We start from the raw sequence: 72,089 nt of genomic DNA on the forward strand, positions 1-72,089 counted from the left end.
TCTCAACACCCTCAGTTGCCTGTTCAGCAGCTGGTTTACAGTATACCATAAATGGTTCTCGGTCAATCTCTTCCTGAGTTAAGGGATTAACATAATACGAATGGTTAAATGGAGGAGGGACACTCTCATATCCTAAACCCTTGGTTTGATTATCTTTAAAACTCAATTGTTTTTCAACTAAGGACTCGACTATCTTACTTGACGCAGTATAATTTTTGAAACTCACATCTGTTTTTCCACACTTAATTTTCAAAGCGCCAAGTTCTTCAGTTACAACAACAAGTTTTTTCTTAATGTGATCGTAATTTTAACACTTGTTGTTGTAATCTTCTTGTAATTTCCTAAAGTCCTTAGTCTTGGCCTCTAATTGAGCTTTCAGAGGTTTCTGACATTTCCTAAGAGTATAGCCTTCGTATTTGAGGTCCTCATTTTCTCCTTTTAGTAAATCGATTTGATCTCGGAGAAATTTAATAGTAGTTTCACAAGATGGAGTACATGAAACTTCATTTACCGGAATTGATGCGAAACTCATTATATATATATATATATATATATATATATATATATATATATATATATATATATATATAATTTCCCTTTGACTTAAAAACAAAACGAGAAGTCAACCTTAAAATTCAAATTTAAAAAAAATCAAACTTAAAAGTCAAACCGAAAAGCTAAATTTGAAATTTTAAAAGTTAAACGAAAAAGTCAAAGTTTAAAGTCAAAGGTCAAACTTGAAAGTCAAAGTCAAAATATTAAGGTCAAAAGTTAAAAATAAAAGTCAAAAATTAAAAACTAAATGTTTGGGTTGAAAATAGAATTTTAAAATAAAGAAAATTGATTTTTGGGTTAATAATGTAAAAAATGCGAAAGAAGGGTCGAAATGAAGACGAGTTATGAATTAAATTGGGAAGGATTGTATGAACTCACAGCCTAGAAGAGTTGGAAACGGCGCTGGTTGAGTTGGGAGGAGACCAGGGTTCGATCCCTGGCACCTCCAAAAATCCGATTTTTTTTAATAGAAGCTGCTGTGAGGTTGCTCAGTGCGAAGACTACTACGAAGCTTGCTGAATCAGATGCGAGACCGAGGACGAGGCTGCCAGCGATCGAGACCGAAAACGTGTGTGTACCGAACACGTGCACCGCAAACCCACCAGACCGAACACGTGCGATCCTCGGACCGACACGTGACTGAGAACCTCGGACCGAAAACTCCTCGGAAATCGCTGGTTACGACGAAAAACAACGTTTTTTGCTCCTTTTTGCTCCAAAACTCGATCAAAAACTCGTTTTTATGAAAAACGCGAAGAACAAACCCCCCTTATTTTGCCAAGATCTATCCAAAAACGTAAAAATCTCTTCAAAATAAGATCAAATAAGCTCCAGATCTGAAAAAACTGATTGATACAATCAAGCTCTGATACCACTTGAAAGTCCCCAAATCTGCTTGTGTTATTGATGGTGCGGAATCCCAATCAAACGGATGATGTCAGATCAAAATAGAAGAGAAGGAGAAGAAGAAGAAGAAGATGAATCTATGATGTATTCAAAGATATGAGTGATGCTCCATACACATAGTTCACACACACTCTCTTGTTTCTCTCACACCTTAGAATGCACACACTTAAGCTCCTTGGTTCTTACCCTCACATGCACTCCTCACCCTATATATATATATATATATATATATATATATATATATATATATATATATATATATATATATAGATCTAAGGTCAAGCCCAATATACAAATAATCCAATGCTAGACCGAAAAACATGGGTTTTCGGTCAAAGCTACAATTAATCCTATACTATTTTCGGCCCAAATTAAAAAAACAATAAATGCTTACAAAAAGCAAAATATAAACCATATTTTTGACCCAACATATTTAGAGGGAAAACTAAAACGAAAATTTTAGAAAGCTAAAACGAAAATTTTAGAGGGAAAGAGATGATTTGGGGCAGTTTTAGGTTTTACTGATGCGATTTGTGTGGAATTTGGTGGCGGCTATGGAAGGTTTTTAGAAAGCTAAAACGAAAATTTTAGAGGGAAAGAGATAAAGATTTAATGATGCTATTTTATTAAAAAGAGCATCAAAAAATCCTTATTTAATGATGTTTTTGCATGAAGTAGCACTAAAAAATCATAACGTTTTCATTTGATGCGTTTTTCAAAATATAGCATCAAAAGATAAAGATTTAATAATGCTCTTTTATAAAAAGAGCATCAAAAAATCCTTATTTAATGATGCTTTTTTACATGAAGTAGCACTAAAAATTCTTTTTTTGATGCTATTCGTTGTTAACAGCCTTAACAAAAGCTTCTAGAAATTTATCTGGTGCTTTTTTAAAGCGGTTCGTGGATTATTTAATGCTCTATACATTTAATGAGGCGGTTTTTACCATCAACCGCCTCAAAAATAAAAAATGGTTCGCATTATTAAATCACTTGTGCAGTAGTGTATGTTATTTCTTTTATTTGTAGCACTTTACTTTTATTTTTATGGATAAATACAAGAAAAAAAAAGGCTCAGAATTACATTTGTTTGTTTATTATGGAATCATAATTTCTTTTTTATTACAATATTATAGAATTACATTTGTTTGTTTATTATGGAATCATAATTTCTTTTTTATTACAATATTATACTTTTAATTATTGTCTTATTCAATGATGACTCTTTTATAATTTTGATAGGTCTCATGGGAGTGTCAGAAGGGTTTTGAAGATAAAAATGTTAGTTAGAATCATTAAAGTCGGACTTGGATAACTAGAATCTTCTTGGAGGACGAATTTATGGAAATAAAAAGAATAATGTTATTCATTCCAAATGATTTATTGGTCTATGATTATAAGTTATTTGATTTTTTATATATGATTACAATTGTTGCTTATTCATTATGATTACCAAGATTTTTTTTATATGATTACAACTATTGTCTATTTATTTATGGTCACAAGTATATTGAATTTATTTTCGATTTATATTTTTTTCATTTATGATTACAATAGTATAAAGTTTCATAAGTAAAAAATAAGTGGAAATTTTATTTAATGGTCAATTAATCGTAGAAATTCGTAGTTTCCTACTAATAATTCTCTCTCTCTCTCTCTCTCTCTCTCTCTCTCTCTCTCTCTCTCTCTCTCTCGAAGTCACATGCAAACAATTTGCATCTCGAAATTTTCACATATTGAGTAAGATATACGGCCTTGAAATCATGAGTTTAATTCCAATTAAGGCAAACTCTATGAATCTACATTGTTGGCATTGCAAAAGGGATTCTAATCATACACAGGTTCTAAATATGCATATACTTAGTAGATTCAAGATGAAATAATTCATGGGAGTTGTCTGTACAATAATGTTGTACATTGTATATAGAACAACTAATTATCAGTATTTATGGTATTTAAAGACAGAGGTAACACACTGCTAGTGACTATGTTGTTAACTGGACTAAAAATAATTAACTAACAATTTTTTTTTGTTTGTGTCATCAGCTGGACTGAAAATTACCTCGGTTTTACATATAAAAGGTGCAGCTCACTAGAATCTGTTTAAAAATGTGACCATTTTCATGGTCACTTTATTAGGTATAGTTGCCAACATTTTAACAATTTTTGATTGTTTGGGATCTATTTGAGCCAATTCGAACTTTGGTTTACTGAATGAGAAATTTTCATATAGTTTGTTGCTATTATAGGTTATTAATCTTATATATAATACTCTAAATAGTGAAAGATGTTGATGTTTTTTGAACAATCTTGTGCTACTGATTCATCAAGAGGAAGTCAAAATTCAACTACTCGGCTTCCACAAAGGTGTGTAATTTTCATTTTCTTTTTATTTTGTTGTTTTAAATTACCTTTCATACCATACTATTTTCCCGTTACCAAATGTTTTTTATTTTTCATATTTATCGAATAACAATATAGTTTCCATGTTTAAAATATTTTATTTAATAAACAATTTTATCAGAGAATGTAATCATACTCACTTTAATTCTTTAAAAAATAGAGATATGGTTGTTGAGAATTTGATTGATGATGACAGATCTGAAACAGGAATTAAACCAAATATTTGAAGTTTTCATGGGACAGCTTCGACAAATTTTTGGTTTAAAATGAAGTGGTTTCCACAAGGGTACTTCAGGGACGACTCTTCTTTTACATAGTGAAAGAGGCTTTCCAGAATGGTATTAATTTTTATCATTTATACTTTTTATTCCTCATTTTTTAAGTGAATTGTTGAAAATATTTATGTAATTTTACTTACGAGGATGCATTTTTCACACTTATGTTGTTAAAGAGTACCCTCTACTGAGACATAGGTATGTGAAGCCGTTTTCAAACTTTTGTTCTTAAAAATTACCGTTTTACCCCTACCTCCATGAGTCCACTATGTATACCTGCCACCTTACCTCCACCATCAAACACCGCATCCGCTACCATAACAAGTCAGGTTTGTTGTTTGTTATATGATATGATGTTTGTTACATGTTTTAGGTACTATATGACCAAAAAGTTTCATTTAACTTGCTTTGGAGTCTGATAATATTCAAAATATAGCCTCGAAGATGTTTACTATGGAAGCCAAATCAGAAAATCCCACGCCACAAGCTATGCGGTCAAACTAAATGGTCTACTTGGAGTAATGAAGACAAAATCCAAGAAATAGCGACTTACTTATGCTTATTTGTTTTTATATCATCCCATTTCTTCTACTACAGCATCGTATGTTTCTACCAAATTATAGCAACATATCAACAATTTTCACTGCTACAACTGATTAGAAACAAAAACCAAAAAAAAAAAAAAAAAAAATTGTGCATGCCCTCATCACCGGTTATTATTATTATTCACCTTAAAAATGTTGAACACTCTAGCATTCAAACTTTGGTCCACTTCAATTTAAAATGTTTCATTAAAATGCTTACCATTATTAAACCATCTTCACGATGGTTTGACCATTATATATTATTGACTCTGTAATAAGTAATGTTTTCATTTACTGCCTTTAGTTATCAACCTCACATGCTACAGTTGACATTTTTCATGTACATGTGGGTGTCTAGGTCAATGCGTAAATTAAAATGATGGAAATTTCATCTCGGATGATGGAGAATCCAGTATGAAGAAACACGTGGTGGCCCTTTTGTCATTTAATGTAGTTTCGATATCTATTCTTTAAATCGTCAACTCAAATTTATTCATCGAGCGTTAAATATCCCTGTAGTACTCTCTTCTTTTATTTTGTTCTTATGTGAACATGATGTCAACAGGTTACCAGTTTTCACGGTGGCTAGCAGCCATGGTGGTCGTTGTATGGATGATTGTGAAGCCAGGCAGTTCACAGTCAAACGATAGCAGTAGCACTGTTAACATGCCGATTAGATCATTTTGTGGCCCTGTTGATGTGATGTCTCCCACCGTATTTTTCACCAATCTCAACTCCACATTTGTTTCACTCAGAAAAGAGTTATCCAGGAAAGGTGTCTATTTTGCGAGAAGCAACAACTTAGGAAATGCAGATTCAGTCTATGGTACCACCCAATGCAGGCGCTACCTCTCAACAGCCAAGTGTCTGTCTTGCTTCGATGTGGGGGTTTCTATATTGACTGCACGTTGCACTACCCGGAATGGTGCTTATGTTATTCTTGATGACTGTTTCATCAGGTGAGTTCTTATTATCCTTTATCAATTGACACTTTCGAACTTACTACTTGCACAACGCTAAGTTTTGTTCTCAAACTAATATTAGCCAATTATCAAAAGGAAGCCAGCTTGAGAATTAATATTTAATGAAAATTTGGTGTTTCCTAGGAATAACTCTAAATCTGATGAATGCTCCCAAACCATACACATAAATGCCTGAAGATTTTTGATGGCTCTATGAATACAATTGGTGCCATCGGTAGGCTAATGTATAGGCACTTTGATAGTCTTCTATCTGATTATACTTACTTACACAAAAGAGTGAATGTAACCCTGATATGCATCTGCTGATCTAATATGCAAGCTATCACTCATTTATATGGAAATGGGAAGACCATTAGAACAATAATTTTCATTTCTATGGCAGATATAATATATTTTGGTTCAACTTTTGCCCCTTTCTGTAAATTTACATTTTACTCCCTTATTACAAATTTAACTACTTTGCAGAGTCCGTCAAATAAAAATATAAATTATTTTTACATAATATATCACTACGAAGATCTTAAGGCTCTAAATTATCTTGAATATGATTTTTTTAACAGCAAACCATCTTTATAATATTAAAAACCACAAGAAAGGGGATGCACAAAGGACAAATGCAATTCGTAAAAAAGCAAAAAATAAAACACCTATCCGAAGAACCTAAAGATAAACAAAAACATTTGGGAAAATTAACATGGAGTACTATAGTCTAGCTAAAACCTCAAACTAAGCTAGCGATCCTCAAACCCAACATAGAAAAAATAACTCAAATTACATTAGTGACATGAAATCGCGCAACAAAAGTTACAAAATCACCAAACTAATGAAACCAAACCCACATGGCCATAGAAACTATGAAAACTCCGTGTTACAAAATGGGGTATAGAAGTACTTGGAATTCTGAGAATTGTGTTAAACACTTTCAGATTAAAGCATTTGGGTGGTACTCCCAATATTCCTTAATCGGATAAGACTCAGAGAGACAAGAAGTTAGAATGTTTTGAAGATAGTTTCGTATGTACCAGAAATGAGACCAAAAACCGACTTTATGATCTTTGTCTGAAAACTGTCATATGACAGTTTCAAACTGTTATAAAACTATAAAAACTGTCATAAAAACGGAAGTTTGGATAAGGGTCAAACAATGGTCAATTCTCTGAAAATCTGATTTTCTGATGCATTTTTAATATAGTAACATACCCTATAGTAACAATGGTCAATTTCGACCCCAGCCAGGGGCTCTGCCCCTTGGACCCCACCAGGGGTTGCCGCCCCTTAGACCCCGCTCCCAGGGGCGCTGCCCCCGGACCCCCGTTCGTTTAGGGGCTTCGCCCCTAAATGACAGTGTACTTTGAAACTTGATCAAACTTAAACAAGTGTGTACTCCACACCTTCCTTACTTGTTTAATATTTATCAAGATCTCTTTTGGTCAACAAAGTAATCCCATTACACTTAAATAATATTGATGATAACAAATCACCAACACTCCGTAGGAATAATCCAAATTAATCTTTATAAGGAAAATAGTAGTTTGAATTAGTTTAGAAATCTTTTGCTTGTTGGCTAAGTTTTGCTTGTTGATCAAGTGTAGGAGTCTTAATTTTGTCCTATAAGTAGTTGTAATGTTTTCAGTTTTTTTAAGAAAAGAGCTTAACAATTAAGCAACTAAAACCCTTCCTCCTTATTTTCGATTTTTCCTTCTTTGTTCTATACTTGTTTGGGTTCTATGTAAGTTGTTTATCAAGTGTAAACCCTAAATTTGGTATCAGAGCGAATTTGGTGCACAATGGCTAACAAAGAAGTATCTCTTAACCTCCTGATGTTGTCAAGGACCAACTACGTAGCATGGTCGATAAAGATGAAGATTAAATGCAAACCCAAGAGGTGCGGGGATGCCATTGAATCGAAGAACCCACAAAATCTGCCAGGTGTGAATAAAGAAAAGATAGAAATGGTTGCCATCTACCAAGCAATTCCGAAATAAAATCTGTTGACGATATCGAAAAAGCAATCAGCAAAAGAAGCTTATGAGACACTCAGAATGATGTACTTGGGTGCAGATCGACTCAAAACAGTCAATGTTCAAACTCTCAAAGCCGAATTTGAGATGTTGAGCATGAAATCAGAGGTTGTGGATGATTTTTCTGTGAAGATTGGAGGTATCGTGAACAACATTCGCGAAACAATGGAAGAATCGTATGTTATACAAAATATGTTACGATCCGTACCCTCTAAATTCATTCAACTTGCATCTACAAATGAACAACTTGGTGATCTAAATACTATTACCTTTGAAGAAGTTGTTGGAAGGCTAAAAGCTCATGAAATTCAAATCAAGGTTCATCAAGAACCTGTAGAGAAAAAGTTGCTACTTACTCATGAAGAATTGTCAAAACGAGCGAAGAATAAAAACAATGAAGTTCGATCGAAGTAGTGATATAATAATAATAGTTGTCGTGGAAAAGGACGAGGACGAGGATGGGGAAATGGTGGTTACTACAAATCCAACAGAGGATGAGGTGGTGGTAACCAACACAACAATGGTAACAATAATTCCTCTCAAACTCGTGACATGTCGAAAGTTTAATGTTATAACTGTCAAGAGTTTTTATTATAGTACTGAATGTAAAAACCCTCGTCGAGAATAGAACCATAGAGCTAATCTAACTGAAGATCAAACCGATCATGAGCCAGCGCTTCTGCTTGCAGCCCAAGTAAACCATGAAGTTTACTTGAATGGAAAAAAAATATTGAATCCCAACTAAGATCCAAAGAAAATATTCCAACCCAATCAAAGCAGGGACAGATCTTATTGAGGGCCAAGAGGGGATGTGGGCTCCCTGTTTTTTTTTTGTCACAACTAGTCCCTAAGTATTAAATTTTTTACATATTAGGCCTAAAAGTATAAAATTTGGTTGTGCCCCCCCCCCCCTAAATTTTATACATATTATACTTTCAACCCCCCAAATCAAAAGTTCATGCTCCGTCACTGAATCAAAGGTTTGGTATCTCGTCGAGAAAGGAACCATAGAGCTTTAGCCTCTCATGCTCCAAACGTTATTCATTAGTATCAAAGTTTTCACCTTTTTGTTCTTCCGAATAATTTTCTAATATATTATCAACAATGTCCATAAAGAACACTTCATCTTTATGTACCCTGTGTTCAACTATTTCTTTTAAGACTTCCTCATTATCAACTAAATTTTTGAAAAACATCTCACTGTCACAAACCTTGCGAAACTTCATCTCTTTGACGATTCTAAATGGCATCTCTTTGGATAACACTCTTAATGTTTACTTTGACTCATTAATATTAACTAAAGCTCTTGCGGTTCTTCAGAAAGGTCTTCCGAGAATGATCGGAATGTTGTGATTTTCCTCGATATCTAGGACTACAAAATTAAATATGAATACAAACTTTCCCATTTCACGAGCAAGTCCTATCTGATTTCTTTGGGATAAATAATAAAGCTATTAGCCATGTGAATCACCATTCTTGTTGAATTCAATTATGGGAGATCGAGCTTCTTTCAAACGATTACGACATTAAATTGATACTAGCTCCAGAAACAGCTAGTGCATTCGTTTTAATAAAATTTCTAAAGCAACTAACATGATGATCATGTGAATATCTAACTAAATAATTAATTATAAAATCGTATTATGAATGAATTGATCTAACGATTTCTTATCAATAATCATGATAATTAATTTAGCATAGCATTAATATCTCTTACATATTCAAAGTAACATTTATACTATCTAACCCTAGGATTTGGTGAATCACTAGCCCTAACAATTTATGGTAAAAAAACTATTACGATACCAGTTCATAGAGTCAGATTGGTCCACTAAACTACGATAAACTCAGTAGTAGATAATAAAAATTGAAACATTATAAGATAAGGTAAATGATCAATCATACATAGTAAATAATCAATCTTTACAAATCCATCTAACAAATCAAACCATAGTATCTAGGAGTCATCTATATCTAAGCAAAAGTAAAACGGTTTTAGCTCATAATCTCTACTGAAAAATAGAAAACAATCATTTATTTAAAGCTAAACATGATATCTAAGACAAACCAAACGATTAATTAATGATTCCAAGTTTCAGTCTTCAAACGATGCTCCTATCGTGTTCTTCAGCCTTCAAATCGACCAAAAAGGGTTTGCGGAACAATTTTTTTGTACCAAAGATTTCTCCTTGGTGGCATACTCATTTAGGGTTGTAAAATTGTATATTTATAGAATCAAAGGCATAGCGGCACAAAGGGTAAGGTTTTGAGGCGCTAACCCTAATTTGCTTTCCGGGTCGGTCTTGATCTTGTCGACATCGTAATCTCGATTTTTGACATGCTGGTAGGGTGCGACGTGTCTTTCCGAATTTCTTACATATTTTCGTGTATTAGTCCTTTTCAGCTCCTTTCACCTCTATGTTGTTCATTTTGTTCCAAGCCATGTAATTTCCTGTATTTATTCAATTCAAAGTATTTTAAGTATCATTTATCTTTTATTACATAAATTAAGCTCTAAATATTAAGAAATTTACCAAACTATATGACAAAATATGGCAATATCATCTACCGGTAAATGACAGACATGTAGTATTCTAAGTAAAAAAATTATATTGGATCTTAATAATTAGCAGGAGCCAATCTGAGCGTCTGATCATACTTTCCCCAACCATGATACCATGATAGTTGAAGGGTTTGAAACCTTCAACACAATTCATGTGCGTAAAAAAAGTCACCATCTTTAAGCTATACATACGAATCTTAGTCACTATACTTCTAGAAAAATTGACTTTAAGGCTGAAATCCATATGGAATAACCTTAAACGAGAATTAAATTCGAGGCATTTTCGCTACTACAATATATATGAGAAAAAGGGATCGTCTACATATTGAAATAAGGAGACATGTAGCCATATTGGAATGTAGCACACCTTTGTATATCTATTTCTTTATTGTTGAAGAGATGGAAAATTTACGACCCCTCCCCTTCCCCTCTCTCCTATCTAAGTAAAATTATTTTATCAGGGCCATTATAAAACTGATAACGTAGGAGAAGATATACAACCATGAATCCATCTATACCATTTATCCCAAAAGATCATTTGATAGAGGATATCCATAAGGAACTTCCAACTTTTTTTTAACAGTAAGAAGATTTAATTAGAAACCACCCTAGCGAGAAGCTAGAATTACAACAAGTTCAAACATTCATTAGTCGGACAATTGCACAAAGTCTTCCAACTCAACAATTTTCCTTTTTTACATCTATATTTGATCCAATTGAAAGCCAAAAGTTGCACCTCACTCGCCAGATCTTGATTCTTCCTCATGACATTGTTGAATGTGTGATCATTCTTGTATTTCCAAATAACCCACGTAGTCGCCATGAGCACTACATAAATAGTGTTTTTTTAGGGATAATAGTGTTGTTGTGCATTTGAAACAATGTTTCAATAGAGCTGAAACCAATTGGAATTTTGTCCCACCACATGTGAAGTATGGAACGAACTTGAATCGCGGTCGAGCACTTTATGAATAGGTACACTCCATGAACAGGTGTATCTCCGACTCATCTCTACTATTACAAAGCGGACAAAGTGTCGATTGAAGATGGACGTCGATTTTATCTAGGTTGGGCTTTATGGTAAACCTCTGTAAACCTTTCTCTCCACACTAAGATGTTGATTTTTTCGGGACAAATAAGGTTCCCAAGAGTCTTGATCATGTTTGGCTTAATCCAGTTGATTATCCTGACAATAAAAAAGATTGTTGATATGAATCTGCAGCTTGTCAAAATACAAGTGTAGGTGACTATTGGTACCCCAAACACCCCCCCCCCCCCTCTTAGCATTGGAATGAGTCCGTCCAATACCACTGTCTTGAACATGAATGTTAGCCACTACGTGTTGGGTTTTGAGCATTCTAACACTCCTATGGTGTACATGCAACCCTATAAACCTTGGATCTATGTTTTCTCTATTATACATGCAAATATTAACTATTTCAAGGTTTCATCCTAACTAGCATATTATGAAGCACATATACTACAAAGTTCTAGTTAGATGACATACCTTTTGATGTAGCTTGATGTCTTCAAGCTTTAAGAGCTTAGCCCCAATAGTGTGGAAGCCTCAAATGGAATCACAAATCACCAAAACACCTTGGAAGAACTTGAGAGAATATGTATGCACACTAAAATCGGCCCACTCTTATTTTCACACACTTGTGCCAATTTTGTGAGCCAATGACCCCTTTATATATTATGGAGGATTAGGGTTACATCCATGTAAACCCTAATACCCATGACCTTTCATTTACATAGGATCCATGGGTTAAAAGCTCCATGGACCATCCATGAAAGCTTAGCCCAACCTAAATGAACTTGGCTCATTCCATATATATAAGAGTCCATATTTAATTAGTTCTTTTTGATCACTTAATTAATTCTAAATTAATTCTTGATCAATACTAATTAAATAATATGATTCCATATTAATATATTAGAACTTATAATATATTAATATAAATCATAAATATACTATTCTCAAAAGACTATCCATATAAATTGTGCCGGTGAAGTGCAACCCAAATGGACCATGCCGGGTCGGGTCAAGTACATACCAAATATAGTTATGGACTTAGACATTAATCCAACACTACGTTATGCCACATACTACCATTTTTGGTTCTAAATCTCCACCACCATTTAACTAGCAAGGCACAGTTAAAGGCCCACAAGCTTCTTTTCCAAGCCACCATTTTGTTTCGTGTTAAGCACTTTTTCCCACGCAACCCATGCAATCTTTTTATTCTCTTGACTACCTCCCCGAAAGAAGTTACATCTCATGCTTTCAAGATGCTTGATGACAACATTAGGTGCTTTATAAAGGGAGACACGGTATAACCCAATGTTACCAAGACCGGATTTACATAAGATAAGACCGATGGGTTTTGAGCACTACAACATTCCTATGGTGTACATGCAAACCCTAAAGCTTTGGATCTAGTTTGTCTAATGAACATGCAATAATCATCTAAAGCCATAAACCCTAGATCTAGCATGTGATAATTAAATAACATATGAATTAGGGTTTAGATCTTACCTTGATTGTTATGTAGCAATAACAATCTCAATTCCTTCTTGTAATTGGATTCTGAAAGCTTAGTGTCACAAATGTCACACCTCTAATGGAGTCACAAACACCATAAGCAATAAGGATGAAGAAGGAGGAGAGATAAGACACCAAAACGTCTAGAAACCCTAAGGAATCAGTTAGCCACGTTTTTTGGTGCCCTAGGGGTTCTTAAATAGTGAGGCTATTAGGGTTATCTAACAAGGAAACCCTAATTTGACTGCTTAGGCCCTAAGCAACCCATGGACTCCTCCTTTAGAGGCCTTGGATGAATTCTAATGGGTTTCCCCATAGATTTCGTCCACTCCATCCTTTATGGAGTCCATTAGCCCATTATCCAACTATCACACAATTGACAGTTCTAGTCCACTTTATTTAATTAATGTCTTTTAGCCATAAAATTAATTCTGATTAATTCTTGACTAATCTTAATTAAACAATATGATTTCTCTTTTAATATTGTATTCATATAATATATTAATAAATCATAATTAATCTCTTTCTCCACAAATCATCATATCAAGTTGCTTTGGTGAAGGCAACCCAAAAGGACCATGCTCCCAATCGGGTCAAGTACATACCAAAATAGTTATGGGCTTAGACACTAATCCAACAGTCTCCCACTTGGATAAGTCTAATAACTATTCTGCGTATGACTTCAGATCCTGATCAGCAATCGTAGCTTTCAAAAGCCGCTGTCAACTCTGATCTTATCAGATATGCGTTCTTTAGATAAGGGATCATATATTACTCCATTCTAGATATCGTATAGACGTGAGACATGGATTGAAATCATTCTCTCAGTCTATGTGTTGTTTCCCGATTTCCGATTTACGATGACTGACTAATTGAACAAATCAAATCAGTCCTGGCCCGGCCGAGCACTTTCCTTTGTCATCACTAAATCATCGAGGGGCCCACAGATATTGCTTTTATCCTACATTGGGTAAAAGAAACGGATAAACTTCGACTCAATGCTCGCTTGTACTTACTCACCGAATCACACACAACAATATGTTTTATAACACCAAGTTACTGGTGCGTTTACATATTATCAATGTGCAACCGACTCGCAAGATACAACTCACACATCTCGGTTTCAAGAACATAAGATATTATCGTCTCACCAATCACTCGTGATAAAATCCATGAAGCGATCCAAGTGAGCGTGGGTTTAATCCAATGCTCAAATCATATTCGTAAGCACTCATAAATGTTGCAGCAAACCTTTGCTATGTCTAATACACTTTAGACAATCTACAAACCAATTCATGACAATCTTCTCTCATATCTACTTCCAAAGTATGAGCGACTGTGGAACGTTCGAATAATCTTATTATTCTGGAAGTCAAAACATGCAAATTGAAACACAAGAATAATACTAATCTTATATGGCCCCAAACTTTTGAGTATAAATAAAACACTTTTATTTAATCACCATATTGATTACTCATTATTTATTGTTTCGGGTAATCAACTTCTTACTTTAATTATAACGACAATTGTCCCATGCTCTTAGCATGCACACTATGTTTACTTATGGTCCTTACTCTGTGAAATAGTATAATTGAATAACATTTTCAATCACACTCATTTTATAATTCCCAATCCTTACCACAAGTGTAAGAATACCAAATTCTTGCCACTTATAGAATATGTTAGATTCTAACACTTTATGCAACAGTCCTTTCGTAATGTCACGGTGCAAAAGTCACCAAGACTCGGCCAATGAAATTACAAAATGCTCTATTGGAGATTGTTACAAGACAACTCCATAGATGTGAAGTCTCACATTCAAAGTACATTCCTTTGAACATCCTTCTTGCATAAAAGTTTCTAATCTAGACATAAACTCTTAACATCCAACTCCCAGTATGGAAACATTTCCATATTTTCCATATGACAACTCATTATGAATAGAATCTCATCTATTCATAATAATGTCAATATGGTCCATTCATGACTATACTTCTAACTGTCCACAAGTGACTAATCCTTGGCGAACCTTAGATTATCCTTGACAGTTGTTTAACCAATTCAGTCAAATCCGATTCTAGTCCTCTTTCCCTCTTAATGCCCTAGGCATTTGGAAAATTGTAGAACGGTCGAATATTACAACGACATGATACTTTACCAGTCTTTTGCTATAATATTTCTATTTCTATTTTCCATGTTCTCACGATTCGAACTATGAAGAGGGATGTCGTAATCATAATCGAGTGTGAGAACGCAACAATTATTTCCGTATATAGAATTCTCTTACGTTGAATCCTTTCAACATAACATTCATATATCTTTTTTACTAAATTTAATTAAAATTTCTCGATCTAAACCTTTAGATTTGAAACGAAGTATAATATTCTCTCCCTTAATTATAGCAAAACAACTTTTCAACCTATGCAACTTTGCAAAGTGAAACTTTTGTTTTCTATAATTAATATTGCTAACTTGAAATAATAATCATGCTCCCACTAACATGATGATTATATCCATACCAACATAACATTTATGCTCCCACTAGCTTTGACACGTATTCAGAAAACAGTTGGACTTCTAAAAGACAATACTTATTGACTTTCCAAAGTTCATATTTCCAATATGATGTGCTTCGATAAGCCTTTATCTAAGCTTTTCAAATTCACACACCTTTCCTTAGATAGCTCACATGTGTGTCTAAACTAATTCAGAACTTATATTACTAAGTCCTAAATGTTCATATTAACTGCCAAATCTCACAATTCGAACTATGAAGAGGGATGTCGTATTCATAATCGAATTTGAGAATGCAATTTACATAATCGCTATCTCCTTAAAATCTCTCTTAGTGAAAGCGTTTCCTCACAATCATTTTCATGAAGGAGAGAAACCTTATGACACTTAGATTTTATGGTGCATGTGTTCCTATCCATGCAAATTTGTCATAAGCATAATCGTAAGATAATGTTTGTGACAAATTCAAACTCTTATGGACAGAACTTGTTCATTCTTAATTTCTTGCCATCAAGGATCCCACCATTGCTTCCAAGTTATTTAGCAGATCACCTATGCCAGTCAATGTACTTTCATTGATCAAGGTGTTTGCCCTTATGCATTCAATTGAGAACTCGTAGAACTCATATGCATAATCACTCAACTGGATTGGCACAGAAATAAAGTTATTGTCAACACGATAGGTTACAATCCTCAAGTCGTGTGCTAGTGTTTAATAGGTTTACTTCTTGATTTGTTCTTGAAACTTTTCAAGATCTTTAGACTCCCACTGTCCTATTGACATATATGATTCTCTTATCAAGAAACATTTCTTGACAAAACAAATATTCAAGAGTCAGTGTGTGTCTTTATCAACACAAACCTACACACAATTTGGTATTAGTTGGTCTTTATCTTATCCAAGACATCATAACTAACCAATTTCAAATGTGCAAGAGCAAAAAAAACATTTTCCTACTTCACATTTGATGAGTGTGTTAAATTTCTTAAGATGATGTCACTCAAATCACAATTTTGGAGTACGACTCTAAAACTTGATTTTGGAACGAAGTATGATTCATCTTATTGACTTAACCCATTTTGACAATTCTCGACTCCTCTTCTTAGCCATACTAGTGCACTAAGGTGTCCTTAGAGGATGAATTGTAATATGGTTCTTAAGATGATCATAAACATGATACAAAAGTACTCTCCCTTCTTCTTAGATTGGAGAAACTTTTATCTTTCTTGCCTAATTGATTCTTCTTATTCGTTCTGCCATTCATTGAAACTTTTCAATGATTCAGAATCATACTTAATCTTTTAAGTATAATCATATTTACTAATCTTTTAGCAAATCATAACGAACATTTTATCGTTCTTTGTGGTGGACTTGACTAGTGCACAACATTGTGTACCAGATCTCATTATCCTTCACTTGACTCACATACTTATGTGAATAAGGAATTAGTCTCAATTTTCCAAATACGAAGGTTCTCATTCGTCACACAATACCAGTTGCATGATTCCAAGTTTCTGTCCAATTGAAACTTGGGTGATGGGAATCTTTCCTCATTTGGTAAATTTCTGTCATTACCACAAATAACATAACTAAGAATCAAATTCATTCACAATATTGCTAACAATAGAACCATTCAAACACCAATTTTCATAAAATCCATCGCAAGGAAACATAAATAAGATAAATCAAAATTTATTTTATTGCGGAAAAATATTGTCCTTACAATGTGATTACAAATGAAAACTATGTAAATATTACTTAGCAATTTATCCTAACTCTAAAGTAGTAGCTTAAATATCTGATCCTTGAATCATGCGATCAAAATCCATTTCTTCGCGATCAGACTCAGCTTGCTCCTTCCTTTAAGCTTCCTTTCCTTTCTTTGATCCTTCAAAACATCGAAATGTAATCTTATCACATCATGTATTAAGAATCTCCAAATAGGAACTTAATAGAGTTAGATAGTGGATTTTACCTGAAGCAGAGTCATACATCTTGACTCTCCCATCTCTTAGATCTCTCGGGTAGTCAGGGCAACTTTGTAACCAATGCCCCTTCTTTTGGCAGTAGAAACACATGGATTCTTATGGAATGGTACACGGGACTATCTCAGACTCAGCCTTTCTCTTGCGTAGAGAAAACTTTTCTGGACTTCCAATGTTGCCATTGCCCATAGAAGGTTGGGACATTGATTTATCAGAAAAATTTGCTCAACCAGTGCGCCAAATCATTTCTGATTCAGCAGCAATAAGCAAATAAGTCAAATCAATAAGGGTCATGTCATGGTCCATCATATAGTACTCTCTAACGAACTTATCATATGATTCGGGAAGTGACTGAAGAACCAAGTCAACAACCAACTTCCTTTAAACATCGACACCTAACAATCCCAATCTATCAATATGTAACCTTTTATCCAAGATATGAGCACATATAGATTTTCCATTTTCATGTCTTTTGCCAATAGGGCTTGAGTGACCTTGAACTTTTCAAGTCTTCGAACACGTGGGTCAGGGAGAATTATTGGAGGATGTGGAGGAAATGAAGCATGATTTCCATTTCCACAATACAATCGTGGAACATCATCTTCACGTGGAAAACTTTTTTCCAATGGATTTAGGAAGACCATAGTTGTCAGACTTTGACATCTATGAAACGGGAGAAAATTCAAGTTTAGTTGATTGAGTCCTTAATAAAACACCCAAATGAGATATTAAGGCTAGGACCCAACACAATATCCTACAAATTGGAAGAGGGATGCCGTAATCCAACTCGCAGAACATTTGAAGGTAGGTAAATGACGATTTACCAATTTCCACCATGAAAAACGAAAAGAAGGTTAAGTTTTAAATGAATTGAAACTCCTAGATCCTTTGAGATTCATTAAACTTTTCAATGTCATGTTTAATCTCGATTATGCCCATCATTTGTGACTAGGATGCTGAGGATCACAAATAAGGTGTGAATAACCATGCGAATGTACGTGGTGCCCTCAATGTTACAGTCACCTAATCGACGTGCCGGTTAACCACACACGCTCCATCGATCTATGACAAACATCGAGTCACCCTTCGCTACCAATGCCAAACCCAACTTAGTGTGCCGGTTAACCACACACGCTCCACTAGTTGTCTCGACAAGGGTACAAAGTGTAATTCCATGGAATTGCATCGATTTCACTTTTTCCTAAAGTAACTAAGATTTCCGAATTTAGTAAAAACATTTAGTTACTTTATTCATTATACTTTTAATGAGGAGAGGGTTTGCCATATCCTACCCGTTCGGCTAACGACCCTCCACCAATCAAGGAAGCGGTGGGTGAGAGTGGACATCTATTAAACGGCCATTTTATAGGCCATAACCTTATATCCCCCTTATAGATCGGCTTCGTGAATGAGGCCTACTAACGGTAAGACTAGCAGTTTAAGTTATACATATATATAATATTAGACTTTTAATGTTATATATAGTATAAGGGTGTATTTTATACTTTTAAAATACTATGTGGGTTAATTTAATAAATTATACCTTTTAATTTAATTAAACATAAACCATGTCATTATGAATTTATTAACTCTCTTTTAATTATACCTTTAATTAACTTAATAAAACCATAAGGGTGTAATTTGAACTTTTTTCAAAACTAGGGTTTTAGAATTTAAAATTTCAAAAATTAAACTTTTAATCAAAATTTTAAATTCCAAAACTTGAGGGCAAGTTTTGAAACATTTCAAAAACATTAGGGTTTAGAATTTAAATATATCAAAATTAAACTTTTAATCAAAATTTTAAATTCCAAAACTTGAGGACAAATTTTGAAACCTTTCAAAATATTAGGGTTTTAACTATTTAAATTTCAAAACTAAAACTTTTAAAGTTCAAATTTAAACTATAAAACTTAAGGGTTGTAAATTGAAACTTTTCAAACTTACTAGGTCAAATATTTGACTAATAATAATCTTATATTATCCATATTTAACCAAATCCATCAATTTTGATGAGGATAATCATTCCAAACTTAAAAATTCGGATTTTGCCAAGAAAAACGAGTTTTGGCAATTATCCTCAACAAAATCTGGCAGAAAATTCGAAAATCCCGGCACCAGAGCCCTGGACTCGTCGAGTCCACAATGGAACTCGTCGAGTAGGACCTACTCGTCGAGACCATTCATGGACCCGGCGAGTCTGCCAGTCAGAACCCAAAAAATTTCGATTTTCAAGCAATAAACGATCAAATATGCATCAATTCATCAACAAACAGCCCTAGGCTCTTATACCACCGATGGGTTTTGAGCACTACAACATTCCTATGGTGTACATGCAAACCCTAAAGCTTTGGATCTAGTTTGTCTAATGAATATGCAATAATCATCCAAAGCCATAAACCCTAGATCTAGCATGTGATAATTAAATAACATATGAATTAGGGTTTAGATCTTACCTTGATTGTTATGTAGCAATAACAATCTCAATTCCTTCTTGTAATTGGATTCTGAAAGCTTAGTGTCACAAGTGTCACACCTCTAATGGAGTCACAAACACCATAAGCAATAAGGATGAAGAAGGAGGAGAGATAAGACACCAAAAACGTCTAGTTTCCCTAAGGAATCAGTTAGCCACGTTTTTTGGTTCCCTAGGGGTTCTTAAATAGTGAGGCTATTAGGGTTATCTAACAAGGAAACCCTAATTTGACTGCTTAGGCCCTAAGCAACCCATGGACTCCTCCTTTAGAGGCCTTGGACGAATTCTAATGGGTTTCCCCATAGATTTTGTCCACCCCATCCTCTATGGAGTCCATTAGCCCATTATCCAACTATCACACAATTGACAGTTCTAGTCCCCTTTATTTAATTAATGTCTTTTAGCCACAAAATTAATTCTGATTAATTCTTGACTAATCTTAATTAAACAATATGATTTCTCTTTTAATATTGTATTCATATAATATATTAATAAATCATAATTAATCTCTTTCTCCACAAATCATCCTATCAAGTTGCTTTGGTGAAGGCAACCCAAAAGGACCATGCTCGCAATCGGGTCAAGTACATACCAAAATAGTTATGGGCTTAGCCACTAATCCAACAAAGACAACCATCAAGTGAGAGATTTTTAGCTTTCCAATTAGATAGCTTCTTGTTGAAATTGTCAATTAACGGAATCCAATTATACATTCTAGGCATTGTAGCTCCGATAATAACTCCAAGGTATTTCATCGGGAACGAACCAACACCATATTTTAAGCTATTAGCCATGTCCACAATCTCCGAGTCACTGACATTAACACCTATCACTTTACTTTTTGAGAGATTTACCTTGAGCCCAGATGCTAAAAAAAAGTATCTAATGATTTTGATAAGATTAGTCGCATTTTGTTTCGACCATCCCCCTATAAAAATGGCATCGTCGGCATATTGAAGAAGGGACAAGCACGAGCCCTTTTTACTGAGTCACACACCTCTTTGTAGCTTGCATTCTTTGGTAGGACTTCTATTGACAAGTATTGAGACCTTGGTTGAAGTAAGACAAGCACAAATTCAACTGATCCACCTTTCACTAAATCCCATGAGTTCAAGCATATTTTGAAGAAACGACCAACTACGACTGTGGAAAGCCTTATCAAAATCGACTTTAAATATGAGCATTTTCTTTTTCCTTTTTTAGCCCATGTAATAGCTTCGTTTACAATAAAGGGACCATCGAGAATATTTCTACCTTGGATGTATGCCGTTTGTTCATTGATGATGTTTAAATTTCTCAGCCAAAGTTTTAGCAATGATTTTTGTACACGCATCTGATGAGTTTAATCGACCTAAATCAACAAGGCTTAGTTGGTTGTTTATTTTTGACACCAACATGATAAACGATACATTGCTACTGTAATTGATGATGAAATGGTCTTCAAAACATTTGACCGCCCGAAACATGTCTATACCAACAATATGCCAAAAAGTTTTGATGAAACCAAACGTGAACCCATCCGGTCCCAACGCTTTCTCATTCCCATAACTCCAAACTGCCGACTTCACCTCTTCTATAGTAAAAGGCCTAACAAGAAAATCATTTTGCATATCCGACACTTTTTAAATTTTAGAACTATTAAATTTTGGTTTGTTCCTCATCGGCGCCTCAAACTTTTTGTTTAAAAAAATCAAAAGTTTCCTTTTTAAGTTCATCCGGCTTTGTAATCCAAACCCCATTAAATTTAAGACCATTGATTCTTGAGTGCCTGATATTTGCATTGATAATCCCATGGAAGAAATATGAATTTTCATCACCTTCAGGTAGCCATTTGCATCTTGAATTTTGCTTGAGGTTGAGGATACGTGATGTTTCAAGATCTTTTATTTGATTGATGCATTCGTTTCATTCTTTAGCAGAGGCGTCATCTATGAGCCCCTGTTCCGCTATAGTATCAATAACAATGAATTCTCTCTTTATCTCAATCATAACTTTTTTTTCTTCTTCCTCTTTCATGTCTCTCCACTTTTTCAATTCCAATTTCTGCATCCGTAATTTTCTACTTAATTTCTCAATATTTGAAAAATGTTCAAATTTTCAGAATCAACATCGCACACCCTTTTGACTACACTTTCCAACCCAAGATTGAGTAGCCCGGAGTTGAAAAAATGAAACAGATGAGGCCCAAAATCCGGTCCATTAGAGTTAAGAAACAACGGGTAGTGGTCGGAATGTATTTGAGGCAATGCAATAACATTCGAATTGGGCCACGACTTGAAGAAATTGTTGGAGATTAGAACCCTATGTAATTTGATGCATTTGGATCCATCTTTGGTCATCCACGTAAATCTCCTGCCACCAATATTGAGATCCAACATGCCCATAAATTCAATAAACTTGTTGAATAATAATGCACCTTTGGGATCAAACACCGAGCCTATTCTTTTCCCTGAAGTTCTGACCTCATTGAAATCGCCACAACAAAGCCATGCCCTATCTAAATCAGCCCCAGTAATAGTATAAGGAGCATTCCAAAGATCAAATATGAGATTGAGGTCTTGTGGGGCATAAACGTTTACAAGGTCACACTATACACGATTTCCATATGCCCTTTAATAATAATAAAATTCCGATCTTTGATTATTTCATCTGCATCCAAGAATTTCGAGTCCCATACAGAAACGAGGCCTCCGAAACTTTCAACAATATCAGCAAAAACATAATTACAAGCCTTATTACCCCAGATAGTACAAATCAACCCTTCTCTAATTACCTTTAATCTAGACTCTTGCACACAAAGAAAGTTCACTTTATGAGAAACCATCATCTCTTTTAGCCAGAATCTTTTATAATTCTTCCCCAACCCATTGATATTAATAGATATGGATTTTAACATCACAAAGGACAGTCTCCATCACGTAAATTAAGTTTCTAACCTGAATTATGTTTCCAGACATATCGAATCCAATGATATTACCAATTTCAATAGTGCTCTAAACTTCTTTTTCACAGGAAGAGGTGTTGATCTCGTCGTTACTGATCTCTTGTTCACCAATCCTACATGATTTATTACATGAACAAGAAATGGAAAGAACGAATATTCTTCATTAACTAAATCTGATTACATACCTTTTCTATATATACAGCAGGAGTGAAACAGGAAATAGAATAAAATGTATTATAAAATTACTAATCTGCCCTTCTTATTCTCTAATATTCCCCCTCAAGATGTATCTGAAGAATAAATATTCTTGAGAAACATCTTGGATATAAAAGGTATAATCTTCATAGAAGGCAACGGTTTTGTGAACATATCAGCTAGTTGAAAAGCCGATCGAATTGGCATGAGTTTAATAAATTTTTCATTCACCTTTCTCACGAACGAAATGGCAATCTATCTCGATATGCTTAGTACGTTCATGAAACGTGGGATTAGTTGCAATCTTGACAGCAACATCATTATCACAAAACATCAATATAGGGGCATTATGGGAAATATTGAAGTCTTTTAGCAACTGTTTTAGGCATATCAATTCACACGAAGTAGATGCCATAGCCCTGTACTCTGCTTCTGCAGAGGAACGAGAAACAGTGGGTTGTTTCTTGGATCGCCATGAGATCAATGAATCTTCTAAGAACACACAAAACCCAGTTATAGATATTCTGGTGTCTAAACATCGACCCCACTCTGAATCACAACAGGCCTTCAATTGGAAATTTGATTGTTTGGAAAATAAAACACCTTGACCAGGACTTTGTTTTAGATATCGCAGAAGATGTTTAGCTGCATTCATGTGAAATATCTCTTGGTTTCGACATAAACTGGGACAATTGTTGTACTGCAAAAGAAATATATGGACGAGTTATGTTGAGATAAATGAGTCTTCCAATTAGACGTCTGTAAGAAGTAGGATCATCCAAAAGAATACCATCAAATTCATTCAAAGGCTTCCTTGGATCCATTGGAGTATTAACTGGTTTGGAACCCAATAATCCAGCATCATCAATTAGCTGTAATGTATAATTTCTTTGGGACAAAAAAAATCCTTTAGATGATTTCGCTACTTCCAATCCCAAAAAGTAACCCAAATTGCCTAAGTCCTTGAGTTTAAAAACATGACTTAACTGTAACTTGAGCTTGGCAATTTCAATGGAAGATGAACCCGTGATGATAATGTCATCAACATACACCAACAAAGCAACATAATTCTTATTTTGAATAATCTGATTTTGATTGAGTAAAACCCACTGAAAGCATGAAATGAGAAAACTTCTCAAACCATTGTCATGAAGCCTGTTTTAACCCATAGATAGATTTGTGAAGTTTACACACAAGCTTGGACTTTGAACTTGTTGGCAATTGTTCCCCCTGAAGATGAATACCAGGTGGAATATCCATGTAGACTACCTCATGAAATGTGCCATTAAGAAATGCATTATTAACGTCCAATTGGACTAAATCCCATGACTTTGCAGCAGCTATAGCAAGAAGCATCTTTACATTGACAAGCTTGGCCAATTGTGAATAAGTATCGAAAAAATCAACCGCTTCTTGCTGTGTAAAGCCCTTAGCCACCAAATGAGCTTTATGTCTTTCCACTTGACCATTTGATCCACATTTGACTTTATATACCCAACGACATCCAACTAAATTTTTACCAGGAGGTAAGGGCATAATGGTCCAAGTGTTATTTGCTTTCATAGCAGCCAATTCAAATGACATTGCATCTCTCCATTATTTAAAATGACTTGCTTTAGCATATGAAGATAGCTCAACATTAGCTAAAACATTCATAACAAAAGCTTTGTGTGTAGAAGAAAGCTTTTCATAAGAAACATAATCTTGGATAAGATAAGAGCAATGTGTATTTTGAGCTGTATTACAGTGAAAATCTCGAAGGTATGATGGATGTCTTTGTGGTCGAGTTGACCTTCTAAGAGTTGGTTGAACCTCAGCAACAATAGGCTCATTATCTTGATTATCAGGTGTGTGATTAGTAACATTTGGAACTTGGAAATTATCAATAATTTCGTCTTAAAGAATTAATGGAACCACAATATGAGAAAAAGGATCAATAGATTTGATCACAGAACCATCTTGAAAGGGAAACAAATCTTCATGGAAAACAGCATCACGAGAATAAAACATCTTATTAGATGTTAAATTTAAGAATTTGTATGCTTTCATCTCTGGTGGATACCCCATAAAAACACATGTTGTGGCTCTAGGGTTGAATTTTGTTCTTTGTGCAGTGAGAGTAGATACATATGCAAGACAACCAAAATTTGGAAGATGTGAATATTCTAGTTATTTACAATACAATTTGAAATATGGTGATTGATTCTTGAGTAATTCAGAAGGTGTTCTATTGATGAGATAAGAGGCTGTAAGAACACATTCATGCCAAAATTGATATGGTACTGTAGCTTAAAACATTAGAGCCCTTGCAACATTTAATAAATGTTGATGTTTGCGTTCAACAACTGCATTTTGTTCAGGTCTAGCAACACATGAATGTTGATGTAAAATTCTCTTCTCATGAAAAAAAGATTGAAAATTCAATTCTTTTGCATTATCTGAACGAAATTTATTTATGCTCTTGTTAAATTGATTAAAAATCATGTTGTAGAATCTTGGAATTACTTGTTGAATATCTGACTTGTTTTTGATGAGAAAAATCCATGTATATCTAGTGTAGTCATCCACAATTGTTACAAAATAACGAAATCATTGAGGACTAGGTATATGAAACAGACCCCATATATCATAATGGATCAAATCAAACGATTCATTACACATATGATTCATAGAAACAATTGGTAATTTCTTCTGTTTAGCAAGAGGACAAATTGAACAATGAAATTGAGAAGAATTTTTAACAGCTACATGACCCAATTGATCTTTAACAGATACAATTCGTTTATTTGAAGGATGGCCTAATCTTTTATGCCATATATCTAATGAAACTGCATTAATATTTTGATTTGTACATGCTCCAACTTGGTTCAAGATGTACAAATCATGCACTTTGTCAGCCCTGCCAATCATCTTCTTGAGCTGAGTATCCTGAATGAAAGCATGATCACAAGTAAACTGGATCATCAATTGTTGTGCCTTTGTAAGAGAGCTCACTGATATCAAGTTGAGATTGAAATTTGGAACATATAAAACGTCTTTGAGAACAAATAGATGATCAATTTTGACATTCCCAATAATATGAACCGGAAGAACCATTTTATTTGGCAAGGTCACAGTATAATTGTTGACCTTTCTTTTGTTGAAGAACATGTCAAGATTATGACAAATATGTTAAGTAGCACCAGAATCTATAACCCAAACTTGAGAGTGATTACCATTATGAACAGATAAAGAAAAGAATTTACCTGTAGTAGTCTCCTCATTTGGATTAATAGATATCATGTGACTTGAAAGAGCAGACATCAAGTGTTGGCATTGAGCTGGAGTGAATCCTTGAAACATATCATTTAAGGACTGATTAGTTTGACTTTCACCATGGTCAACAACAGCAACATTATGATTGACTTTTCCTTTTGACTTGTATCCAGGTGGATAACCGTGTATTTTGTAACAATTATCAATTGTATGCCCTCGAATCTTGCAATTAGAACAAAAAGGACGATCTCTGCGAACATTGGTTGAAACTTGCTTGCGATTATTCGATTTAGCAAGAAATGTCATTGAATTGTTGTTTTAAGTATCATTAGAAATTGATTTTTGTTTCTCTTCTTGAGCCACCAATGAGAAAACACGGTTGATAGCTGGTAATGGATCCATTAATAATATTTGTCCCCTAGTTTGAGAAAACGAATCATACAATCCCATTAAGAAGTTCATCACATGTTCTGTTTTGAAGTATTCCTCTATCTTCTTGACACCTTCACAATCACATTTTCCACAAGAACAATGAGGCCGATAATTGGACAATTCGTCTGATAGAGATTTGAGTTTGGTGAAATAAACACTATCTTGATCTTGATTTTGAGCGAGATTCGTTATTTCTCTCCGAATCTGAAAAACATGAGGACCATTGCTTTGTTGAAATTGATCCTTTAAGATCGTTCCAAATATCAAAAGCAGATTCTGAGAAGTGAGAACATGACACTAGCAGATATTTCCTTTGAAACAGAATTAAGAATCCATGATATGACTAGATTATTGTTAAGCATCCATGAATTCTACATCACAACATCAGAAGAATTTGGTTTAGGAAGCGATCCATCAATAAAACCAACTTTATTCTTGACAGATAATACGATTAACATAGCTTGACTCCAAGAATGATAGTTCTCACCTATCAATGGTTGAGAAACCAAAACAAAACTAGGATTATCTGAGTGATGAAGATAATACGGATGTAAACGATCGTCAATCGGAGACACTATTGAACCAGATGAATAAGATCCAAAATTTCCAGCATTCGACATTGGAACAGATGAATTGATATAAGGAAACGATAATCTGAACAATCGAGAAAGAAATTGAAGACTGATCTAAAACGATTCAAAGAAAAAATGATGAAATTTCAAGAACAAACAGCGGAATTCGAGCGATTGTGCTCTGATACCATATTACATGAACAAGAAATGGAAAGAACGAATATTCTTCATTAACTGAATTTGATTACATCCCTTTTCTATATATACAGCAAGAGTGAAACAGGAAATAGAATAAACTGTATTGTAAAATTACCAATCTGCCCTTCTCATTCTCTAATATGATTTGATCTTGTTGTTGGATCGGATTATATTAGATTCTGATTCGGACCTCCAATTTTCATCTTGGGGAACTTCAAATGTTCTATTTTTCACTTGACTGGACGTGATTATATGCTTGCAAGTTTTTCCCCTTTTCTTCCTCTTCGAACAGTTACATGGGCTGTGAATTTCTTTCATTTTGAGAAATCTCTTTTTCTTGTCTTTCGTTTGATAATCATCGGCCCGGTCATCATATTCTTCTTGCGGAATTTCATCTTCTTCATTTGCTGTTCAAAGGAGAAGTCGTTATCCTCATTAGTATTCTCCATTTAGTTGAAGGCACTTTCATGAACTTTATCTGTAGTATGTAAGTGTTTGTTCCTTTTCATGGAAAAAGAATCGGAAGCTTGGTCTATATGATATGATTTGGGCTCCTGATTAGAGATTTATTTATTTATTTTTCATATTGGGCCGCGGACTCTTCTCCATCTTCCCCCAGTATGATTAGGTTTACTCTTAAAAATAATTTTTGAATTTTGGTGGCCGTTGTCTGACTCTTCACAGTCAAAATCCCGGATTTTGTGATCACGTCGCTGTTCTTTCTGCCCAACGCTCTTGGTTTCCACACGCTTCTTGTAACATCTTCCATGCCCGGAGTTCTCTCTGATGTATCTCTGTACCGGTTCTCTTCATGAAGTTGTTCATCGATTAATTCGTTCCCGTCATTCTCTGAACCAGAAGCATCAATTTCTGATAAACATGGTGCTAGATTTTCCGATTCCCCTTTGTCCTCAACAACAATGACTTCGAATCTAACTCTGTTGACAATGACTGCGACTTTGCTTTGAATCCATTGTCTTTGGTTGGTGTAGATCAGAACCCTTCCTCTATCTCTATTTTTATCCTCGGGATTACAAATTTCTTCTTCCAAGACTTCACACAAACATCTAGCAACGCATGTGGGGGCATGCCTAGGATTGATACACATGCTAGCCTTTCTTTAACATAGTACCATGGATACCATTCTTGCAAGCACGAGAACCACATTTTCCATGTTTCAGCTGTTGGGTAATCTTGACATGGGTGGGTCACTTTGAGTTATGGGTAGGGGTAAAAGGCTAGTATTTGGTTTGATTTATTTAATGTTTGAATAAAGGGCTATTGACCAAGTTCAAATCTCAGAAACGTGTTGTATACTTTGGTGTCCTTTTCTTTAGGAGTAGTGAGTAGCTTTTAGGATGATATTGTTTCTTTCCATTGGGTTCAAATTTATAGCCATTTGCTTTTGATTAATAAAGTAGTGGTTGAGTCCAAAATAAAAATAATAATAAAAACAAAGTCTCCATTTGTTTTTTTTTTTCCTTCTTGTGTACAGCAGCTAGATAACATACTTGTTTGTTTTTTTTCTCATCTGTTAACAAGTTGTTGGGGTTGAACCAACATTTGGCATCAGAGCCCTAGGCTCAACACGTGGGATCTTTGAAGAGGTTCTATGTGAACCTATTGCAGTTCTGTGTGAGCAGAAACAAAGCTCTGTGTGAGCCGAGAACAAAGAAAAAAAAATTAGTGAATAGAGTTTTGGAAGATCAATTTATGTGAGTTGAAGCAAAGGGTTGTGTGCTGAGAAAGTGATGTGTGATGAGTAAGTAGTGTGTGCTGAATCCAAGTTTTGGGTGAACCAAGAAGACAAGGAACCTGTGTGGTGAAGCTAATCGGTGTGAAGAATCTAGTCATAGTGAGAAAGAAGATCAGAAGACAAGTTTTTTTGGTGCACCTGCAAGTGTGTGTGGGTGGTTTGAAGAAAGGAATAAGATCTTGAATAACTCAGATTTGTGTGTGTGATCTATTGTGGTTAGCTTCTCACCAGAAGAAAGGATCAAGTTAGAGACATGCCAACAACAAACCCGGGAGGATCAAGTCAGGTTGTACCCATGACCAGTTAAAGTATCCCACTGCATTGCCCCAAGTTAACAGCTAGAAATTATACAAGTTGGTCGATTATGGTGGAGTCGATCTTATAAGCATACGGCTTATGGGAAGAAACGGGAAGAGCGATTGAGGCAAAGAAAAATCTAATGGCAAGAGCATCTGTGATTCAAACTCTACCTGAAGATATATTGCTTTAAGTGGCTAAGCATAAGGATGCAAAAGACGTGTGGGAAGCGCTTCGTGTGCGGTGTTTGGGAGTCGAAAGAGTTCAAAAGGCAAGACTTCAAACACTTAGAACTGAGCTAGAGATGATGAAGTTGAAAGAGGGTGACACGATTGATGAGTTTTCGGGAAAACTTAGTGAGATTGCATCCAAATTCAAGAGTCTTGGGTCTAGCTTGGAGGATGAGATAGTGGTAAGAAAACTAGCTACTAAATTCGTTTCAAGAAAAACCACAACACTTCTCAACCTTTGAGGTTTGACGATAATACTTTTCAATCTTCTGAAAGGGGCTTTCAAGGAATCTCCCCCTTTCCTGTTGTATTTGGCCAGATTTACTCTTATTCTGAAGGTCCCCATCCATAAGCTATTAAGCTTGACTTCAAAAAGTCAGATGTTGTCTATGGCTAAAAACCTAACGAATCCAAATATATATAGCTTTTCCTCCAATGGTAGCATCTCTTCAGGGGACTCTGATGCAATTTTTACCCGTATTCAAACCCCTTTATGTTCGATTTAGGTCGTCTTCATCTGTGAGATCTAGCTTCTTCAACTATGAGATCTTCTTCTAACTGAAGTTATCGAATGCCTTCTTAAAGACAACTTTAAAGATAACATTTTCTTCTTTCTCCTTTTAGCCCATGGAATAACTTCATTCCACTACTCAAATAATGAATTAAGTTGTTGGGTTAACTCATTCACAATTTGAACAATTTCAAAATACAACATTACTAAATTTTACATTAATTCAACACAACAGTTCGTTGGGCATAAAAGATGTTGTTTGTCTAATGTCAAATAGTTTTAGTTCTTGTTAGTTTTAAAGATCTTAAACAATGTTGCTTGACTAGTTTGTTTGTGTTTCATCAAATGTAAAATGATTTCTAGTTTCTAGACCACATGTAAAAAGTTTTCACTTATCTGGGTTAATTTCAAATCCTTTCTTATCAGCTACTTGCTTAACTCATGTAATCACACTTGAGTGTTTGTTTACTAGCTTCTTTTAAGTTTAATAAATTCTACTAATCATAAAATATTTACAAAATGTTAGTAGTCCAAATGTTCCTTAATCCATATGTAATGTATATTCTAAAATGTGGTCTAGAAACTAACGTTCTAATATTCCTTTAAACCATTTGTGATCTTTGTTTTAGTGTATTATCTCTCTTCATTTCTTTTTCCTTAAGGTATCAGAACTACCAAAATTACTACGATGATCCAACAGTGATAGAGGATGTAGGAGTGACTTCAGCAGGAATATGTGGTAATCAATCAACATCTGAGCCATCAACCTTCAACAAATTTATGGAGGAGTTTTTATCTGATATTCGAGTTGCCACACCAAGAACTTCTAACTTTTATGTTGCATCTACAACAACACGCTCAAGTGGGAATGCAACATTGTATGCAATTGCACAATGCATTGAAAACACAACTCAGAATATTTGCCAAAACTGTCTGGATACAGCATATAACAATTTAGTAGACTGTTTCCCCAATACTGAAGGAAGAGCTATTAATTTGGGGTGTTTTATGAGATATTCTAGCACACCATTTTTTAAAGATAACCAGACAATTGACATCACATCTTTTCTACAAGAAGGTAAGGTGTATGGATGTAAATGATGAGATTCATCAAGAAAAGACTTTTCCCTTTCTTATTTTAATTTTTTAATTACTATTTCAGACGAATATACTTGTTATTTTCTTAATAAAAAAAACGCCATAGTTGCCTAAATATACATACACACTTGACTTTATGATGATGGTCGAATGACTCTATTCTAGCTATTCGCATCCTTTTACCCATTCAAGTGTTAGTTTTGCGTTTTTGCAAATCTATTTGATGTTTAAACATGAAGAGCCAAGTACAATGGATTAAAATAGGCATCACCCAAAAGTTGTACGCTACTTCACTGTTAAAATATATTTATCCTCACATTTAGTCATTAGAATAACATAACAAAAATAATTTCTATCATTGTATGTTGCAGAGAGTTCAAGCAAATTAGGCATGATTGTTGCAGTAACAGTCGGTGGAGGCATATTCTTGCTTATCCTTGTTTTCTCACTATGGTATCGACTACGAAAAAGGTCAAAGGCACTTGAAGAAGGTGACAACTTGAATTCTATTCTAATTCATTAACTAGTATAAGCATTATGAAATTATATAAAATTGCATGTATGTCTGCCATTTCATATAAATAGATGCTTCTGAGCTACAAGGGGCAGTAAATTTCAGCTACAAAGATATGAAACTAGCAACTGGAAATTTTAGCGAAGAATATCGAATAGGGAGAGGAGGATTCGGTGAAGTGTATAAGGTAACAGTATACAATATTTTATTTACTATTTAGTTTTTGAACTGCAAAATGATTTTCATTAAAAAAACCAGCTACATACCATAATTGAAAACACCAACACCACTAAAAGTAGGCTAATGAACATAGCAAAGCCTCTGAATTTGAACAAGTAGAACATAATGATTGACAAATCTAAAAAAGTACCAGCAGCCACTATCGTCAATACCGCCAAAACAATGGTTAGCAAAATACGTGACTTTTTTAGGGATATTGAGTAATCTAATTATAATTTAATGTGTATTCGAAGAAAAATAACCAAAAAATTATGATTTTGGAAAATAACCACCAAGTTCAGAATTGAGGATTTCGGACTAACAAAAAAGACATTTAAAAAAAATCGTACTGGCATTCCAGAATTCTGGACAAATATTATGGATTTAGGACTAAAATTTTGGAATCCGGAGAAAGAAAAAACTCCAAAATTACAAGAACAAGTCCGAAAACCTATTAATAATTTTGGAATTTGTAGATAAAAATTTGTTTTTACTAAAATTTATCATAGATATATACGATAATATGGTTTAAAATCAATCATATCATTGAAAAACAGTGATATTAAATATTTGGAAGTAGACATTTTGGATATAAGTGGAGAAACTTCTTTAAAAGTAATTGCAAAAAAAGGGACGTTGCAGATTTGAAAAACAGTCCAAGGCCTACGAGAGAAAGAGACCATTTCTCAAAGCGATTTTTTTTTTCTTTAAATGCATTATAAATGATTTGTTTACATTTGTTACTTTTTTTAGTTAGTTTTAGACCTTTTGCTAATTTCATCTAATCCTCTCTAACAAATGAATGTTTTTTTGCCACTTGTCACACTCTTATTCAATTTGTCATATGTCATTTTATGGTTATTTTGAATTAATTTTTTTTTCAACATGTCATTTTATGAGTTTTTTTTATTTTACTAAATTCCATATAATATTTTACTATAATGATTGCAATAAATGTAGTAATAAATGGATATTAATTTCACTAATAAACATACCTTTTAATTTCAAAATTCCAAAAATTAAAGCCTATTAGTTTCTTTTCTTTATTTAAATTATTTGTTTAAATTTAAAAGATAAAAAATATTTTCATTATAATAAATCATTATTTTTCTTTTTTTCTATTTGAAAATCCACATTAGTCTCTTATATATATATATATATATATATATATATATATATATATATATATATATATATATATATATATATACTTACAAGGTATATAAACTTAGGTACCCAAACTCACCATACTACGTCGTTTTTCTATCATATTTGCATCGTAACCGTACAAGTTCTTAAACTTCAAACCCTTAATTGATTTATTTCCAAGATTCTCGAAATTTCACTATTATCTTCCTCTTACATCACATATTTCTGTCGAACATATATATATATATATATATATATATATATATATATATATATATATATATATATATATATATATATATATATATATATATATATAGAGAGAGAGAGAGAGAGAGAGAGAGAGAAAGTAAATATACTGTACAAAGGTATATAAACTTGGGTATCCAAACTCACCATACTACATTTTTTTTGTATCATATATGCATCGTAACCGTACAAGGTTCTTAAACTTCAAACCCTTAATTGATTTATTTCCAAGATTTTCGAAATTTTACTATTATCTTCGTCTTACATCACATCATTCTTCGAACATCTATCACGCTCTATATATATATATATATATATATATATATATATATATATATATATATATATATATATAGCGTGATAGATGTTCGACAAAATGATGTGATGTAAGACGAAGATAATAGTGAAATTTCAAAAATCTTGGAAATAAATCATATGTGTGTGTTTGTCAATATATATATATATATATATATATATATATATATATATATATATATATATATATATATATATATATATATATATATGCATATGTGTGTGTTTTTCAATCATGTTGAAGTCAGTTGTATTTATAAATACGTTATTTTCTAAAATATTAACCTAATTATATTAACGACGAAAATTTATTAAAGTTTAGCAAGAAGCTTAAACCTGAAAACAAAATTAAATTTTATGGTAGAATGATACGAACCCATGCATCCCGTATTAGGCATGTATTAAGCCATAAGCCCAAGTGTAGGACTCACTCCAAAAAGCTAACTTGTAGGAGGACGTGACACTTAGGCTTATAAGCCACTCCAAAAAGCTAATCTTCGTTGTTCATGGTTGGCATCCTTTTTTCGGTCCAAGCAGTTATTCTTGGTCATGAGTACGTTTGTCACGGTAGACACCCCTCTTTTGGGGTCCAGGCCACCACTCCAAGTTGGAACTTCGAAAGACAGGGATGGCTCTGATACTAACCAATACGAACTAATATCATACTAGGCTTATAGCAAACCATAATCCCGAATGTACTAATAGGTTTTTAATATCTAAACACACGATTATGCACAACAGAAACATAACAATAATTCATATGTGTTCATGCAAACTAGAGGATCTAAGTTTTATGTTATCACTGATGGGTTTTGAGCATTCTAACACTCCTATGGTGTACATGCAACTCTAGAAACATTGGATCTATGTTTTCTCTAATATTCATGCAAATTTGATTTTCCAAGGTTTTCATCCTATCTAGCATGGCATGGGGTACTTGTAATATAAAAACTAGTAGAATGACATACCTTTTCTTGTAGCTTGGATTCCTTAAGACCTTGTGAGCCTAGCACCCCAAATGTGATGCCTCAAATGTTTCACACAACACCTACAACTCTTGGAATAACTTGAGAAAATAACACTCTGATCACAAAATCGGCTAGCCCTCCTTGTCTTGTCTTAGTGGCCGATTTTACTCTATATGAGGTTCTTTATATAGTGTGTCACATGTAGGGTTACACCATGTAAACCCTAATGTGTATGACTTTTCATTTCCCCATAATCCATGGATTTTAACCTCCATGGAGCACCCAATGGGTCCTAGCCCAATCTAGTGAATCATGAACCAAAAGCCCACTACATAAGAATGAATGATTTACATAATCAATCCTCATATATTTAGTTATTCTCTTTTTGATCACAAAATTAATTCCAAATTAATTCTCGATTAATACTAATTAAATAATTCGATTTCATATTAATATATTAGAACTTATAATATATTAACAAACCATAAGTGTCCTTTTTCTCATTATGTCTATCCAATTGTTGAGATGCCGAGCAACCCAAATGGACCATGCCAAACCGGATTAAGTATATACCAAATATAGTTATGGACTTAGACACCTTATCCAACAGTCTCCCACTTGGATAAGTCTAATAACTATAGTTGCAAGTATGACTTCAGGAACCGACCAGCAATCGTAGCTCTTTCAAAGTCTCGCGGAACTAAGATGATGATGATGCACCATTTATGATAAGTGATCAGATAATCCTCTGTTCTAGATATCAGCCGTACAAATACATGGAACAATGTCGTACTTATTGTCTAGCAGTTTGTTTCCCGATTTCCGATTTGTTTGACATAGAACTAAACTGAACACATCAATTTGGTTCTGACCGGGCCCGGTACATAGGTCAAAACAAAATCATCGAGGGGCCCAGATATCGCTTCTAATCCTCCAAGGACTAGAAGGAACAGATAAACTTCGACTCATATGCTTGTACTAACTACTTGTTGAATCATACACACAAGCACGTTTTATAACATCGAGTTACCAATGCGTTTTCGTACAATCAATGCACAATCAACTCATAATCAACAACTCATATATCTAGGTTTGAAGACTTATATAATATTACCGTCTCACGATCGCCCGAGATAAATTCCATGAAGTGATACAAGTGAGCATGGGTTGAATCCAATACTCAGAACTTATGAGCACTCATGAATGTTGTAGCAACCATTTGCTATGTCTAGCACCTTAGACATCTACAAACCCAATTCATGACAGTCTTGATTCATATCTACTTCCAACATATGACTGACTGTGGAGAGTTTGAATAAAGTAATTATTCCGGAAGTCAAAACATGCAAAATTGAAACAATAGTAAACAATTGACACAAGATAGCAACACTTTACTTATAAATAAACAACAACTTTTATTTAATCATCAAATGTCAATTTACATTTTACTAGTTTCAGAAAAACTATCTAATCTGTAAAACTATTATCATCCTTCAGCCCGATGCGACTCGCATGCTGCAAATGCTTAGCCCTACACAGTCCCTTCGCGAGGGGATCTGATGGGTACCCTTAATCTTTATCACCTAATCGATGTGTCGGTTACCCACACGCACTCCACCGATCTATGATAAATATTAAGTCACCCTTTTCCACTCTTACTAGTCCATGTTAGTGTGTCGGTTACCCACACACGCTCCACCAACGACTTGATAAGGTACAAAGTGTAATTTCATGGGTTAGCACTAATTTCACATTTTCCTAAAATAACTAAGATTGGGAATTTATAAAGGTTTAGTTACTTTATATATTTCATTATACTTTTAAATGAGGATTATATGAGGATTATAGTCATTGTCCTACCCGTTCGGCTAACGACCCTCCACCAGTCAAGGAAGCGGTGGGTGAGAGTGGACACTCATTAAGCTGCCATTTTATAGGCAACAACCTTATACCCCCCTTATAGACCGACTTCGTGAATGAGGCCTACTAACGGTAGAACTGACTTGCTCTTATATATATATATATATATATATATATATATATATATATATATATATATATATATATATATATATATATATATTATTAACGTATAATACTATAAAGTATAAGGGTTGAATGTTAACTTTTAAAACTCTAGGGTTTGGAATTAAAGTTTTCTAAAGGACTTTACAAATTCCAAAACTTGAGGGAAAGTTTTTAAACTATTCAAAACCTTACATGTTCATAACTTATGGATTTAATGGTTTATTAAAATGAAGACTCTTCACTATATGTAACCTATGGCTCTTTAATGACAATATAAAGAAGTGACTTTTGGTAATACATAACTTGAGGACAAATTATGGACTCCATCAATAGGCATCAAGATCAAGAATTACACTAACAAACAATTTGCAAATAATTCCTATGATCTTCTAAAACTCACAAGTATGAACATTCATATCAACAATTTCAAAAATCATATAAACACACATAAAACTTAAAATTTTGATAATAACCATTGTAAATGGGTTAGCATAATCATTACACCATCAAAAACAGGTTTTATAAGTCCAAAACAGTTTAGGGTAATGATTCTAGTCCATTTCCAGCAGCAAAACTCGAAATTCTGCACACAGGGGCTCCTACTTGCTGAGTGCAAGAACCTACTCGACGAGTAGGGTGCATTTTCACTTGACTCGTCAAGTCCCCCCATGGACTCGGCGAGTTCACTGAACAGTTAGCAGAAAAATCGATTTTTTCAAGCAGTTTGCATCAAATACAAAGAAAACAAACCTGGCTCTGATACCACTGATGGGTTTTGAGCATTCTAACACTCCTATGGTGTACATGCAACCCTAGAAACCTTGGATTTATGTTTTCTCTAATATTCATGCAAATTTGATTTTCCAAGGTTTTCATCCTAAGACCTTGTGAACCTAGCCCCCAAATGTGATGCCTCAAATGTTTCACACAACACCTACAACTCTTGGAATAACTTGAGATAAGAACACTTTGATCACAAAATCGGCTAGCCCTCTTTGTCTTGTCTTAGTGGCCGATTTTACACCATATGAGGTTCTTTATATAGTATGTCACATGTAGGGTTACACCATGTAAACCCTAATGTGTATGGCTTTTCATTTCCCCATGATCCATGGGTTTTAACCTCCATGGAGCACCCAATGGGTCCTAGCCCAATCTAGTGAATCATTAAACCAAAAGCCCACTACATAAGAATGAATGATTTACATAATCAATCCTCATATATTTAATTAGTCTCTTTTTTATTACAAAATTAATTCCAAATTAATTCTCGATCAATACTAATTAAATAATTCGATTTCATATTAATATATTAGAACTTATAATATATTAACAAACCATAAGTGTCCTTTTTCTCATTATGTCTATCCAATTGTTGAGATGCCGAACAACCCAAATGGACCATGCCAAACCGGGTCAAGTATATACCAAATATAGTTATGGACTTAGACACCTTATCCAACAATTATTGCTACTACTATAAGAAAGTATGAAAGTACATACCTCTTTTGATTCTAATGATCTTATTGCTTAAGACCTTTTCCTTTGACACCTTGCTTGGATGACAAGACCCAATCCAGAATCCTTATTTTGTTTCACATCCAAGAACACTAAAGAGCATACCAAAAGAAACCTAGGAGAGATAATTGAATTCTATAAACCATAGAGAGGGTTAAGAAAATCATCCTTATGTTTGGAAGAAGGAGAATGGATAAATTTTAAAGCCAAGGGATGAGCAATAGGGTTTGATACCTAGCACCTTTTTTATAGGCTATAGTTGCTTAGTCCCAAAGAAACTACAAAAATTTATGGGATAAGCCTAAATTACAGCCCATCGTATCCTTCTAGGTTTCTGGAATATTCCACTTAGTTAGCTATTAATTACTTTACATTCAAAACTATAGAATTAATTAATTCCCAAATAATTTCTAATTAATTTATCAATCCATGATAAATTAATAAACAAATTTCTCCTAAATTCTTTTTTCTCAACTGTATCATGTGGGCCAAAAGGAACCTACTAGTATTAGAAATATTAGCAATAATTAATAACCTTTGACACTCTTTCTAACAATAACTTACTCCCAATACACTTGGGCTTATAGCTTGATACGAGTCTAGTATGGAATGGGTTTATATCATATAAAGCGCCAAAAATAGGCAGAATTTCAAGGTCAACCAATCAACTCAAGGACTCGACACGAACCAGAGAGTCATCTAAAAGAACCAACACAACCAAGTGAAAATGAAACTCGTGATGTAGTTTCCTTACATGGAAAAACATCCCAATACAACATATAGTGAGGTTTTATAGGCCTAAGAAAATTGAGAAGCTTCTGCAAGATCAACGGATCATTATATCGCTACCACCAAAAAGTCTAGTTTGGATGAGATTAGACAGTTTCAAGGATTCAAATAATTGGACATATTTAATGTGTTTGTATCTTAAAATAATTCTTTCGGATCAAAACTATCCTTATGTTGATCAAAACTATCCTTATGTTGATATCTCACAATTAAATAAATAAGAAAACAATATTTAAAATTCATATTATCATGCCATGTATTCAACTGAAATAGTTTATCCATACAATTACCTATATTCTATTCAACAAGGAGAAATATAAACTCATCCATCGTTAAGTTTGATCGTCATGGATATTATGATCTTATATGTACATGTTATGCTCTATCAACCTTATATATATATATATATATATATATATATATATATATATATATATATATATATATATATATATACACACACGTTTTTTACATGATGGGTTATTTGGCTCCAAACAAACTCCCTACCCCCATGCTTTATATCGGATGTCACATTCTTCAATTTATTCTAAGGAACAAATTGTTCATCTTAAGGTTCATTCCCAATAGAAAATCATGGTAGGTCAAGCCCTCATAAGCTACCTTTTGAATGTGAAAAAATACACTCATGCTTCTAAGCACGACTTTGTAAAGTATGTGTTGATTTTGTTTTGGAGTTTCAATGTCGCTATGCAAACCACACATGGGGACCTTATCATATGGCTAAAGAACTTATTAACTGAGTGTAGGACGCATCAAGAAGATTGTGTACTACACTCGGACAACCAGAGAGTAATCCATTTGGTAAAGAATCCAACGTTTAACATTAGAACAAAATAAATTCACATGAGCTACCGTTTTATCATGAAATTGATAAATGATAGTGCTCTAACTTGAATAAGATACTTACTTCAAAGAATCCAACATATGTGCTTACCAAGGTAGTGAAAATAGGGAAATTAAAACTGTTACGATTGGCCTTCCAGACACTCGAAGATAACGCATGGCCTAAAGTGAAGGGGTTATATAGTTCAAGTTTGGATGACAATTGATTAGTTGAAAAACCTCCAACTAGGAGTTCGTTGATTAGTAGAGCCTGGACTTCCCTTAAACCTAATTTCAATTACAAAGACAGAGAATTAGTATAACGCCTAAGGAAAAAAATTCAAGGTTTAGGTCTTATATTAAATACGAAATCAAAATATGTTATGTGTGAAATTTAGGTCAGCTTTCTTGTATAAATATATCCCTTTTGACTTCGTGTATCCCCAAATAAAGGTGTAAGTAGATGGCTAAAAATAAAAGATCTCTCTCTCTCTCTCTCTCTCTCTATATATATATATATATATATATATATATATATATATATATATATATATATATATCATGTTCGTCTGTGGAGGTAGCTCGATTTCTCTAATCAAGTGAACTATGTTAAATATTGTGTTCTTATTTCTTATTTACACATTACTATGCATGTACAAAATCATTTTATCATTTGTATAAATGCTTAAATCTTTACACATGATATCAAAGATATGGTTGAAGATTGGTAGGTTAAGATCGATAACTTTGAATGTAATGATTTCATGTTTTAGATAATGCATATTGCATACTTTCTCTACTAAAGAAGTTACACGAACCCTTGACCAAAAAGAAACCTTAACCAATAAAGCAAGATAATTAGAATCTATTGAATCGACAAGATCTTGTCATTGACAAGACTGTATATATGGGCTAATTAAAGTGTTATTGTATGAAAACCCTCGACAATGAATAAGGTTTTCTTGATCTAGAAATTGGTTAATACGAAGATGAAGGAAGGCGGATCGGTGACACCAATGTTATCGTTAACGATAGCGAGGTAATAGCGACAACCTACCTATACGCTATGTAGCAATAGCGATGGAATAGCGATGACTATTTCATTTTTAGCAATTCCCTATTAAAAAATTAATACTATTTTTACCTTTACCGTTTAGCAATTTTAACTAATTGCTAAAAACCAATAATATTAGCTTGATAAGTTCTTAAACATGAATATTACATTATTGATTAACAATAAGCATTCAAATTACAACAAGAAGAAAAGAAGTCTTAAGAAACAAAACAGAATGTAAAAAGTTCTGGAAAAATAAAACTTTTGAAGCTGATATCGAGAGAAAGAGAGTACAGGAAAACTTTTGTTTATCACAAAAGTAGAATAGGAGTAGCAATGTGGAATATATAATCAATTAAATATATTAAAAGAATTAATTAAAGCATCAGAATTCAGAAACAAAATCGAAGAGGTTGTGAAACGCAACTCTTTTTTTCCGATCGATGTTTTTCCGTTAATCTCTAAATCTGCGATCTAAACTCCAAACTGGCAATCCCAAATGTAAAATTAGTGATCCCAATCACGAATTGGACGAATACCGATTGGTAAAACGATGTTCGAACAATAAATTTTTCCATTTTATATAAAAAAGTGTTTATACCAAATTATGAAAAAAAAATTATATCACCACGTCGCTATTACCTCACTATAAACCCTATGTCGACACACCAATGCATCGCCTCCTTATTTGCTATAGTGATCGCTATGATCGCTATTGACAACACTAGTAACACATGAATGAATTTAATTCAATCATATCAAGGCTGATATTGGTTGATATTAAATTCGAAGACGAAGTCGAAGCCTTGTTATGTTTGAGAATTGGTCTGGTATGGTGACAAAAGTTAGTAATTCAACCGGAACTACTAAGTTGACATTTAAAGGCATTCACAACCTGGTCGTTGGTAAGGATATTCACATAAGGAATGAAATGGAGATATCTAGTAGTCTGCTAAGTACATAATACAAAGGAAAAACAATAACCAGAGGAAGAAGTGGTAGAGGAATAAAAAAAATCATGGAAGAGCAGTTAGTAGAAGAACATGAAGGATATTGCCTACTAGAATTGAAAAGTAAGTGGCCATTTTAAAAATCAGTGCCTAAAACCCTCAACAGATAAAGGAAAGAGTGAGGTGAATATGGTAACACACTTCAATGATAATGCACTTATTTTCCAGGGTTGAAGAATATAACATTTTACTTCTGTGAGCCACATATTATTAGAAAATAAAAGAAAGTTACCTTTTCAAATTTGGATCAACCTCCTAAAGTTGAAAATTTTGAGTTAGTTCACTAAGACGTATACAACCTAACTTCATTTTCTTAAATGTGACGATTTCTGTACTATGTTACATTCATTTACGACTACACAAGGAAAGTTTGGGCTTGTTTCTTGAAGAATAAATCTAAAGTATTCGACACCTTCAAGAAATGTAAATTTGATATGGAAAATGAAACAAATACAAAGATTAAGTGTTTTAAGTCATATAATAGGGGAGAATAAAAAATCAAAGAATTTATTGATAAGTATGTTGACCAATATATCATAATGTTAAAGGTGGTACTAGAGACACCTCGGCATAATGGAGTAGATGAAAGGATGAACTGTACTTTGTACCGAAACGAAAAGAGAATGAGACTACATGTAGGGTTTCCCAAGATGTTTTGGGAAGATTCAGTCAAAAGAACAACATAATTAATCAACAGAGGATCCTAAATCCCCTTAGGGTTCAAAATTCTAGAAGGGAAATGGCAAGGTTGGGAGATTTTAGTCAAACATTTGAAACTTTTTAAATGTGTCTCATATGTGAAGATCAAGGACTTAAAAAGAGACAAACTCAAGGAAAATGCAAGGAAATGCACCTTCATAGTCTATCGATTAGTTGATATGGGTTACCGCTTCTAGGATAAGCAGAGCCAAAGTGTTATCAAAAGTCGAGTTGTAGTAGTCAAAAAGATTGCCTTATACATGGATTATATTCTACAAACCCCGAATAGAGAAAATAACTAGACAAGAAAAATCAAGATTAGTTCAATGAAATCTCAGATGAATACATTGTAAAACCTATTATACTCGTGAGATATTGAAATCCTAAAGGATGAAGTTACATATGTAAAGGAGAACGGATCCTATAGTTTCCAAATATCCATTAGAGAAAAAAATTCAAATTATGTCTTCTCCTTAGCTAACTATTAGTTACTAACAAAGAATGGTGAACCTAAATTTTACCCAAAGGCCTTGAGGATGAAACACGTCATTACTGTAAGCAGGCTACGGAAAACGATTTGAGATCGTTTGACAAGAAGACAAATTGGTCGTGTTGCACCGATAAAAGACATCAAAAGAGCCCTTATTATGGTGAGATGAGAGACTCCAACATATATTCACTTATATAGTTGTGTCACACCGATGTGAGATAAGAGGGAGACATTTGGTGTCCATCCATGTTATACATATGCTCGTATTTAAACCCTTTAATTTTATTGAAAGTTCCATCCTTGAGAACCATGAATAAATGTCATTGCTTTCCAAAAAGGTGATATTTATAGATGGAGAAGGTAATGCAAGTAATACCCAAAGCCCACCCTGTTTTTTTTTGTAAGCATTTCTTGGAATCCTGATATCTTGTAGATATTATCAATGTTTCCAATAACATCTAGAGGCTTGACATCTCCAACCAATGTGTTGCTTAAGTTCAATCTTAATCAGTGATGAGAATTCCTTTCATGACATGAGGATAATTGATATGTTTTGCACTCTTTCTCCATATATTTGCAACTCACGTCTCTTTTTTAGACTTACCTAGCTACAATGATGTTTATAAACGAATGGCCGTCGACTTTGTTTTTTTTATGGCTTTCTCCATATATATGTGTTCTGGAAATTCATCCTTGAATTCAATTTATAGATCTCATGATGTTTCCATATGTTTGCAAGATGTCGCTAAAAATTGGCAACATTAACGATCATTGTGAATGATTCCATTGAGATCCTATTTTTCTTTAAAAACATTGCTTATCATTGTTGACCTACATATATTGTTTAAAAGCAAACATCTACTATCATCTTGTTTATCTTATTGGCCACATAAATCTGGGCTACCACACCTTATCTGTGAAAAAAATATGTTGACGAGGTTCTTTGGAGATCAGGTTGTGAACTTGGACAACAATGGAGCCATCTGTTAGCCTATTTTTACCAAACCCTCACCTAATAACTCGTCTAATAGCTCTTCAATATTACTTGATTGTGTACAAGTGCATATTTTGTAGCGAAAAAACATTCTAGGTTTTTTAAATGATATTAATGCAATACAATTTATTTATTAACATAGTATAGTTTGGTGCATCGTATTAATGCAAAACATTGTGATTAAGTATATATCCTTGTAAAACTTTAAATTACTTGTATATATCCTTATAAAACCTACATACTCACATTTATGTCCAAATACTTAATTTAGTCATATTTAATATATTAAATAATTTAAGAACACTATCTTTAAATTGATTTTTTATAGGTAAGAAAATGATTAACTTGTAACATTATGATATTAGTCTTCTCCCACATTGCTATGTTCAACCTATTTACTTCATGAATCATTGGAAAATATTAACACCCACAATGAAATTAATTTTTCAGTGATTTTACCTGTAACTAAGAACCTGAGGAAGAAGAAAATAGTTTGGAAAAGAAGAATTGTAGGTTTCCTAAATTAATTCTAGGAGATTAAATATATTGTTTAGCAATCGATTAGAAATATAAAATAATCGGGTTTTGCTAATCGGTTATAAATAATATGAAATGGCAAAGAATTGGGTCGTGAATAAGGAGTCTGGTTATAAAAGGGATTGCAAATGAGTATTATAGTAGTTTGGTTATAATCTAGTTTAAAGATAACGTTTTTAAATTTTAAATATATTTATTATCATTAGACATATATTTGGGTATATATGCGAGTTTATAGGTTGTATATATACATTTTATTTGAAGTTTTATAAGGTGTATACATAATTAAGAAAGTTTAAGAATATATAAATGGAATTCTCCCATAAAAATTGCATTTAAGTCGAACTTTGTTGGGTACGTCACTTTGGTATAGCTAATTGTCTAATTATTCAAAATATTAATTTACAAAAATAAGAAATTATTTATTGTTAAATCCCTTTCAACCTAATCTACTGTAATAAACAAAGATTTTTTTGCCACATATCACATTCTTATTCATTTAACCACATGTCATTTTATGGTTATTTTAAATTAATTTCTATTTAACATGTCATTTTATGCTTTCTCCATTTTTTTAAATTTTATATAGTATTTATATGTAATAATAAATGCATATCAATTTCATTAATAGACATTCCTTCTAATTTCAAAATTACTAAATTAAAACCTTATTAGTTTTTTTTTGTTTATTTATCTAAATTATTTGTTTAAATTTAAAAGAGAAAAAATACTTTAATTTTAATAATTCAATATCTTTTCTCACTTTTCTTATAAATTAAAACTTCTCAAATGTTTAGAATTCCATATTTAATTTTTTCTTTTAAATAAACTCATGTATTACATGGATCTCACACCTAGTTACTTCAAAATATTTACGGTGTTTAAGGTTACAAAACAATTTATTTTAACTTTCAATAGAAACAACGAATGCATTAGCCCTATTTATGGTTTGTATTTATAGAGAACTTCTTACAACTACAACCATAATGAAGATTTTGAATAACTGAATCTTTCAGGTCTTAAAATTAACGTAATTCTTGATCTTCATGTATTATTTAACAGGCAACTATAGACAACAAGAATGTTGTGGCAGTGAAGAAACTTCTTGTACGGCATGGTAGAGCAAGACTAGAATTTAACAATGAGGTTAAACTGATGAGTAGCGTCCGCCACCGTAATCTTGTCCGTGTTCTTGGTTGGTCTAGTGAAGGACCAGAGCTCCTTTTGGTCCTAGAGTACATGCCGAATGGTAGTCTTGACAAATTCTTGTGGGGTAAGTCAACTGTTTTATGGAAAACAAAGAAGATTACTTTCTTGCTTACTTATGTTGTTGATAGGTTCATTAATGTAATACTCCAATGTAAATTAACAACAAGTAGGTGAGGCAAAAGGAAGATTGAACTGGAAACAAAGGTTTAATATCATATTTGGGATCGCTAGGGGTCTTGCACATTTACACCATGAATTCCATGTCAAGATCATTCATAGGGATATAAAGTCAGCAAACATTCTCATTGATGATGACTTCCAACCCAAAATTGCAGACTTCGGATTGGCTAGGTTGCAAGAAGAAGGCCAATCCCATGTTAGCACTAAATTTGCTGGGACCTTGTATGTTAACATTGTATACTTTATTCATTGTTTACTATAATGGATCCAAATTCTGTAACTATCATAATAACAAATTTTGTAGAACATTTTAATATAGGGGTTATACTGCACCAGAATATGCAACACATGGACACTTATCAGACAAGGTAGATACGTACAGCTTTGGTGTCGTGACCCTTGAAATCATAAGTGGTCGAAGATGCAATGATGTGAACTCCCAAAGATCGGACGCTTGTTACCTCCTTGACGATGTAAGATACAATATTATAAAATTTTAATAAAAATGATTTGAAAAGCTAGGCATGTATTGTAAAGACAATTAGGTTGCGTTCAGTTGTGGAAAATTATTTTCATTTTCTAAGAAAATGTTTTCAGAAAATAGAGTGGAGTTTCATTTTCAGTTTTCAATGAAAATTTTAGAAAACGCGTTTGGTTAGAAGCGGTTGAGTTTTTATTTTTCATCTTAGAAATTTGGAAAACTTTGGAAAACTATAAAAATCACTTTTCTAATTTACATACAATTTGGAAAAATAAAACATTTTCATTTTTTTAGAAAACTTCGGAAAACTGAACCAACCAAATGTTTTTTCAAAATTTCTGTTTTTTTGAAAATATTTCTGGAAAATTTTCGACGACCAAACGTACCCTTAGCTATTAATTTTTCATTGATAACTCAATTCAGTAAATTGGTCATTAACTATATTTTTTATTTTGTATAACAATGTGAATAGGCATGGAAGTTTTATGAGAACAACATGCATCTGAAGATCATTGATGAAAATTTAAATCTGCCAGAGAGTGAACAAGAACATGTCAAGAAGATCATTGAAATTGCTTTAAAGTGCACTCAATCACCAGTTAGCATAAGACCAACCATGTCTGAAGTTGTGTTAATGATTTCAAATGAAAGATCTTTGGTGCGAAGAAATTGAGGCAGCAACTCTAGTTTCATCATTCTCGATAAATTAAATTGAAGGAGGCTATTCTACAAATACTAGGAGAGGTGTTCAAAAATCTTAAAGGAAAATGAAGGCGTGTCTGATCACCTGCGGAGCTTTAAGATTAAAAGTAGGGATATCTTTTTTAACATGGGCAAAAGTTTTTGCCCAAGATGATCACGTAGACATGATAAAATATCTTCTTATGCTAGACAACGACTTTAGTTTCCTGCGAAGGTTTGGTATTTGAACGATTTTATCTCATAATAATTAAAAACAAATATTTTAATGCTTTAATTTATTCAAAATAACAATCTCATGTTGAGTCATTCGTGGCCATGTTCATAGTAATAAGTAAAAAATCACCATATGCTTGGACATATCATGAGGGCTTGGAGATTCAAATAAGGGAAGTGGAATAGTATAGTACGCCAGTTTTTTTTTTTTTTTCATTTGATTTACACTACATAACATAATTAACTAACGGTAAACAAATGACAAAATAAAAATAACAATTATACTTTCGACAAACAACTAATTACCTCACAAAAAATTGTTTTATAAACTTTCAATTTTTAAAGTTTACAAATAATAATATTAACTAAAACTTAATAAATAAATAAATAAATAAAAATAACAACAATGAACCTATGTATAACATTATTGTTTCGTACTCTTATATATTAGATTTATGTGTAGACATAAAACCAATTCATACTCCTCCACTTATGAGATCAACAAAACAATGTCAATAAATAATATTATATGAGTTAAACTTGAAGCATTGATTTTCAAAGCTATACGCCTCTATTATTTCTTTTAAGTTGTAAAGAGCGAGAAAGACAAAGAGAGAAAAAAGAAAGCAACAAGAAGCTTGATGTGAGTTAGAATCGAGAAACGAACATGCAATCAATCAAAGAAAGCAGTAAGAACACATCATGTAAATATGATGTGATTGACTCGTATTAGTCTAAAAAGAGTACAAGATATTCGAGTGTGTTTACAAAACTGAAGAGCACAAAAGTTACTCTCGACTCTAGTACCTACCCTATTTATAGGGTACAACAGACTCAACAAAAAATACAAGGACTATACATTCTAGCATCGAATACAAAAAGTGCCTTGTAAATACATATAGAGTCGAAATCACTTGGATTTCGAACCCTTACAGACTTAACGTATTTCGATTCCTCATTATCTACGTTTTGACCCCTACAATCTCCCCCTTAGTGAGAGTAGTCAAAATTATGCCATAAGCTTCAAAGTCTGAAGAAGTACATTGCGAACATCCATATACCACAAAATTGTATTTCGAATCTCTGTCTTGTCTTCAACTTCATTCCTCTTACAGTTGTTAATTCGAATAAGGAGATTGGTATATTGAGCATTCGTATACCTCTCTAAATCACTAACTTGAAACACAAACTTTGTCAACTTCCCATTCTTATTCTTCCCTCGAAATACAACCCCAAGAGGCTGCTGTATTATCTCCCCATCTTCATACTTGTCAATATTAATCTTCCTTTTCAACAAAGATTGAGGAACTTTCAAAGGCTTGTTGACAGCTAAGGCAAGCTCAATATCCGTAATTGCTAGGCAATCGTAATAATTGTCTATGAAAACCTTGATATGAGCAAAACCAATGATGAAATCATCCTTGTTGGTTTTAGTTAGCTTCGAAACATCCACATTACTTAAAATCCTTATCACAGTAACCAAGTCATTAAAGTTCATTAGTGGGAAATCTGCAATTGAGAACTCACAAACAACATTGTTAGCTCTTAAAAGCACATATCTAAAATTTTGTAGAAGACCTTCGAACAAGTTTTCTTGCATTATAGTCATCACTTTCACAATCTTCACAGATGACCATACTTCTTCTTCGCTTTTCCCCAAGACTGCATGGAAACATATCTTCTGTCTTTTGAACTCATCTTTATCATTGAAGTTTTCAACAATCTTGAACTGGGAAGATGTGAACAACATGTGGTTTATTGGGAAGTCAAGCTGATTGAAATAAGAATTCTCAATATCATAGCTCTTCTTAGGCACCTTGCAAAAGTAGTCATTCATCCCAATCGAAACAATATCCTCAATTGTTTCATTACACCAGTGCTTATTGGGATTACCCTTGTTCAAGCCAGGTGGGTCATTTTGTCTTTGCCTCATGATACTGTTGATATGCCTTTGATTCTCGATTTTCAAGAGCTTGTTGCTTTTTCTTCTCTTCTTTTGAAAGAACCATAGAGATAGCTTTTCCTTTATTGCTTTGATCATCTTTCGAAGTTGGTGGCACTGAACTTGAACTTGAACGTCCAACTCCTTCGTTTATTGTGATCCCTTTTGTCATTGGTCTTGTTGTTGTTGTTGTAAAAGTTGTGGTCAGGGATATGGGAAGCAAAGTCGGAATTTAAGTCGAACTTACTTTCCCAATAGCAACCCCTTTCTCAGAATCTTTCGAAAAACCAACTCCTCTACATCCTTTCTCTCCCCCTTGTGACACTTGCACTGCACGTGGGACATTTGATAGAAATCGAAGAACCAACTCAAGGATGGGAGCAAGCTCTGCTTTGATATTGGTCTCAATAGTCGAAATCAATTGAGAAATTCACTCTTGAGAAACTGATGATTGATTTGAAAGACCAGCTTTCGAAATTCCATCTTTTCAACCTCTTTGGTCATCTCCGATTTGAGTTCGGCAACCTTAAGGTCCACAGACTCCTTTGCGTCGCTTTTTCAACAAAAATGTCATGATGCTCCTTTGCTACGTCACGAAGATTTTGAATATCATATTCAAAGCTTTTAGAATGAACTGCCAACCGTTCGACTTGTTTCTGCTCAATACTTTCTACCAAACTTCGAAAACGATTCTCTTGATATTTCAACAAATACTCCATCTCGAACCTGGTCACAAAATTTCTTCCCCTAATATCAGCTTGTATTTGAGGAAGATAATTAGTTTTAGAGTTAAGGGTTTTGAATTGTTTACCTGACATAATCATGTCATCAGGAACATTTTCCTCCCTAGGATTGAATTGTATATCAGGAAATGATACCATGATTTCATCATCATTCGGTTCTTCTTCATGGATCAGTCTCTCAACTTCAGTAGATTGAGAAGAGAATGAAGTTGTGATTGGTTCATGCATGATTGTTGAGTAAGTTGGTGAGATGGCTGAAATTGGAATTGAACATGTGATAGGTGATGAAATAGGTGGTAAAGTTGTGGTGGTTTAAACTGTAGAAGTTTAGACAGTAGATGAAATGATGGTTGATGCTTCAAAAGTAGAAGTAACAAAGGATTCTTTATTTTGCACCCCTTCACCCATTTTGACATTTATGTCCTTATCAGATAAGTCCACGAAGATGTCTAGAGTTTGAACCTCCTTCGTATTGGACTCAATATGCGAAACCCCGGGTGGTATGATCGTAATCTTCTCAAGGATGGATGTTGTTGTTTGATCATTCAAATTGATGTTTGTATCCATATTAGATACATTTACAGTGACATTAGGATCCATGTCGCCTCGAAATTCGACTTGAGAGGAGAATCCCTTCGAGGTGACCCAATCACTGAATCTTCAATGCGAATATCTGATCGTCGACTATCACTATCATTATCAGTTTCGACAGTCACTTGGTCAAGTGGATCCTGGTGCTTTTGCTTCTTCTGTTGCAACTTCTGATCCATATCCAAGGCTTGACACTTCTTCGAGGCAGGTGGGACAGGAACAATTAGTTCTCTAAACAAGACATCTCTCATATTGAACCGATGCTTTCGAATCTTCTGTTGGATTAGGTATCTAAGCCCATAACTGTATTTGGTATGTACTTGACCCGGTTGTAGCATGGTCCTTTTGCGTTGCCTTCACCAGAGCAACTTGACTGGATGAATAATGGAGAAAAAGGTTATTATGGTTTATTAATATATTATATGAATAATATATTAAAAGAGAAATCATATTATTTAATTAACATTGGTCAAGAATTAATTTAGAACTAATTTTGTGGTCAAAAGAGGTTAATTGAATTAAAGGGACTGAAGTTGTAATTATAAGATAATTGCATAATGGGCTGAGGAACCCTTTGGAAAGGGTTGGAGGAAATCTTATGGGAGCCCATAAGGATTTCGTCTAAGGGGCTAAGGTTCTGAAAGATTCTTGTGGGCTGCTTAGAGCCTAAGCAATCGGATGAGGTCTTTGACTGAAACCCTAATTCCCCACCTATATAAAGGACCCTAGGCCTCACAATTTCGGCTACCACTTGAACCCTAGAGATCATAGAGCCGATTTTGAACCTTCCCCCTCTCTCTCTCCAAGATCATCCACTTGCTTTGGTGGTGTGATTCATTAGAGGCATCGCATTTGAGGTGCTAGGTTCTCAAAAGCTCAAGATCATCAAGCTACAATCAAAGGTAACATTCTTACTAGTTTAATTATGTTGATTTCGATTTTTATAGTATTCTAGATTAGGGTTTGCAAGTCTTGGACAATTATTGCATGTACAATTAGAAAAACTAGATCCAAGCATTAGGGTTTGCATGTGCACCATAGGATTAATGTAATGCTCATAACCCAACAGTGGTATCAGATCCTAGATCATTTTTCTTTGTATTTGATGCATTGTTAATTTGTTCAAAGCTTGAAAATCGAAAAATTTGTTCCTCTGAATGATTAATTCGTCGAGTCACCTGATGAACTCGACGGGTCCAATTTGTGACTCGGCGAGTCGGGCCGTTTGGTGGCTGATTTTTCGGGATTTTGACCAAAATTGAATTGGGATAATTACCAAAAACGTTTTTAACTGATAAAATCTGATTTTTTATAATATGGTATTGGTTATCCTAATTCAATTGAAAGATAATTGTCAATAAATAAGATAATTACGTGTTTATAAGATAAAATTGATTATTTGTATTTTTGATTTGGATTATCTTGTAAAGAAAATAGATTAGGTCCAATTATGTGATAAATGTTAATAATATGATTAATTAATTATTTTTCAAATTTGATCTAACAGATGTTTTGAAAAGCTTCAAAATTTTCCCTCAAGTTTTGGAATTTAAATTTTTGATTAATAGTTTTAATTTTGAAATATTTAAATTCTAAACCCTAGAGTTTTAAAAGTTAAAATTCAACCCTTATACTATTATAATACTAAAAGACTAATAATATATATATATATATATATATATATATATATATATATATATATATATATATATATATATATATATAAGATAAAGCTAGTCTTACCGTTAGTAGGCCGCATTAACGAAGCCGATCTATATGGGGGTATAAGGTTGCTTCCTATAAAATGGCAGTTTAATGTGTGTCCACTCTCACCCACTGCTTCCTTGATTGGTGGAGGGTCGTTAGCCGAACGGATAGGATAGGGCAACCAATTCCTCATTAATAAGTATAATGATTATATAAAGTAACTAAATGTTTTTATAAATTCCTAATCTTAGTTACTTTAGAAAAAATGTGAAAATGTATGCTATTCCATGAAATTACACTTTTCACCTTGCCAAGTCGTTAGTGGAGCGTGTGTGGTTAACCGGCACACTAATTTGGGGCTAGCAAAGGTGGCAAAGGGTGGCTCGATGTTTATCATAGATTGATGGAGCGTGTGTGGCTAACTGGCACATCAATTCGGTGGTAAATGATATCGAGAGTGCCAAGTATATTTGCATGGTTATTCACACCTTGTTTGTGATCCTCGGTATCCCAGTCACAAACTTGAAGGGCATAATCGAGATTTAAACATGCCATTGAAAAGTTCAATGAATCTTAAAAGAATCTAGGAATTTCAATTCGTTTAAAACTTAAGTCCTTTTCGTTTTTCATGATGGAAATTGGTAAATCGTCATTTACCTACCTTCATATTATTTTCAATTAGATTACGACATCCCTCTTCTGAATTGTAAATAATTATGTTGAATCCTAGCCCTAATTTCTCATTTGGGTGTTTAATTGGGGATTATTATCTAATCTAAACTTTGTTCCTTTTCTATTTCAGATGTCTACTCAAAACAACAACGCTTCTGGCTCGACCCATTCTGGCTCATTCTCACTCATGAACTTGTATGGGAGGGTGATATTTTTGATGGGACCAATTTCAATGATTGGATCCGCAACATTCGCATGGTCACCCACTACGAGGACAAAGAGTATGTCCTTGACAAGGAGCTGAAAGAGGTTAACCCAAACACTGCTACTCCCGAGGAAATTGCTGTGTTCGAAACTCATGAAAGGGATGCAACGAAGGTACATTGCATCATGCTCGCAACAATGACCGCTGAACTCCAAAAGTCCTATGAGGACTACTATCCCTACGAGATGCACAAAGATTTGATGGAACGTTACCATCAAAGTGCCAGGTAGGAGAGGTACGAGATCATCGCCTCGATGATCACTACCAAAATGAAGGACGGAGAGTCTGTCACGGCCCACTTGCAGAAAATGCAAAGGTTTGTGGACCGTTTGCTAAAGTTAAATGTGAACTTTGACGAGGAGCTGGCCATAGATATCATTCTATATTCGTTGACTCCTTGTTACAACCAGTTTTGTATGACCTATCATATGAACAAGGAGGAGGTCACTCTGAGCAAGCTTCAAGGCATGCTAAGGACTGCTGAGAGTAGTCTGAAAGGCAAATCTATTGCATCTACTCCTACTCATGTTGCCCCTGTCTTGGCTATTGGGCAAGGAAAGGGAAAGAAGAGGAAGGATCCTTCTAAGAGCCACAAGGGTAAAGCCCACGATGGATCCTCTTCTAGTGGGACCAAAGTTGGTTCTGCTACCCCCTCTTCCAACCCTGAGGAAGCAGAGTGCTTCTACTGTCACGACAAAGGGCATTGGAAATGAAGTTGCCCGAAGTATCTGCAGGACAAGGATGGAAAGATAAAACCATCCTTCGCAGGTATTTATACTATTCAATCTAACAACTCATCACATGCTCTTTCTTGGGTCCTTGATACATTATGTGGTTTTCACATTTGTTCTGATTTGCAGGGTCTAAGAAGAAGTAGGGATGTGGAGCATGGGAAGATGAACCTGATCATGGGGAATAGGAAAGCATCGCATGTCACCAAGATTGGAGTTTACTCTTTAGTGCTTAGTAGTGGGTTAGGATTAGATTTATATGATTGTTGCTACTCGTCAGAAATGTCGAGAAACATTATTTCTTTTCATGGTTTGTATAGACAAGGTTTTAGATTTTCGTTCAATAATGATATTGGTTCTATTAATGCTTTCTTGAATGGTACTTTCTATTTTGAAGCATTGCCTTGTAATGGAGTATATGAAACTGTGAATGTTGTAGATAACTTAGGAAATAATGTGTTGCACATTGATTCGTCCAAAGGTTTGGACAAAGCATGCTTGTGGCATTGTAGTCTTGGACATGTTAACAAGAAACACATAGCCCAACTCCAAAAGGATGGAGTGTTGGAGTCATTCGACCTTAGGGATGATGACACGTGCGAGTCTTGTTTGCTTGGAAAGATGACCAAGTCACCCTTCATTGGTACTTGTGAAAGGGGTGAGGGTTTATTGGATCTCATACATACGGATGTATGTGGACCTTTTAGATCCACCACAAGGGATGTGAACCGCTTATATGTGACTTTTATTGATGTTTATAGCAGATATGGGTTTATCTACTTAATCAAGCACAAGTCAGAAACCTTTGAAAAGTTCAAAGAGTTTAAGCAAGAAGTAGAAAATCAGATGGGTAGGAAAATTAAGATGCTCCAAACCGATCGAGGTGGTGAGTACCTTAGAATTGAATTCCACGATTACCTCACGGAATGCGGAATCGTTTCACAATTGACGCCACCTAGGACACCGCAGTTCAATGGTGTGGCTGAGAGGCACAATCGAACCTTGTTGGACATGGTTCATTCCATGATGAGTCAAGCTTCGTTACCTATCTCATTCTGGGGGTATGCCTTAGAGACTGCCGGCCATATCCTTAATCTAGTCCCAACTAAGAAGGTTGTCAAAACACCACACGAGATGTGGACAGGGAAGGTTCCCTCGTTGACACATATCAAGGTTTGGGGTTGCGAGGCTTTCGTAAGACGAGAGACTCATGACAAACTCGAGCCTCATAGTGAGCGATGTATTTTCATCAGCTATTCGCAGAAGTCCTTTGGATATCTCTTCTATAGAACGAGTAACAATGTTGTCTTCGTTGTGAGGAGAGGGGTTTTCCGAGAGCGAGAACTCATATGCCAAGAGGACAGTGGGAGGCAAATTGACCTTGAAGAGCTTTAAGAATCAAGCGATGAAGGAACCTCTAACACTGGCGCTCAACCCGAGGAGGAAACTCCTTTTGAACCGATTGACGAGTCCCTACCTTTTAGATGTTCCGGTAGAGTTAGTGTTCCACCTGTGTTGTATGGTTTCCATATAACAACCGAAGGTGATAGTTTATTAGTGATAGTACGCTAATAAATTTGGATGAACCTAACAACTACAAGGAAGCCATGGCAGGCTCGGAGTCTACAAAATGGAAAGAGGCTATGGACAGCGAGATTCAGTCCATGTATGACAATCAAGTTTGGAACTTGGTTGACAATGTGTCAGGTCATAAGACGGTCGGGTGCAAATGGATCTTCAAAAAGAAGACCGACATGGATGGGAAAGTGCACACTTATAAGGTGCGGTTGGTTGTGAAGGGATTTACTCAAACTCCTGGATTTGACTATGATGATACTTTCTCACCAGTTGTGAAGATTAAGTCTATAAGGGTTATGCTAGCCATAGTTGCGTTTCATGATTATGAAATATGGCAGATGGATGTCAAAACCGCTTTCCTTAATGGGAAATTGGCTGAAGATGTTTACATGAGTCAGCCAGAGGCTTTTGTTGATGCGAAGCACCCTAATAGAGTGTGTAAGCTTGAGAAATCCATCTATGGATTGAAACAAGCATCTCGCAGATGGAATCTCTGTTTTGATGAGAAAGTCAAAGAGTTTGGTTTCTCAAGAAGCGAGGATGAGTCATGTGTATATGTCAAAGCCAGTGGGAGTATAGTTAGCTTTCTCGTTTTGTATGTGGATGGCATACTATTCATAGGAAATGACATCCCAACCTTGCAGGAAGTTAAGTCCTGGCTTGGGAAGTGCTTCCCTATGAAGGACCTCAGAGAAGCTGCTTATATTCTAGGGATAAGGATAATGAGAAACAAGAGTAAGATACTAATAGGACTTAGTCAAAGTACGTACTTGGATAAAGTGCTAAAACGTTTTAGCATGGAAAATTCCAAGAAAAGGGAGTTACCAATCCAAAGCAATACCAAACTGAGTAAGACTCAGAGCCCGAGTACCGATGCTGAGATAGCAGAGATGAGCAGAGTACCTTATGCTTCCGCAGTTGGCTTAATCATGTATGCTATGACATGTACTCGCCCTGATGTGGCCTTCGCTTTGAGCATGGTCAGCAGATATCAAGGGAATACTGGTAGAGTTCATTGGACCGCGGTAAAGAACATTCTTAAGTACATGCGGAGGAGTAAGGACTGGTTTCTTATCCTCTGTGGGAGTGATGACTTGAGAGTGCGAGGGTATAGTGACGCTAGTTTTCAGACTGACCGAGATAATTTCCGCTCTCAGTCAGGATGGGTCTTTACCCTAAATGGAGGAGCAGTGACTTGGAAAAGTTCCAAGCAGGAGACTGTAGTTGATTCAACGTGCGAATCAGAGTACATAGCAGCGAGCAAAGCCTCGAAGGAGGCAATATGGCTAAAGAACTTCATCGGAGACCTTGGAGTTGTACCTTCCATAAAGGAGCCTATGGAGATTTTCTGCGATAACAAAGGTGCGGTTGCCTTGACCAAGAAACCAAGGGATCATGGTAGATCCACGCATATCGACATAAAATATCATTTTATTAGACATCGGGTAGAAGAGGGACTCCTCGTAGTAAAGAGGGTATCGTTAGAGGATAACCGAGCAGATCTGGAGACATTATCTATATGGTACAAAATGTACAGTCTTTACTGATCATAAAATCTTTTAGCACATCTTTGATCAGAAAGAACTCAACATGAGGCAGCGACGATGGGTAGAGATACTAAATGATTACGAATGTGAGATTCGTTATCACCCCGGCAAGGCCAATATGGTAGCAGATGCCCTTAGTCGGAAAGAGTACTCGGGCCGCCGAGTAAAGTCTCTGACTATGACCATACATTCCCACTTATCTGCACAAATCAAGGAGGCTCAGTTGGAAGCCTTGAAACCTGAGAACATGACAGGTGAAGCCCTGAGAGGAATGGAAAAGACTTTGGAAATCAAGGGTGATGGAGTTCGTCATTTCATGAATCGAATATGGATACCGAAGTTTGGTGGCTACAGAGAAGTGGTCATGAATGAAGCCCATAAAACTCGATACTCTGTTCACCCGGGTTCAAACGAAATGTATCTAGACCTAAAGAAACTCTATTGGTGGCCAAACATGAAATCCGAAATAGCTACTTCTGTAGGCAAGTGTCTAACTTGCGCCAAGGTTAAAGTAGAAAATCAAGATAAACGAGAGCCTCAATTTCGTGGATCAACCTGTAGAAATCCTAGACAGGGAAGTGAAAAGAACTAAACAAAGTCGTATCCCGATAGTGAAGGTTCGTTGGAATGCAAAACGAGGACCTGAATTCACTTGGGAGCGAGAAGATCAGATGAAACAGAAGTATCCACATCTCTTTCCCTAGTCTTTCTGTAACACTATAGCCCTAATTTCGGGACGAAATTCTCTCTAACGGGGGGATAATGTAACAACCCGTTATTTCGACTTTATGTAATAGTATAGATCAATAATAAAGAGAAATTTGTGTATATTATGTGCATTTACATAATCGACCCTAAAAAAATGAAATGTTAAAAAAAACTTGTTTGGGATGAATATAGTGGTAGAAACCGTGTCAAGGATTCCACAAATATAAAGAACGCCCAAATCCGAGTTATAACGAAGAAGTTATGGCCTATCGAAAATCCGCAACAAAACCGGCAAAACACTGTTTAACGTAAAAACTGAATTGTCAATAAAATGCTTTTAGCCTTAACTATCTAAATGAAAGTTATAGTATACGTTAAACCAAGAGTGTCTATAAAAAGAAAGACTAAATCTGACTTCGTGTGAGGAAGTTATGATTTTTCTAAGTTTCGACACAACAGTACACAGCCCGAAACTCGAAAGTTAGATCGAGCAACTTTTAGCCAAAACAACTTAAACGAGAATCGAAGATCTTATTAAAAGAAATCCAACGGTAAAAAGACAGACGAAAACAGATGTCGGATGAAGAAGTTATGAATTTTTAACGGACTTTTCCTATCTCGGCCTGTTAAAAACATAACTTTAAAAATAAAGTCAAAATTAGCCGACGGAGTCTAAATGAAAGTTGTAGAGCATAGTCTCAACTACGCGTGGATATAAAGAACGTCAAAAATGGAGCTCGTATGCGAAAGTTACGAATTTTGAAGTTGAAGAAATGTGAGTACGCCCAGCGTACTCAGAAACAAGGTCAGGGACCGGCCACGTCGACGCTCCGTCACCCTCTCGTTGCATGCGAGCCATGCATGCATACTAGCTCCGTCGCGTAACAACTAGACTGGGCACGTACGCAGTGTACGTCCAGCATACGGGGAGGCCTCAGCCTCCTATAAATAGAAATCGAGACCTTCGGGTTTTGTTGCTTAAATCCAACCTCTCTCCTATTTTCACTCACTTTTAAACCTCTCAAGATTACCCCGGCGCCCCGTTGACATATTCAAGCTCAGACGAAAACCTGAAGCCCGAAATTCTCGAGAAGCTAACCTCTTTCCAGTCGAAGCGTTGCCCGCGTGAAGCCGACTTTTCATCAAAAACTCTCTTTTAAGAAACGAAACTCTGCCCGAATCACCACCTATCAAGTGAGTTCATACCCCTACATTATTATGATTTTTAACTATTTTAGGGGGGGGGGGGGAATACAAGTGAATCACAATAAAAATTGTGTTAATATCTTAAAAGATTATTAAATGTTTTAGTATATTTCAAATTGTTATAATTTGACCCCATTTCCTGTTCCTTGTTTGGTTGTGGGCTTGGGGTAAAATTATTTAATCAAAGATTTAATTAATCACAATTATATAATATTATTTATATATAACTAGATTATGACCCGCGTTAAACGCGGAGAAACGCATAAATAAAATATAAATGTATATAGATATTGCAGAATAATTAAAAAAAACTCAGGGTTATTGGTATTATTGAAATGTATAAAAAATACATGGAAATCGGCAAATATATATAGTCGTTGAAGGACCTCTTTGTAGACAATATATTTTTTTATTAGTTGAATGACCTTCCTCGTCACCAAGTAAATTCAAAACTTTTTTACTTGTGACACGGGAAACAACTACATATAGCTGACCATGCGCGAGAACGGGTCTACGCAAGTATAATCCAACATTTGACAATGTACTTTTAAAATACATTGTTATTTTATGGGTATATTGTGAAATATAATTGTTTATTTCAAAAAATAGCAACTTATTTATGTTCATTTGAAATGAAACACATAAACCCCCCACAATATTAAATATAAAGAAACTCTAACCAATAAATATAAAAACAATTATGTTTGCTCGATTTAGATATTGCCCGTGACTCATTGAAAATGGCAAAATACATAATTGGCAGACAACTTACTTGTTATTATGATACGAAGAGGTTAGTTTTTTTGAATAGGTTAGTTTTTGGTTATTTATTTGGGAAGCATAATATGTATTCTGCATTACAAGTGCTTACCTTTTGAATTTAGCATTTCTTACTTTAGAATTTTATTTTGGCTTGACATAGCCATGATCATCCCATATTTAATATTTTTCTCTTCTTGTACCTTTACTACCTGCTGACTTACATTCATTAAATCAAGATTTAACATTTTTTAAAAACAAATACAGACAAGAAACTTCTAAACTCAATGGATACACTAAAAGAGACATGAGACTTGCCTTTTGTGAGATCAATAATACCAAATTGGTTTACTTTTTACAAAATAATTTAAGAACCGAAGAAAACCTGATTGCCAAAATATCTAATATCATTATTTAAGTCATAACCTGTTATATGCCGAAAAATTGAAAATTTCAACCAAAACTCTGTTACATGTCATCAAAGTTGAAAAAAGATCCTTTATAGTTAGATGATGGTATTAATTTTAAAAAAAATCGTCTTTCACTTTTTGTTGGATGTATTTTTTGATGACAGAAACAATTATCAGGCCAAACATAATCCGTAAAACCCATCCTAGCCAAATCATAGATCGCTTAATCAACAAAATAGAATACCACAGTCGTAGATGGTAATACAATTAGAATATCTTTTTCTAAAAGATCAAGAAATTGACAATTTATTAGAATCTTATGACGTTGATAAAATTCATAACAAAGTGCAATAGATTGAATTGATAGTTTACAATAAATATAAAAAATGAAGCCCTATCATAGATAGAAAAACCTGAGGACAAGACAAAAAAACATGTAACATTACAAAGTTGCAAACAACAAAAACACATGATGCTAAAAATCTAGAAAAAAAACCCAAAATTTATACCAGGTTGTGAGGTGAGTGTAGAGAACTTGTGTCAGATTTTTTGAGACATTTCGTCAAACGCCTAAGGTGCCTGTTCTAATAACCCATCTTTTGAACGTAACATGACAAAAAAATCCATTCTTACAGGAAAGTGTAGGAAATGAACTAAATTAACATGTATTTAGATTATGTAAATTATTTTGAACAATGTTCCTTCAAAAATATACTTATTATTGTTTCATACCTACATACAAAGTTTAATAAATAAATGTCAATTGTAATTATACAATTTGATTCTACCATATAAATACGACCACATAGAAAATTTAAGAATCAAATTAAAATTTTTCTATAATACCGTAAACCTGATATTCAAGGAAATAAGATTATTCCTAATTTAGATTCTAACTTCTTAGCCTACTTTTGATATAGTTCATGTATTAATATTTAGAGAAACTGGTAGGCAAGGATGTTGATATTAAGTGTTGTATATTGTTGTTACCGGTAAAAAACTAAGTTTTATTTTAAACTTAAAAGTTTTTTTTCCATGGTAAGTATATATGTTGCTATAATTTGTAAAAAAAACACATAGTTATTGCAGTTTGTAGAGATTGTTGAGGATCGAGTCCAAGTTAATAGGTTACGCATTTAATATGAAAACTTATACATTGTTGTTTTGTCTGACTTAATCTAGACTGAATGATGTAATATGTTAAGCCAAAAAAACCTTATGTAATGTTTTATGAGATTTCAAAAATAGAAACATAATTTTGTTAGTCATCGAAAGCAATATTTGAATGGTTGTATTTATTGTACATAAATATATACAAATTAGATTAATTATAGTTTAACCGTTTTTAGATTAAATTTTTTATAAAATCTATCCCCTTAATAGTGAATAAAAGATAAATTAAAAGAGACATTTAAAACATGAAAAAATCACAACAGGTTATTGTTAAAAATGGTATAACAATGTACTTTAAAAGTACATTCCTAAAAATGGTATAATATGAAGTTATTATATTCGACAATAAGGTCAGAAGTAGTAACCACGTTGAGATAATCAAACAAACAGAAATAATAGCAACAACCGATTTGATAAATTTTTAAATTAAATTACCGATTTACCCTTCTGATGAACATTGTCCATACTAAATTAATGATTTAGCATTCGGATAAAAAATGGAAGTATCATGCAAAAAGAATCATTTTAGTACATGTGTCATCTTAATATCTATTGTTGAATTGTTTTTCGAGCCCAATGCTTTTCTAGTTTCGTAAGTCGAATTACCATTTTGCCCTTATATTTCCTTACTTAAAGGTTTCATGCATTTAATTTTCAATTGAATTAAAATAAATCACATATATTTAGGAGTTTATTGATACCTTCAAAAGGTAAATTCGAATCTTCCTTCTTTATTCTATCCCAAATAAAATTACTTTTCTGCCCCTAAACCTTAAAATCATACTTAGCATTTAAAAAAATTCATCCAACAATATCAATAACCTTTAGTTATGATTTCAATTTAAAGTTAGAAATGTTGTAATTCAATCATCATATTAGGATATTAATCTACATTCAAACACTAAAACATATCTCTTTATTCCTATTATACCCTTATCCTCCATTTTCCATTTAGTATTACCATATATTTATCTTAACAGATTATTTGAGTTCTATATCAAGATTGTAATCCTTGTAATTCAGCCAGCAATTTAAGATATTAAATACCATCAAAAACAGTAACCAGGTTGAGGTAATCAAACAAACAGAAATAGCAGCAGCTCATGATCTGATCAAATACTGATTTACCATTCTGATGAACATTCTACATACTAAATTAATGATTTACCCTTCGGATAAAAAATGGAAGCATCATGCTGAACGAATACACAAAAAAAATTGATTACAATGAACAGGAAAACGGGTGGGGTGCATTTGTCATTCCATCAAAGTACTTTGCTATATTGTGTTTAACTGGTTTCCATCAAAGTACATTGTTATTTTTTCTGGACTAAAGGTATGTAATATATTTTCCTATTTATTTGAAAAGTTGCAGAAAAGTAGTTAACCGATATCATGTAATTTGTGACAAAGAAAATCGAAATATATGAATACATATATTTGATACAGGAAAAAAAATAATCGAAAAAATATAAAAAAGCGAAAGAAGGTACTGACCTTCTACTGCACAACAACGAAGGTTTGAAGCAGAGAATGATGATGAAAGTTATAAGCAATAAGAATGATGTTGTAGGAGAAGGTTTGAAGAAAAGCAACGATTGAAAATAAGTGTGAGCCGCGGATTCATAGATGAATCATATATGTATGTTATAATTTGAATCTGATTTTTTGATATTAATGGTTTCCTAATAAAAATGGATTTTATATTAATGGTTTACTAATATAAACGGATTTATATTAATCATTGATATTTAATGCCTTAATTGAAATGATTTTTAGTAATATGTTTTTAAAGTTGACCATTTTAAAACCTTGATAACCGAAAATTCAAGATTTAAAATTTGGGAATCTTTTATTAGAATTAAACACAATCCATTTCAACGGATTTAAGTTAATTTTGTGGAAAACTCTTATTGAAATTAAATACATTCCATTTTGGGAGGATGATGTCAGCAATCTAATGGTGGAAAACATAGGATTGAAATACAATCAAGGGCCCAGATTGTTTAAGATGATGTCATAAGATTTTTATTTTAATATATACTAAAGATAACATAATTATTAGTATGCTTATTTAATGAATTTTTTAAAAAAGAAAAAACTAAACGGGTTTAAATTTTGAAGCGAAAAGCTATAAATAAGGGAGTTAAATTATGGACAATATTAATTAGGGTTAATGATGGCATAGATTGTCAAAAGATGTCTTGAAGGAGATGCATGCTTCAGTTTGTAGAGATTTGTGTGAAACCAAAACAGAGGTGTGATAATTAAAGATGCAAGGAAGAGGCAATACATAAATTCTAAGAATACATGAGCAAAAAGGAACCACCTTATGGTGCTACATTCTGTTATGAACACACAAAACATCAATTGAAGCACAACCATTGACATGAGGACGAAGAGTATTAGAGAATTATGGTTTAAGAGAGAAAAATAAAGGAGAAAGATGGGGCGGCTATTCATGTTTTTTGGCCAGATTTATGGAGAAACTGATATCTTATATATAAATAGAATGATATGCTTTAATCGATAACATAATTGCTGATTTTAAAGATTCTATAATTAAATGTAATTGTGCTCGAATTGTGAAATATATTTTAGAAAGTATGGATAGATTCTATAATTAAAGATTTTATAATTAAATGTAATTGTGTTTGAAATGTAATTGCTAAATTTAAAAATTTTATAAGACAAAACTTCAAAAATGGTCCCTGTGGTTTCCGAAAATCTGAAGTTTAGTCCCTAATCTTTAAAAACCTCATAGATGGTCCCTGTGGTTTCAAAACTTTTAACAAATAGTTCTTTTCGTTAACTACGTTAGCTTTTGGCCGTTAAGTGAAGGGTATTTCTGTCATTTCACTGCCACATGGACCATTTATGAAGATTTGTCTTATTTTAAAAAAACTAATTATTTAATATTAAAGGGTCCCACCTCTCTCTCTCTCTCTCTCTCTCTCTCTCAAAAACATCTAACCACCTTCTCCATTAGAATCAAAGTTGTTATCTTCTCCTTCTACCATCATCACCACCAGGTGACACCAGCCAAGGTAAGTGATTTCATGCCTCTACTCCGATCAAAACACATAGATCCACCGTCATCCCTTCCCTTCAGCAACCCCTTTATTTCGATTGTTCAACAGTAAAATAAGTATCTCCTACCTCTATTTTCGTTCCCTTCACCTTACTTCTACCCTGTCACCACCATCAATCACAGTCCATGGTTTCTTTCAAAGAAGAGAGCAACAAAATCAGAGATCTATCATGTTTGGAGAAGGTATCATTCAATGAGTTCAAACAGCTAGTTAAAGAAGCCATTACCAACAAATATTTCACGTTTTCGTCTTCATCAGAAAACTCCACTTCAAAAATCAAATCAAATCCCGATGAGATCTCAACTTGCGGCATACCTCTTCTTGAAGGCGATCGAGCTGATGTAATTTTGCTCAAGTTCTTGTGAGCTAGAGACTTCAAAGTGAAAGATTCTTTCACGATGCTTAAGAACTGATGCCTATGGCGGGTTTCAGAACAAATAACTTTATCAGAAAACCTTCTCCGATGAAGAAAAGAGAACAAGGTTTCTGAAATTGAGGATTTAGTTTCTTGAGAGGAGCATAAGAAAGCTGGATTTTAGTCCCGACGACTTAAATACTATTTTCCGGGTCAATGATCTGAAGAACTCGCCGACGCCGGGGAAGAGGGAGCTCCGACTAGCCACCAAGCAAGCTTTACACCTACTACAAGACGATTACTGTGAATTTGTTCCAAACCCACTTGTATTTTGTTCTCGGATCACGGTTTTTAACAATAATTTGTATGTGTGTTTGTTCATGAGAGAGAAGATGAACCCAAGATCTAAACCCACTTGGAGAGAGAGAGAGAGAGAGAGAGAGAGAGAGGTGGGACCCTTTAATATTAAATAATTAGTTTTTTTTTAAGTAAGACAAATCTTCATAAATGGTCCCTGTGGCAGTGAAATTACAGAAATACCCTTCACTTAACGGCCAAAAGCTAACGGAGTTAACGAAAAGGACCGTTTGTTAAAAGTTTTAAAACCACAGGGACCATATATGAAAGATTAGGGACTAAACTTCAGATTTTTGGAAACCACAGGGACCATTTTGAAGTTTTTTCATTTTATAATTAAATGTTTGGATTATATTTTGGGAAGATGATGTCAGCAATTTGATCTAAGGGTGGAAATCATAGGATTGAAATACAATCAAGGGCCCTGATTACTTGATTGATGAATTAAGGGTTCTCTTTTAATAATATTTAGAGATTATAAAATAGTTTTCAAACTATTTGATACTACTTAGATACAAACAGAGAATTTCATGGAATAACAGTATTACAGATTTTTACAGTAAAACAAACAGCTAAACTATAATAGGTATAGTTTACAGAACTCATTCATTAGTTTCAAGTTTCAAAGTACATAACAGGAAAACAAACATGGTACATATCGGAAAACAAATAGAGGATAACTATTAGAAAAAACAGATTACTTTACTGAAAACAAACTTATAAACTATATTCTATACAGTTTATGAATTCTATTTACAGAGTATTTATTACAAAGTAATCTTTCAATATTTTTACGCTTAGTGGGAGCGTGACACCTATGTATAGATGTATACGGGACTGACAATCCCGCACCAGAGTTGCTTGCAACAGCTAGGTCGGCAGACATGTAGTGACAAATATTGTAGCTTTTACGACGCATGAAGAACGTCGTGTTCAGGCCATCCTAAGTCATCTAGTATGGTTATAACAACTCACAATTTAATATTGAAGTAAATGATTAGTGTATGAATAAGTAACACTTCACGTAGTTTTATTTAATTATAAGACTATAATACAGTATATTACAAGTATAAACACAGATTACTATTTCAATACAGAGAAAAACTTATTTTTCATAGTTTTATGGGAATTTAAAACTATATCATACTATTTTAGAACACAAATACATATACAACATAAAATTTAGGATTTTCTGGGAAAAACATGTTTACTTTATCAATGAACAAGAAAACAGCTTTCAGTTACAAACATCCTTATGAACTCACCAACTTAATTGTTGACACCTTTTCAAAATCTACTTGTATTCTTAGGGAAACAGTGATACAGGTACAACCACAGCTTTTTGAGAAGACGGAGATCTATAAACTCATGTCTTTTAAACTTGTACTTTTGAGTTCATATATATTATGTTTTGAAAACAGTTGTAAAACTTATAACTTTGTAAATGCAATGGTTGTTGTTGTACTTTGATTACTATTGTGCATTGTTGTGATACTACATGAAGTCCTCCACCCTCAAATGTTTCTGACGTTCTGGTTTGGGGGTGTGACAAACCTTGAACATTTTTAATTAATGTTATCGAGTTGATATGCATTTGATTATTTAGGTATATCGTAAATTGTTTAGCTTCCCCTATTGAATTATGGCGTGAATGTAAAGTTTTACGTTTAACCGTAAACATGAGGCTTTAGTTTGGTTGTCTAACTAATGATTTGGATGAGACAAAAGCATCTGATGAGTGGATTCTTAAAATTAATGAAGGTAATACTGGTGGCCCTAATGATGGTGAAGTTGAAGTTGAATTTCCAGAAGACGTTGTTCGCTCTACAGGTGACCATATTCATTCAATTGTATCCACCATTTATCCATCATTTGAAAACCATCTTGATGATCCATCATATTTTCAAGATAAAGCTATTTTGGTACCTACAAATGAAGAATTCGATGCTACCAATGACTACATTTTAGGATTGATGAAAGATGAAGGGAAAACATATATGAGTTCAAACTCTTTAAGTGAGATAGAGTTACCAGATTTTTTTGAGGAATTAATCTACTCTTCAGTTGTGTTGAATGGTTTTAAGGCGTCTAGAATTTCCAACCATAAACTTACACTAAAAATAGGTGTTCCAGTCATGTTACTTCGTAATATCGAACAAACCAAAGGACTATGTAGGTTACATATTGTTAGGATTGGAAGACACGTCATTGAAGCCTGAATCATATATGTTAGATTCTTCAACGAGACTACTTATATATCTTGCATGAAGTTAACTCCGTCTAATAAAATAATCTCATTCCGTTTTTAGCGGAGGCAATTCCTCATAGTTGTTTATTTTGTTATGCCCATTAACAAAAGTCAATGACAATAATTATCAAATGTTTGATTATATTTGTGTAGGCTCGTCTTTACTCATTGTTAGTTATATGTTTTTTGTTTCTCGTGTCACAAGTGAAAAAGGATTGAAAGTACTTATATATGACGAGGAAGATCGTGCAATGAATAAAACAAAAAGTTATGTTTACTAAATATTCAACGATTATAAATATTCAGGTGTTTCATTGTTTTTTTTTTCAGACATTTCAATGTTACCAATAATACTAAATATGTTTCTGTTACTTTATTTTTTTATAGTGCCAACTTTTTTATACATTTATATGTATATTTTTATATGTTCTCCGCGTTTTACACGGGTCATAATCTAGTTGTATATAAAAAGTAATTAGTTTTAAATATCTCAAACAGTATTGTAAAATTTTCATTAGCAACATTTTTATCAAATCATTTTATTTCTTTGAATAAAATGTTTTTTCATGAAATTTAGGTTTTTACTTTCGTTTCTAAATCCAATTGTTTTGCATTATCAAAAAGTGTTTTTAAATCTGTCTTCTTTATATTTTTCTTGGGATCGATTATGACAAAAGAGCGAGACGAGAGGATATGAAGTCGATGGGGGTGGGAGCAAGTGGAAAATGTAAAGGTGGGTGCGGGTTTTAGGTTTAAGAAGGTTTTTTTATTTTAAATTAAAATAGACTATTTAATTAATTTAAATTAAAATATTGAAAATAAAAACTAAATAAATATTTACTCGGGGGTAAAATAGTAATTTAGATTAAAATCACAACAAAATATAACCATACAAACCATTCATAGGAAAATTAAAATTACGTGGATCATCCATATATGACGAAATAAATTAGCAACGAAAACACAAAGCATAAAACCATAAAGACCATTTATATATTTTCGTCTAATTTTAATAACTCATGGATCAAAACAAACCACAGACAAAATTTGCAATTTTCTCTAAATTTTAGAACACCTAAAAAAACGGGGATACCAATAGCAGGACCCTTAATTATGAAAACCGACAGCTGACCCCGTACAAGTTCCATGATGCCAATTTGCTATCCACACCTTTTGACCGTGTGTGTGTTTTAATAGTCGTGTAACACATACTTCTGGCCTGGGGTACTACTAATACTTCGTAAGGTACTGCAAAATGTAAAACAATTAATGCGGATCAGATAATATCACTAGTGACTTTGTTTAAGGACAATGTCAGTCCCCTACCTACATCCCATCCACAGGTCCCTTCAAGATGTGATATGTCATTTAGACTACATATATTCTCTCCGAATTCCCCTTCACCCCTCCATATAAACATTTGTTTATTTTTGCAACGAGAAAAGGAAATTAAAAAAGAAAAAGATGCCTAATAGTTTAAGATCTACAGTTTTAAAAAGTTGTCATCGTATATTATTTGGAAAATGACTTATTAAGGTAATTAGCTTTTCGATATTTTCACATCTATGTAACTATCTTTTTTTTTTTTTACATATCTAGGTAACATACTTGTTGGAAATGTTCACATATGACCATTATGACTTGCTATAACAGGTTAAATCCTGAACATTTTCAACAAATTCGTTACCTAGATGTGTACAAAAAAATAGTTACCCAAATATGAACAAAACAAAAAGTAAAAATAAATTACACAAATGGTCCTTATGGTTTGGGAGAATTTATGTTTTTTGGTCCCTAACTTATTTTTTTAACTCGGATGGTCCACTGTTTATTTTTGTTACGTGTTTGGTCTCTGTCTTACCTAAAAAGACTATTGTGCCCTTATTAATTTATTTTTTAATTAATTTTCTTATTTATGTATTTATTTTTTATATAATAAAGTGTTTATGTACTTAAAAATAAATAATAATAGAAAATACATATAAAAATATTAATTATATATAAAATTTACGCCTTAAGGTACGTCTTACAAACAATGTGGCTCGTCAAGACTAGTAAAAGATTGAGGCTTGACATTGTTCATAAAATCACCTTACGTTATTTAGAACCCTAATACCAATATTTTTTGAAGTTGAAACTTGAAATCTTTGATACACAACAAAAATATGTTTATTATTTTCTGATATTTCTACGGATTTTTATACTTTTTATGTGTAAAAATTGAATTTTTTTATATTTTTAACGCACAAAGGTTTTTTTTTTAACCGTAAAATATTATAAATAAAACAATCATCACTATTAGCAAGTAGCTAAAACAAGGATGAAATAAACAAATACAATTACAATTTTAAATGTTTTAAAAGCCAACAACTTTAGACAACCAAACCACGAGACACACATATTTACTGGACAAAATTTCATAACTGTTCTTTGTGGTTTGCAAAATATCTCACTTTGAGGACTTTCAAGGAAAAAGTCATGTCATTGGTCCCTGTGGTTTGCAAAATTACATGAAAGATCCTCCTGCCGTTAAATCTAACTTTTCAGCTGTTACATTTTAATGAAAAAAACTATTTTACCCTTGTACCAAATTTGCATTATACTACAAACCTCAAGGACCATTTGTGTAATTTTGTAAATTTGAAATTATATATATATATATATATATATATATATATATATATATATAAACATAAATTATAAAATAAAAATAGAAAACAAAATATCAAAAAGATAAAAAAAATTATCAAATTGTTGAAATTATATATATATATATATATATATATATATATATATATATATATATATATATATATATATATATATAATTTCAACAATTTAATAATTTTTTTTATCTTTTTGATATTTTCTTTTCTATTTTTATTTTATAATTTTAGTTATTTATGGTTTTTTAATGTTTTTTTTATTTTGATTCAAATAATAAAATTAAATTCGAGAAACCGTGTCGAAACCGTTTTTTCTTTAATTTTTCTTATTTGTGAATTGAAGCGTGAATGTTTTTAATGTTATGCCGTTACGGTTCATGTTTTTTTACTTGGATGTTCCATAGTTAATATCGTTAGCGACTTTATGTTTGCATTTATCATTATCATTATTTACCTTTTGTTTTCTATTTTTTTTTATAATTTTAGTTATTTATTATTCTTCTATTGTTTTTATTTATTTTGATTCAAGTAATGAAAAATAGAAAAACAAAAAACAAAAACTCAAACACCAAAATTGTAATATACTCTAATATATTAATACATTTTACATCTTTCATCTTTTTTTGGTTTTTTTCTTATTTTTTAAAAAAATTCATATTCTTTTTTAATTTTTTCGTATTATTTTTTAAATTTTTTAGTATTTTTACTTTTTTCGTTGTTTTGTTTTATTTTTCATCAATTTCATAATTTTTTTTACCTTTTCCAAAAAGCGTGAAATGTATAAAATAATTTTGGTGTTTGTGTTTTTTTGGTTTTCTATTTTTTTTTATAATTTTGGTTATTATGGTTTTTGTAACTTTTTTTTTTATTTTGATTCAAGTAAATAAAAAGTTATATTTATATTTGTAATTTTTGTCCACTTTTCTTATTTTGATTCAAGTAAAAAAAGTTATATATATTTGTAATTTTGGTCCATTTTTTTTTACTTGAATCAAAATAATAACACAAACACAACCACAAAAATTGTAATATACTCTAATATATTCATAAATTTTATACTTTTTGGAAAAAAAAATCAAAAAAAGTTATCAAATCGATAAAAATAAAACGAAACAATGAAAAAAAAATTAAAATAGGAAAATTTTAAAAAATAATACGGAAAAATTAAAAAAATAATACGAAAAAATTAAAAAAAATATGAAAAAACCAAAAAATACGAAAAAGGTAAAATGTATTAATATATTAGATTATATTATAATTTTGGTATTTGAGTTTTTGTTTTTTGTTTTTTTTATTTTTCATTACTTGAATCAAAATAAATAAAAACAATAGAAGAATAATAAATAACTAAAATTATAAAAAAAAAAACATAGAAACAAAAGGTGAAATAATTATAATGATAAATACAAACATAAAGTTGGTAACAATATTAACTATGTAGCATCCATGTAAAAAAAACATGAACCATAATGATATAAAATAAATTAAAAAAAAAACATTAACTCTTCAATTCACAAATAAGAAAAATTAAAGAAAAAACTCTTTGGAAATGATTTATCGAATTTAAGTTTATTTAAATGAATCAAAATAAATAAAAACATTAAAAAAAACCATAAATAACTAAAATTAAAAATTATATACAAAGTTTATATTTATAACTAGGTGAGTAACCCTGCGTTGCGGGGTCAGATGCCACCTTTTGTCCTGATTTGGCCATACTATTTTCCTCAGATAAATTACCATTTTACCCTTCTTACATACTATAAACCAAATTGTGAAAAGGGACAAAACCACCAGTTGCTGCTGTAAGTCTATCTATAATACTATGTGTCCTTCGAATGAGAGGAAGCATTTTGAATCTTTATCACAAATAACAGGT

At 33.3% G+C, this 72,089-nt stretch overlaps 2 protein-coding genes across 7 annotated transcripts in view; one reads left to right on the forward strand and one right to left on the reverse strand.

Annotated features, from left to right (window-relative positions):
• The first annotated feature begins 5,238 nt into the window (after positions 1-5,238).
• LOC145166646 (cysteine-rich receptor-like protein kinase 2) lies at positions 5,239-47,455 on the forward strand. Of its 3 annotated transcripts, none has more exons than XM_079085662.1 (8): positions 5,239-5,682; positions 30,864-31,279; positions 31,671-31,790; positions 31,885-32,000; positions 45,738-45,948; positions 46,055-46,286; positions 46,384-46,537; positions 47,018-47,455. In XM_079085662.1, exons 1-8 carry the CDS (start codon positions 5,276-5,278, stop codon positions 47,216-47,218), a joined length of 1,857 nt encoding a protein of 618 aa, XP_078941788.1. In that variant the 5' UTR covers positions 5,239-5,275; the 3' UTR covers positions 47,219-47,455. The 3 variants fall into 3 exon arrangements, with proteins under 3 accessions (XP_078941788.1, XP_078941789.1, XP_078941790.1); XM_079085664.1 differs by lacking the exon at positions 5,239-5,682 and adding an exon at positions 27,638-27,894; XM_079085663.1 differs by lacking the exon at positions 47,018-47,455 and having other exon boundaries at positions 46,369-46,456.
• A 24,556-nt stretch (positions 47,456-72,011) lies between these two features.
• The window catches only part of LOC145166647 (transcription factor MYB86-like), a 4,711-nt gene continuing 4,633 nt past the window's right edge, over positions 72,012-72,089 (reverse strand). For all 4 annotated transcript variants that reach the window (XM_079085667.1, XM_079085665.1, XM_079085666.1 and 1 more), the window contains one exon: positions 72,012-72,089. This exon is cut by the window's right edge. The gene's annotated coding sequence lies outside the window, so the exon portion shown is untranslated.

The sequence above is a fragment of the Lactuca virosa genome, chromosome 3 (genome assembly GCF_052849685.1).
Source record: "Lactuca virosa cultivar CGN04683 chromosome 3, Lactuca_virosa_CGN04683_v6, whole genome shotgun sequence".
Classification (NCBI taxonomy): Eukaryota; Viridiplantae; Streptophyta; class Magnoliopsida; order Asterales; family Asteraceae; genus Lactuca; species Lactuca virosa.

What these genes read in the sequence shown, in the direction of transcription:
- LOC145166646 (XM_079085662.1), top strand. Translation starts at nt 5,276, where the DNA reads ATGATGTCAACAGGTTACCAGTTTTCACGGTGGCTAGCAGCCATGGTG. An exon ending in CACATCTTTTCTACAAGAAG is followed by an intron (nt 31,280 to 31,670) that starts GTAAGGTGTATG and finishes TGTATGTTGCAG; the next exon opens with AGAGTTCAAGCAAATTAGGC. An exon ending in GATTCGGTGAAGTGTATAAG is followed by an intron (nt 32,001 to 45,737) that starts GTAACAGTATAC and finishes ATTATTTAACAG; the next exon opens with GCAACTATAGACAACAAGAA.